The 71,640-nt window shown below is 42.7% G+C and overlaps 1 protein-coding gene and 1 long non-coding RNA gene across 3 annotated transcripts; one reads left to right on the top strand and one right to left on the bottom strand.

The window, feature by feature from the left end:
* The first annotated feature begins 17,768 nt into the window (after window positions 1–17,768).
* On the top strand, window positions 17,769–59,862 carry SLC38A1 (solute carrier family 38 member 1). Of its 2 annotated transcripts, XR_006014405.1 has the most exons (17): window positions 17,769–17,991; window positions 26,557–26,769; window positions 34,100–34,175; window positions 34,742–34,857; window positions 39,774–39,847; window positions 41,409–41,501; window positions 41,839–41,920; window positions 43,079–43,161; window positions 44,075–44,133; window positions 44,852–44,977; window positions 47,156–47,235; window positions 48,395–48,495; window positions 51,622–51,740; window positions 52,277–52,418; window positions 52,527–52,624; window positions 53,654–53,841; window positions 57,058–59,862. XR_006014405.1 is itself a non-coding variant. In XM_042017910.1 (16 exons), exons 2-16 carry the CDS (start codon window positions 26,651–26,653, stop codon window positions 53,753–53,755), a joined length of 1,470 nt encoding a protein of 489 aa, XP_041873844.1. In that variant the 5' UTR covers window positions 17,769–17,991; window positions 26,557–26,650; the 3' UTR covers window positions 53,756–59,862. The 2 variants fall into 2 exon arrangements, 1 of the variants encoding a protein (XP_041873844.1); XM_042017910.1 differs by having other exon boundaries at window positions 53,654–59,862.
* Window positions 59,863–62,128: 2,266 nt separating this feature from the next.
* Window positions 62,129–70,052, bottom strand: LOC121659636. Its single transcript, XR_006014406.1, has 2 exons — window positions 69,517–70,052; window positions 62,129–67,244 (listed from the first exon to the last, which is right to left on the bottom strand). It is a non-coding gene; the product is annotated as an uncharacterized LOC121659636 (long non-coding RNA).
* Between the last annotated feature and the right edge of the window lie 1,588 nt (window positions 70,053–71,640).

Genomic DNA, 71,640 nt, shown 5'->3' on the forward strand with positions numbered 1-71,640 from the left:
TTCTTTCCAAAGGTCTCTCTCTCACCTTACTGCAAAGATGAAGTTTCCAGGCACAAACAAGGCTTACATTCTTCTAAACAGATTATTAAAACCATGGGTTTCTCAGGAAACATTTTGTAGTAAATGAGTCCTGCTTAATGTAATGATCATAATTTGTCTGCATGGACACACTGGGAACAGACATACAAGGGCCATTCCAATCTATTTGCACTTAAATGGAAAGACAGTAAAAAGTGAAATGGGGAAGTGAATACAAGTTCCTGTTTCAGTAAATCAGACAAGAGCCAATACTGATTTCCACACCTGCATTGTTTTTCTCCAGTCCCAGAAATATCCATGATTCTCAAATTCCTCTCACACATTGTACTATAGAAGACTGTACTCATGCTAACAGTCACTGCAAGCTGGCTTTTAATCTTCATTTCCTCCATGAGGGCATTCATTTCAGGTATGCTGTATTTCACATCCTGGCTCCTTCAGATCTTATACAGTTAATGTGAACACTGAATTGATTTTGAGACCTAAGTGCAGCAGCCTTTTTTTCCCCCAAGACCCAGCCCTAAGTACTGCAGTGAGTTCCTATAAACTACCAAAGAAAATACAGGCCATGTCACCATCTGGGTCACACTGTATTTCAAAACCAAGTTCGTAATTTAATATAAAACAAATGTTTTTGTTTTCTTGCTGCCACAGATTTCTACCCATTGTGGTAGGTCAAATGCAGCATTTCACTACTCCTGCACTTAAGAGAGCCAGTTTCTGTCTTGTGGTTAAATTTCTCAACACATTTAAACAATCCATATCTTGGATCAACACACTGCTTATCTCCAAGTCCCAGTGGAGAAGTCCTATGACGGTTATTATGTCTGAGCATGGCTAACTACTAGAATATCCAGCTGTCCTCCCCTGCAAATTTTAGTTTGGCAGGGAACATCAGTCTTCTTCTGCATTTTCTAGCAGCAGCTTCACCAAAACTAAACCTCTGAAGTATTTCCTTTCTTACTCGAATATGTGTTGGGTAAGTGTTGGAAAGAAACAGACACAATCCAGAATCATTAAAGAACCATGAAACCCTTCTGAAAAAAGCATCAACAACTTCTTAGAGTAACTACTTTTATTGCCTTCTAATTTTTATAAATACTGAGTAAATTAAATACATGGAATCCAAAGTACTTTTACAGTTTATTTTGTTTCTGTCTGTTCTGCTGTTATCTGAATCAAGCTGCCCATGTGATTCAGACTCTTCCCTGCTGAAGTTACTGGAATGGTGCTTTCCCTGTCTGTGCACAATTAGTTATTATACACAGTTCAATAACACAGAGATAAACTACAGAAGTTCCTCTGCAGAATCTTTCCTGCTCTCATTTCTCTCACTCTTCTTCAGACTAGTGTATTGTAGCTTTCCCTTCCCCCTCCACTACAGACGCTTAAGACCACTCACTTTTCTAATTCTCCCAAGGTTTTTCAAACTCTTGGCACTTCTTTTCTTCTCACAAATAAATGTCTTTGCTTTTCATTTGCTTTGTAGCTTCCCATATGATCTTTTCATAGACTGAAAAGATGAACAGATTTCCAAGTGGAAGTACATTGGTCCTTTCCACCTAGTCTAACAAATTGACTGCCATGTTTTATAGAAGTACAAAAGAGGAGGAATATTTTAAAGGCTCGGTGGTAAAGAAGCAGTGAGAAATATTGCAATATCATGGTAGTGACTATGAAAGCCAACTGATGCATTAATGTTACTAAACTATGGATTGCATTTGGCGCTAGAGAGCATAACTGAAAATATAACTGCACAAAGTTTTTTCTGCATCCTCCTGCTGCAGCTTGGCCATGCTTACCTGCTGCTCTGCACACTGATCTGGCTTGCAAATCCTCAGAGTTTGTGCTTTTTTTCATTAGCCGGTGTTTTTAGCCATGAGTCCACTTTTCCCACAGCCTTCCAGGGAGCTGGAAGATGTGGAAAGCTGGCAGATGCAGGGGCAAAGAGGTGGTCAGGCCACTGAGCTGACTGCTGCCCAAAAGAGAAAGGTGTCCAAGACAAAAAGTCAAGTGTGTGCTAACAAACGGGCTGCTTGATCATGATGGCTGAAGGGTGGGAATGAGAACTGCCAGCAGCCAGTTATCCTGCACAGGGAAAGGAGCTGCCACTGCTGGCCAAGCATCCATCACAGTGGGCTCTGCTGGTTCCTCAGGTCTTCTCATCCTCCCCAGCATGTTCACAAGCAGGTCAGTGTCACTGAGAGCTCCCACAAGCAGGAGCGAAAATGTAAACAACTGCATTTTTGGAGTTGGCAATGGGAGTCGCTGAAGCACAAATCACAGGGGAGGAAAGCAAGCCAGAAGAAACACATGAGAGAACATGAGGCCTGGAGAGGAAGAGAAAAGGAGAATGATTTCATAATGGTGAAGAAGAGAGAAAGTAGACTCACTGACAAATGAAAAGGGAGATGAGAAGAATGCCTGTGCAAAACGTCAGAAACCCCAAAGTGATTTCGTGGTTATTTGTTTGTGTCCTTGCCTTCCCTGAACAGAAAGGGAGAAAGGACTTTGTGGAAAAAATCCTGGATAAGGTACATATAACAAAAAGTGTGAAGAACTGAACATCAGCCAGCAGAGCCTGTAAAGCAGCTCAATTAATAAGTATTCATAATCATTTGGAATTATTTTGAAATCATGTGAAAAAAATAGTGGAGAAAACTGTATGTGTTGACAGTCTCCAAGGGCAACCTGAGTCACTACTTAGCTCTTGTTACTTAGTGCCCACAAGGCTATCTTCTATCCCACTGGCACATTAACATAAGCAATAAAATAAATCATTGTAAGCCAGAACCTTTCCTGCTGACTCTGAGCAATTACCAGCATTTATGTGCTCAGTGAAATCAAGGGGGTAGCTTGTTGGAGTAGCATGGAGGTCCACATCACCATTTAAACACGGATTCTTAAGAGTGGGTAACTATTGCAAACAAGCCAAAATAGGGATGACTAAGATTTTTCAGACATTACTTGTTTCTGACTCGTAGACAAAGATACATAAACCTTTTCCTGTCCTGGTTTTCAAGGTGACAATGAGGAAACTAATGGAAAACAAAGAAGTACTGGTTCCTGGCACAGCAAAGTGTCTCAGGGCAGCCAAGAAGTGCTGGGCGGCATCGGCTGGTGTAGCCCCGCAACAGCCCTTACAGGCAAACTGCAGGCAGAGCATTCGTCCCTCTCCTAAGCAGCTACAGAGCAAATACACGGGCACGTGTGTGCCTCTCTCCAGAAAAGGGTTCTCTCGCTTTGTAAAAAGCTTTTATACTGATGAGTTTTGGTGCTACAAATAGAAAACGTAAAACTTACTCATTCCCTAGGGAAATAGTGAGCCTGATCCATAGCTTGGAGGGATCCTAGGATTGTTGCTCTATGCCAAAATATACCAGTGATGATGTAGGCTTTTTTACTCACAATCAACTACAATATTTTGAATCACAAGGATCTTGTAAAAATTGCAAATCATAAACACGGTTCTGACCTTGAGTTAGAAATTTCACTTCCTGAAAATATTTTTTTTAAAAATGGTAGGAATGATGTAATTTTCCAGGAACCAGATAGGAAGGAAAAGAGAGTAAGTATGTTTTCTGGCCAGAAGATTGATGGTGATACTCACATTTGAAGGGAGGAATTTGCCTTGACTCATAGGAAATATCTTTGTTCTTGGGGATTTAAAAACAGCCTTTGTGGAACAAAATAGATGGCCTGAACTATGCCTGTGTTTTGAGGAAGGATAACTTTGCCTATTGAAAAGAATAACAAGGTGAAGAAGTATGTTAATGGAATGTGAGGCTGTTTTCATTTTTCTTTATAGTTGGCTGCACCAAAGGCAGATGATAGTGGTGAATTACTTTAAAGATCATAGCAACACAGAAATTGCAAGAAGTTTAGATTTTGAATAGTTAATTTGGATCATGTTGCTGTTGCCAAGTTGTTCACTTATCTGGAAGACACAAAAATGGATAAATTCTTTGCTTTGAAGAGATTTATAGTCTTAACAATGGCGATCTCATGTGATATTGGTACTAGCTGTCACACATTTACCTTCACTTTTTTTAAACGAACCACAAAGTTAACATGGATTAATTGAGGCACAAACAGAAAGAGAGCTGCAAATCCCCTCCGAAATCCAGTGAAGGTCTTCACTTATCGTCTAACCACATTTTCTACACAGAAGAATGTCTGGGAATTATTAAAATCATCTTCAAACCTGACAGCATCATTATTACAGTCCTAAGGATGCTTTTATTGCAGGAACATAAGCAGCTGTACTCCAAGTGCAATGACACTGCTGGAGAAGAAGACCAGCACTTGGTCCAGCCTTGCCTGAACTTAAAAGTCAAAGTTGGCCTTCCCTGCACAGTGCTTGGGGCTCTGGGGATCCAAAATAAGTGTTTGCTTTAAGTAGCTTGAATGGTGTCACTAATGCTTATTTTAAAGTAGTTTTGGACTCCAGTCTAAAACAAGTTTGTTTGTTTTTTTCCCAAGACCTCCTATACAGAATTAATTTGGAAACAGAAGAAAGAAATTGGAGCTCAAACTTTGCATTGAAACGAGCAAGTAACCAGGACATGTGCTGAGAAAGGTGACAGAGAGAATCCCTGTGGCTTGAGAAGACCCCAGCTCCCAGGCCTGCTGTGGATACCTATTACAAACTGTGCTGCATCTTTACCAAAACTGCTCTCGTGATATTTTCCATATACCTGCGTGTGTTTCACAGCATCAGAGAGGGCACGGCGTCAGCATGGCCAGGAAGGCCAAGCATGGCAAAAACAAACTGTGCCTCTGGGGGTGCATTTTCCAGGCATTTGGCTTTTGAACACACCGGTTTTTCAGCTTTATGAGCTCTTACAAATATTCCCAGACATTCCTTTAGCTGCAGCAGTCAAGGAATTTCTCATAGATGTCCTTTCACAGTAAACGTTTTGAGGAACTTCTCAGCTAATGGACCTGAAGGTGTTCCGGGGAGGACATGGCCACTTTTGGAAGGAGTCTTTCAGCAGGAGAATTAGGAAGACAAAGGCAGGCGACTCGAGGTGGCCGCGGTGTGCATGCGCTGTGGCTGCCGGGTTTAAAGGCGGGTGCCGCCCCGCCGTGCGCTCGCAGAGCGGCTGCCGAGCAGGGGCAGCGCCGGTGCCGCGGCCGCCGGAGCTCCCCGGGCCCTGGCGCGGGCCGGCAAAGCCGCTGCTATCCGCTGGGTGAAGTCATACGACAGCACACAGAGCAACACCGCTGTGTTTCCTGCCCACTGACTACTTAGTGACCAACACTTCGCAGAAAATTAGGAAAATTCCTGCCTGCTGCTGCTAAGTAGAAAAGTTATGAAAAAGCAACTATTTCCTTTAAATTCACTTCTCATTCTCCTCTTGTTACCATTTTTTTTTTTTTTTTCATTCTGCATGTAAGACCTTTTAACATCATTTTCTGTCTGTTAATTTTCCTGTATAGGAAACACCATCCTGACGTATTTTATTAATCCTTAAAGAGGATCAAATTTAAAAAAAAGTGAAAATATTCAAATTTGGAGGCTATTAACATCCTCTTGAGGATGATTTTCTTGTTTTCCATTTCCTGGCAGAATTTGATTTTGCAAATGAAGCTGACATATGCAAACTCTGATCACATCTTGCTATTAGTTTTATATTTAGACTTAGGAGCATGATTCAGATTTAGCTTGGGATTATCAGAATTTCAGCTGCTCACTTCTTTAACACGGAAAACAGTTCTGCAAGGAAAGCACATATGAGGATAACATCATGATAGATCAATAAGAGCATTATATATCATAACATATTTCTATCAAAGATAAATCAATTCCCACTTGTCTGAAAGGTGCATACCTATCTCCTGGAACAGGAAACACAAAAGAGATAAAGCTATATATTCAAAACCAAATACAGGGAAACAGAAATAAACTAAAGACTTTTCAATTTAGATGTCAAAGAAGTAACATTGAAATCTTTCTGTACACTGTAAACAGGATGGTGGGAAAACTGCAGTGTAGCAGAGGAACACATATTCTCATAAAAGTCCATTTTAAAATCATAGGAATCACAATTTAATTTTGTTACTTCCCTCCATGAACTTTTTCCCAAGAACATATAGTCTCCTTCATATGATGTAAAATGAAAGATGAGAATATGCTGTCACATATCAAAATAAATTGTATTCAACATATATTTGTATCAAAAGATGCAGCATCATTGTAGCCAAAAGGCATAAGAAATAAACAAGACAAGTTTTGTAAGTAGGGATTATATCTTTTATTAGATGAACTGGGGTAAAAAAAAATTAGAAATAAAAAAAGCTTGCAGGAACACAAGCTTTTGTACAGATCTGAAATGGAAGCAGCAAACCAAAGTTTGCTATGAAACTAAGCTTCACTGCACATCACTGAGTGCTCCTTTCCCATTCTCACATCGGGCAGGTGATACATTACCCCTCCCCACACTTCAAGGGATACATTTATCATATCTCTCTATTTTGCTGAGCAAGTACCAGCTACCTTTTCTGCTGGGTGGCCGAACTTACACATGCCCAATTTGGCTTAGAGCAGCTTCCCTCCACTTTTGCCAAGCTTTGCAGTTTGCTTCTACATCTTACCCAGAGACAGACATGTGTGCTCAAAAGTTTGCCTTACTCAGTGTGCAGACCTCTTCTTGCCGGGGTGTGTTAGTGCACCCCATCTCCAAGAATTGTGTCCTGGTTTGTTGCCATCTCTCATGATGTGCTAACACAGAATAATCCAAATGAGTAAAAAACCAAGGGCAAGTTTTACTGAAGCTACATGACAACGATATAAACACTTCAAGCACTAGCGTCACTGGCATGGGAGAAAATAAACACTTCCACAGCAAGAAATAAATCCTTAGAGAAAATTATAGACCCAAGAATGAAATATGAGTGAATTCTATATGACAAAGTATTTTTAGACTGGATAAATGCAGGGGGGTGACAGTCACTTTTGTTAGGAGACGAATATTTTCCAAGAGCTGTTCAACACTAGATTGAAAAGTTATTTTTAAAAGTTTTATTTCATTCTCCAAATGTGCAGTGTGGACTCCAAAATGCTAAGAGAGCACGCAGATAAGTATCCATACTCAAACAGCCCCAGATGGACCACCTAGATTTTGAACATTATCTCAAAAATGAGGGAGGGTACAGTGTGTGCTTACTGTCCCTGCGTCCATAGGGCAAACTGGGATGAGGTCTGGATCAGCATATGGGGCAATGCAGGTGAGTTGGCAGTGGGGTCTTTTAATTAGCAAAGAGCTATGCACTGAAGGTATTGAAAAGGGAAAGTTTTGTCTGTCCCTAATTAATTACATTGGTGCTCCACCTTTCTCACTATGTAATGTGACATAATGGTATTGATAATGCAAGTTAGCCTAAATAAAGGGAAACAAGGCAAGGAAAAGGCAGGGGAAAACCATACACTTCAATCCAAAAATTTTCCAAGCATGAGATTAAAACGATGAGAAAAAATCCCTCCATTTTTAGAAGTCCCAACGCAGCACTGTCGTGTGCAAAAGGCCTGAAGAAGGCGGCCTTTGGTTGTGTAACCCTCGTTTTCACATTACACAGGTCATCAACTCTGTTGTCGCAACATTTTCAGGCAATTGATTACCTGGTTAGGAAGCACAACTTAATGAGTCATGAGCAGCAGTGTTTGTTGAGAGTGGCACGTGTTTGTTTAATCCACATGAGAAAGTAAATATTTGTTTAATCCACATGAGAAATTAAATGAAAAGCATCAGTAGCCTTTTCAAACTAGCTGAACGTCAGAGAAAAGCAAATAATTTTACATTTTTAATACTATATGTTGGCACCAAACCCTTCTCCTACCGGAAAACCAAAAGGCAAACAAGGAGTCAGTGAGTGTTTGTGCCCATAGAGGCCGCATGTGTCACCAGCAACAGCTAGCTGTGAAATTGAAAGCAAATATTTGCTCTGCTTAAAAAATGCTCAGACTGTAATAACTGCATAGTGCTGTAAGCTTCGAGAGCTTCTTGATCATTCACGGATGCTGCCTCTCTGCTTGCAGAATATTTACTGAGCACACGGTGAGGTTCTCAGCAATTGACAATCAGTCACTCCCCTGGTTAAACCCAAAACATTTTCAAACAGAATTATGCATGTGAATCAAGCTCTGCTATACCATATTTTTAGTTTCCTGGTTCCCTGTAGTATGGGCTCCTGGTTCTGTTTGTGGCAGTGGGAATGCCACGAAGTCCCATCCCTCCTTCATTTAAGGTCCTGATTTGGGTTTCTTAAAACCATAATCAAAATCCTGACATTTCCTATGCCAGGCATGCTCCAAGCATTAGGTGGCTTGGGGGGCATTGTGGGACTGGATTTGTCCTGTCTCAACCAAGAAGAATGGAGAGGAGTTTGTGGCTGAGCTCAGCTACTTTTTTCTGTCACAAATCTGCCACTTGGCATCCAGATTTTCCCAACTCTCAATTTTGCACTAAACACAGACTTCAGTGCAAAAAACAAAAAGTGCAAAACCCAAGGAAAATTGCAGAACAGTGCCATTTACCTGGGAGGCAGGAATAAATACAGTTTTATAACCCAGAGAGCTGTGTAGCTCCTGTAGGGCTGTGATCACTGCTGCAGGGAGCTGGAATGAGCTACTGTGCTCCCTCCAGGTCAGCATGTAGAGCATCCTTTCTGCATCTTACCCAAGGTCAGCATCACCAGCCCCTTCCCCCGTGTTATGAGGCAGCCCTCGCCAGGTCTGACAGTGCTGTACCCCTGCCCTGATCCCAAGCACCCCAGTGCTGCTCCTGCCATGGCGTGCCCCCACTGAGGCTGCCTGGGTCCCCGGGAGGGTCCCGCTCTGGGGAAAGGAAACAGCAGGGCAGTGGGGGCTCTTGAGCACCCAGTCTGAGAAGGGGGCATCAAGAGGTGGGATTAAAAATCTCTTGTCCAGTCTCTTCCAGTAGGAAGTCAGGTCCCAGACAAGTTGCTGTAGACAGCTCTCATGAGTTAAAAATGCTAGCTCAGGCTTTAGAGAAGCAAAGCTGCCTGTGCAACACCTGCCCATTTCTGCCTTTGCAATGGCCCTTCTGTGAACAGATCTGAGCTCAAGGCTCAGGATAATGTTGTTCCTAACCTGGATGTGTGCCCCAGCCTGCCTGGAAGGAAATGAGATGGCTATGCCACAGCCTAGTAAGGAGGCATGCTACTCCATGGACTGCTCCTTGCCCCTGGGCCCCTGTAACTTCTGAGCAATTATTTACATCATTACATCTTGGACTACCCATTATGGACTGAATTGCAGAAAGTGCTTCAGCACAGCATTTCTTTTATGCATCTCTCTGCCTTCATTGTCTTCAGGAAGCTTCTGGCCAGCCCTAGCACCGACTGAGATTGTCTAAGAGGTGACTACTCACAGCCCCCCCTGCACATGCATAGAGGGGTGATGGACTCTGCCAAACCAGCACCCCAACTCTTTTTGAAAACAGAAGTTTTAGACTACAATCTTTTAGAAAAGCATCCACAACCTGAACCAGGCAGCATTTGTGATGAATATGAACATTTCAGAACACATTTTCAAAATGCAGTTATGCCTTCCTTTTACATCTGCATTAGGCCACAATGGTAGTACTAAAAACACATTGGGCTTTGTGCACTAGTCCATAACAATATTTCCAATGTGACTTCAGTACCTGAGTGCACAACATTTGCAGGATCAGGCTATGGGTTGCTGCCAAGGCAAGGAAGACAGCGTTTCGAAATGGCCATTTTGGACTATGTATACACTTAGCAAACTAAGTGTATACATAGTCCAACTCCTGCATGAAATACAAGTTCTAAACCCATTCTCAGGAATTTTTTTTAAAATGTTTTTATTATACGAGCCACAGCGGCATCAGCTAATATATAATATACACTACATATCTGTAAATTTTAACCATAAAATAATAATGCAAATTTATATATCCTACATATTGTAATATATCTTTTGCCTTCTGGTTTCTCAGAGCTTTATATACCAAACTGGGAAAGCATGTGTTGCACTCTGATCTTGTAAGAAATTTTTCTACTATCAGTTTCCTCAGGATGCATTTTTTTAAACCAACCTTTAGACTTTTACACGAGTCTTTGAAATTTTATTGCACTTTACCTCTGACGCAGCCCTGTTAAAATATTACTGTTACCTGTTTTCTTCATCTTCTGACTAAGCAACATGAAACAGATGGTGAAACAGGAGGGACCTGTAGATAGATGAGTGAAAGCAGCGGGAATCGAAAGTAATGAATCCCTTTTCCGGTGTGAAGAGCCTCTGCCAATGTTTGAGTTGTGTATGTTCCACTGATAATGATTATCCTGTCTGCTGTAAGAAGGTACACATTTAGTTGTATGCATTGCTAAGTGAACAGCATCTTCTGCTAGCACACATTTGCCAGAAGAGGCTGCAGGATAAGGCAGGTAGACCTGATTCAGGTGTTCAATTTCTGGTCACACCAAGTGTCCCAGATACAACACTAAGGGATGTAAGCCCAGACAGGAGAGGGATTTAAGCACACAGTGTTGAAATACTTTTTTTGTAGGCAAATATACAGCTGCTGGAAGACAATAAAACAGATGCTGGTAAGGAGCAGGTTTAGTTTTCCATCTCCAAAGATGTCAGGAGCTGGTACGAAGGCAGTCCTACCCCTATAGAGGTAAATACCAATAAGTATGGCAGACATGTGAAGTCTCCTCTCTTGTAACGCTGTGCTTCTAGCATTACTATGACTATATAGAATTGTACAAACAGTGGGGAACTGTTCTGGGAAATAAAAGTTGCAGGTGCTGTATCCAGCTGGAGACTGTGAGCAGTCTTATTTTGTACCCAAAACCTAGAGCACCAGGACCTGCATGGGAGATCCTTTCATCCAAAAGAAATGCAACAAAAGGTCTTTTGCTTGTAGCATCCTCTCGAGGACATTAAAGGAAAGGGTATCTACTCTTGAACTAGCTAGTCTTGCTGTAACATTTGATGGGAATTCTAAAGAAATAATGTATTCTCCTTTTTTCTCCCAAGTTTTCAATTTGCAATGGGACTAATAATACTTGCCCCTTGTAGCAAAATACTAGGAGATGCTGAGAAGAATGCTGTGGAAGTTCTAAGTACTTAATGTAATCAATAATTCTACACTATGATAGACTCCTCACTTCAATCTAGTGCACTTAAAAAAAAAATTATGTACTCTAAAGATAATTTCCCAAACACTATCCTTGAAATCAGAGGATTCAGAGATAGAGTACTTAACTAGATTGCAGGAATGCATGCCATTTCTAGTCCTGTAATTAGGCAACAGAGCAGATCTAATCACTTCATTACTGTAATGACAGCTGCTACACGAAGCCCAAAACCAGAGAGAGAAATGGGTTACCACACAGGTACCTCAGAATGTGTTTAAGCATGATTGCTAATAGAGCTGCATACTTTGACATTTTTGTCTGCTATTTGCCTTTTCTCCTCATCCACAGCTTGAGCTCAATAGCCTGTCTGTGAGGCACAACTGGTATTGACCAGCTCCCTGCTGCATGGGAAGCTCAGGGGAAGCAGCTGCACCAGCAGGGCTTGAGACTTCCCTGTCTTGAGCAGATCAGGAAGTGTTGCTATATTTATAACACGAAATTCCAGTGTGTTTAATTTTATTAGTTTAATGCTTTTTCTTTGGAACTTTACTCCTCCATAAACACATAATTAAGGACATGAACATTTAATAACCACTGAACATGTATGCACAGAGCATTGCCTTGGCCTATAGCACTGTCAGAGTCTAGGACTTGTACGGAATATGCAATACCCAAAGCCTTGTAAATGATGGAATAAATTCTGCTTTCACTGATTTAATTAATTTTTGATGAATATTGAATTTGTTTGTATTTTACAGAATTGCAAAATCTAATGTAAATACCAGGAGAAGTGTGGGATGGGTCCTGGGTACCACATGAGGCATCTGCCTGGTCTTACAGATGTGTTAAAAACATCAGATTTTAAATAAACTGACTATTTCTGTCAGATTTCAGCCACACTCCCTGAAATGCCCTCAGGCATGTCAATAGCTTTATTTTGGTTTATTCTTTTAAAAAATATTGGCCATCGAGATGTTCTTAATGGACTTCATTTTAACCTAGTCCTCTACTCCCTGAGTCTGAATTTCTTGTGTGTAAATCTAAGCTTTATTTGTTGTTTGTTTACTGTGGTGATTTAAAGAATTCATCATTTTTCCACCATCCTGAAAATCTTATGTCATCTTATTAGATGGGAATTGTCCAAAAAAAGTTCATTCCTTTTTTCCAAACTCTCTCATTTCATGATGTTTCATGATACCATGACGTCAGCAGAACACATAATTGCAGGATTACACCAAGATCAGTATGTACAACCTGGCTACTTACAGCTCAGCATCTAATTTCACACATAGTCAGGGAAATGAGCACTCTGATTTCTAAAGATACTGAGTTCCCTCAACTCCCATGGATTTAAGCAGCAGTGAGATATGTTCAGCAACTTCAAAAGCTTTTAATTAATGTTATGGACTTTGATATATAATAGTTGGCACCTAAATTCTGAATTCAGTTTTCATTTTTTCTCTTTCATCCATCTATCTATCTATGTATCTATTTATCTGTGTATCTATCTATTTTTTAATCTATCTTCTTTAACAGAGGAGAATTCAATTACTGGGTTCTGCACTAGTGGGCCAGTCCTAGATTAAATAAATTATCTTTAGTATAATTTAATAAAATACATAACTAAGTATTTTTAGTATAATTTAATTCACAACAGTTATCAATTATCTCATGTTTATAGATGCATCCCATTCTCAATAGCTATGCCTTATATGCTGGGACTAGGAGTTGCAATTTGCCAGGACAATTTCTGACAACATGACATCACAGGTATTATCCCTCAAAATGCCAAGCAGGCCCTTGAAGTTACTCTATACAAATGGGGTGGCAAAACCCATCCTTTTCTGGGAGAAAAAAGAGAGGATCTCATATTTATGCTATAACACAACTTGGCATCCTGGTCACCACAAAGTCTGAATTTACTCATTTCAAAAAGATCAAAGTTTTATGGTCTACTCAGACAATACAAACTGGTCTGTAGTGCTATAAATTGACGTCAAGAAGCAATGCCTTAAAGGCAAGTAAATAAAGGAGCATTTTGTTACACTTACTTTTAAAGTGTGTTTAAATGAAACTTTTACTATCGCTGCAGGAATCTATCATATTTGTAAATCTCCGTTGTTTTAGCCACTGCTGTTTCCTTAGCCTCACGCAAGAAGTTTGAAAACTTTGTATCCCAGTAAAACACTTGTTCTGACCAAAGAAAAGAGTTAGAGCAGATGATCAGGAGTTAAGGAGAAAAAGCACAACTACCTGGTTCGTTGCGTGAATTCCTGCATCTGAAGAGGAAGAGCAGAGGACAACTCCTATTAAACCAGGATTACTCACCATCAGTCACACACCATGCTTTGGCCAGGAAACTAACAAGTGATAACATCTCATGGTCTCAGCTTTACTGACATGCATGCAAGATTTCGCAGCCCTGGAAAACTGATTGTCTCAACATGCAGAGTTGGAGGCGGCTGAACACATGTTTAAACACAGTTGATGCTATCAGTGTTCACGAAATCTGTGACAAGTGTGGGCAGTTCTTTTCAGAGTATCATGCAAGACCAGTCATGTACAGATCGTGCATTACGCATCGTAGCTGCTGATGTTCTCCCTTGCTCAGCTGCTAGGCAAAATATCCTCCTCTGCTTATGTCACAGACTCAGCGTTGGGACCCTGCTAGCACCAGAAGGCTTTTAACATGGTGATAGATATCCAAGAAACCTTTATTTTTGTTTGCTAGCAAATCCTGACATGGCAGACTAGAGAATCCATAGATACCTGTTGAAACATTTACTTTATTTCCAAGAAGAAATTTGTACTGTGCAGTCAATGGCTTGCTGTTCCACCCTGAAAGACTTCACCCACACTAGCAAGCCCCATAGTATGTTTGGGCTTGAACCACACTGAGCCCAAGTAGGTACCAGTATTTTGTTTGTCCTTGCAGCACTTCTCCAAGACTTTTTGAGCCCACAGTCTCTGTGAAGCCTTTGTGGGAAAGGAATCTCCCTGTCTAATTACTTCCTTTAAGAGGACCAGTACTGCCCCCTCCTTTGAGCAGCTCCATGGCTAAGACACTGCATTATCAAACCTAAGCCTGTTGGCTCTCTGCAGCAGATGGGCACAAATTCCTCTTTCAAAAAAAACCCAGTGAACAAACAAAAAAAAAAGGTCCCACAATTCTATGTACATTTTAGTTCAACTTGATTTAGATGTAATACTCAGGTGCAAAAATAGCCATTGCCTACACCCTTTGCTTTCTTATCACTCTTGACTATTCTTGAAGGGCAGTCAGAGACTTCAAATATGTTCAAGGTCACTTTCTAGCAGCAAGGACCTCTGAAAAATACAGGATTTTTCTTCTTCAGCTGGCTTTACACTTCTGATCTGTTCTCTTTTATTCTCCTCTCTTTCACACAAGCACTAACACCTAAGTTCAAGCATGCCAATGACGGATGTACTAAAATAGAGGTGAAGAGAACTCTGTAAGCACCTCCAGCTCCACCTGTCAGGCTCATCACATCAGCCGTGAATTCCTCTGCCCCAGGCACAGCCACCTCCAACTCCAGCAACTCCGTTCCCCTGGGCTGTAGCCATATATTTGCCCAAGGGTAAAATAGTCGAACGGATAATCATACAAAATTAATGACACTCTGTCATCAGCTTTGTTTCAGGTGCAAGAATTGTGTCTGGAATGCCTGGTAGGCTTTGCTGTAATTTGAAAGCAAAAGACAACAAAGAAGACAAACAAGCCCCACTTTCACTGAAATGCATGCCAAATCAAACAGCATTCTGAAACTGCATGGTGAAAATTGCTTAATGTTCACACGTGCAATAATTTAGTCCACCAAAGAAGTCTTTTGATTTAAGTTCACTTTTATTATGTAGATATATTTTTTGTTGCATACCAGCAGTTTACATTAGACAGTATAAGTTAGTCAATAAGCATGTTTTCGAAGGGCAGTACAAAAGGGAATTTTCCAGACTCTGGAAGAACATTGCACTTCAGAGGGTAGTTCTGAAAATGAACATGGCTGTTGATTCATTTTAGGCAGGCAAAATATAATCTAAAGGATATTTGGAAGTTGCAGGTCTGAACAAAAGCAGAATGAGAATGGTGTTACCACAAAGAGAGGAAGGTTCAGGGTTATTTCAGAAGAAAGAAAAGAGGATCCATTTTGACTAGATAAAAGTGCATTGAAAGGCATCCAAGAAGAGAACTACCAGTTTGAGATGGGCAACAGAAGAAAAATGTAACAGTAAATTCCTGAATCTTTCTGGTATATCTCTAATCCAGAAATAGGAATGAGATAATGAGTGAAAAGAATAAAGAGAAAGACACAGGAGGGTGAATAGGGTCAATAAGTAGTGACTGTTATGAAAACCTGTTGAAAAAAGCTTACAAGAAACCATAAAACTAGAAGATGCTTGCCACAAGCATCAAGGTTTCACAGCATATCAAGGCAAATAGAACCAACAGTGATAAAAAATCAGAGGGGTATTGAGAGGAAGAGTTGAGAAATTTGAAATACTAAAGGTACAAAGTAAAATAGTTTCCATTTCTGAGAAGTGCTGCCATTTTTGTGGAGCTGTGTTAAGATATATTAAAAATATATTTTTAAAAGTTCTATGAAAAATAATTACCTCGATTCTAAGAATGCACATGACAGGGTAAGAATCAAATAGCCTGCCTTTACAACCATAACAGGAAAGATGGTAGCAAACACATCAAATCAATGATCATTCACCTGATAGCCTGATATATGTTTTGTTTAAAGAAACAAAGTAGTTTCCTCTTATCCCCTACAGCAATGCCACCTGACCCCATCCACTATATAATACACACTTTTATTCAACAATCTGGGGGAGAGATTGATTTTCAGTTTACCATATATAAGTCTAACAGAGTCAGAGTGGATTGCAAATACCTTCTTTTCTGCTTTCAGGCATAGTAACTTGCACTGAGGGCTGGATGGGGAGTGAAGTCCCTGACTTGCACCCCAGTCCCACATCTTTTGTCAATCTGAAATTTCTCTGGAACTGCGTATGATTCTGATGTGAGCCCCAAGAGGTTTATTCACATGAGTAAGCTTAAAAGATCAGTCCTTGGCTTAATGCCCTTGTTCAGCTAGCTCTTCCTCAGGCTTCACTTTCAATACTGGGATGATAGGGCTCTTGTCCTAGCAGGTTGCAATTGGTGCTAATTAAATTGCTGTTTGCACAGCGCTTCACATTCAGAGAACTCTGGGGTCCTCAGCACAGGAGACACATGGGGCTGTTGGAGCTGGAGGGCCATGATGATGATCACAGGTATGGAGCACCTCTCCTATGAGAAAAGGCTGAAAGAGTTGGTGTTGTTCAGCTTGGAGAAAAGAAGGCTCCAAGGAGACCTTATTGTGGCCTTTCAGTACTTAAAGGGTGCTTATAAGAAAGAAAACGACAAAACTTTTAGCAGGGCCTGTTGCAATAGGACAAGGGGTGATGGTTCTAAACTAAAGGAGGGTCAATTTAGATTAGATATAAGGAAAAAGAGGGTGGTGAAACACTGGAAGAGGTTGCCCAGAGGGGTGGTGGATGCTCCATCCCTGAAAACATTCAAGGTCAGGCTGGATGGTGCTCTGAGCAACTTGATGTAGCTGGGGATGTCCCTGTTCATTGTTGGGGGTTGGACTAGATGACCTTTAAAGGTCCTTCCAATCCAAACTGTTATATGATTCTGTGAACTGCCGTACTGAAAAAAAAAAAGTGGTGAAAGCACCAAAACAGGAATCCAATTTGTATATGCAAAGTCAGTAATTTGAAAACCACAGTTCTTCATTTGTGTCATCTGACTTTTTGGCCTGACATTTAGGAGACTCAGTAGTGGAAATTCCAGAGCAAGTACCTCAAGAAGTTTCTGAGAGAGTTGCCATGAAAGCTTCCCAGAAGCCATTACCCTCCATGGGTGGCCAGGCAAACTGCCCCCAAACCCACACGCTCCATCATCCTTTCATTTGTTGCCTTGTGATACCCCATGCAAGTCATGTGTTCAGTAGAGGAGGGAGCCAAGGACAGCTGCAACACCATTTTGCTTCAGGTTAGTTCTTAAAAAGTTTTTTCCAAGACAAAAAGCTCATACAATGCTTTCTAGAGATTAGTATGGAAATAACAAGCTACAGCATCGAATTCCCTGTTCATTTTGCTTTGCCCCAGCAGGAAACGCTCTGACCTCTTGCACAAATGGCAGCATTTTGAGCATATACATTTTGCATGACAAAACAGGGAATCGGGTAACACAACAATGTCCCCAAACCATTTCAAGCCACAGAAATCCGGCCTTTCTGCCAGGATGGGTTCTCCTATGGCCAGCCGTGGCGTGAAAAGAGAGAGAAAAATGATTGTTGCTGTAAAAAGAGTAAAAACTTAAGGTTTTTTAAAAAGAAAGGTGCTGAACGTCCATGAGACCGGGGAGCAGGGCGTGCCGGGGGCCCCGCGGGTGCCCAGCCCGGACACGTGTGCCGCTCCGCGCAGTCTCCGCGTCCCAGCACCTGGCGGCGCGGCCGCGGCCCCGGCCCCGGCCCCGGCCCCCGCCCCCGCCCCCGCCCCGGCGCGCTCCCGCCAGCCCGCCCACCTCCAAATGCACACACCCGCGGCGGGAGGAGGAAGGGCATCTTCCCCGCCTTCGCCAATTTAATTTCGCGCCCCATCCTCGCCCCTTTTTCTTCTCCTTCTTTTTTTTTTTTTTTTAATTTAATTTTATTATTATCCCAGTCATTATTTGTCGGGGTGCTCCAGCCGGCTCCCGGCGGAAAGGGTGGATCGCTTCTCAGAGGATCCCCGCGGCTCCTGGGGAAGGTAGGCAGCAGCTAATGCAGTCGGAGGGATGGGGCCGCGGCTCCCCGCGCACCCTTTGTCTCCGCGCCGCGGCCGCGCAGCGCGGGCCGGAGCCCGGAGCCCGCCGCCGCCCGCGCTTTGTCCCCGCCGTCTGCGCAACCCTCCCCCCATCCCCGCAAAACGTGTCTGCTCGCCCCTGGTGCTGCCCAGTGCGAACCCTAAAAATGCAGGCAGCGAGCCGGGAGGGGCTGGGGGAGCCCTGCGGGGCGGAGGGAACGAGGGAACAGGGCGGCCATGCGGCATCTCCCGCGGCCGGAGCGCGATGCTGCCCTAGCCGAGTGCTGAGGCGAGCATGGGAGAAAACCCACAAACAAACAAAAACCGCAGAAATAAAACAAAAACCTGGCAGTCGGCTCCGGCTTCCGCTGGCAGCGAAAAAAAAAAAAAATAGCATTAACAAATGAGTTTGTCCCTGATGGCGGCCGGGCCGCGCGTGCCGCAGCCCCCACCGTGCCCTGGGAACGTTCCTGGCTTTCCCTTAAACCCAGCACTGCCACGGGGTCAGTGCAAGTTTTACAGAAAATGCAGGCTGGGCCCACGGCGCGCACGCGTGTGCATGGTGCCCGTAAATACATAGTACCAGCTGAGGTGGTCGCTTTTAATGAGCACAGGCGAGAACAAAAAGAGGCCGGAGTGAATGCCTGCGTGTGCAGTGGCTCACGTGTGTGTACACGTCCAGCTCGCTCTGGTGGCAGGGGGCTTATTCCATTATTTTGCAGAGTTCGTAGTGCAACCTGTAGCTAGGATGTGTCTGTCTCCTTGTGAAAGAGGAGACGATGAGGTGTGTTTTGTTTATGTGACATTGGAAGGACTGAAATAAACCCTGGATCTGGCAGCTCGTTTTATGGAAGGAGAAGCTATAGTCTCCTTGTGCCACCCGCTGAACTCACCTCATGTCCTTAGGCTGTTCAGCGTCCCAGACCGCTGTGGGGCATTTCTACCAACCTCTAGTCCAAATTGTAAATAGGAACCTGTGCTTTAAGGTGCTTCATTCACCTTCTGGTTTGTTTGGCTTTCATATGTGCTTGAAAGGCAAACTAACATAGAACAGACATTGTTCTAGTGTAAGAAAAAGATACATGTTAGTTGATAAAATATATTGCAGGAATAAAAAACAAAACAAAGAAAAAATTCCCTGCCTTCTGAGTCTAACCTTCAGAAATCAAAAGTAAAAACAGCGACAGGAGGAGAAAGAAATCATCTAAATTTTACTTCATTTGCTACCAAAACACCAACTGTGTTTAAAAAGCCTCTGGAAGGAAATTCCATCTGTTGCTGAAGGATATAGGTATCAGTAAGTGCCCTTTCCAGGCTAGGAGCCCCTGCCGAAATGGCGCTGAAATCCGCTTTGCAAAACCTGCGTGAAATCGCCGAACTGCCATATTGCTGGTAAGCAGAGGCCTTCTGCTGAGGCTCGGTGGAAATTCACTGACTAAAGTGGGATCTGCTTCACTGTCATACAGAATGACTCCTATTTGACTTTGCCTTTTTGGAAGGTCGGGTTTTTTTCTTTTTAAGAGGCACCATAGAGAGAGCACTTCACTGAAGCACACTGCAGCATCCTCTGTCTTGTCACTTGAGACTATTTATGCTGTAGTTGGACCAACTGGGCTCTCCAGCCCGGCTGAGGATGGGAGACAGTTGCTGGCAGTGAGCGCCAAGCTGCACACACCCGTATGCAGCAGATTATCCCCGGAGTTGTTTGAGGCTTTCTGCAGACTGCTGTAAAACATGGAGGATCGATTGTCCTTCGTGCCCAAATCCTGCTTTTTACAAGGGTTTTAAAGAATGGAAGGGGGAGGCAGTGCTCTCTCGGCCTTCCTGCCTGCAGGCTGCTCATCCTGGGTCTCTGTCCTACATTTTGTCTGTGTTAGCTGTTTTGGGAGGTTGTTCTTTAGCAGGGTAAGAGTGGTGGCCGAGCAGAAATGGGACTCTCCTCCTTCCTGTGCTCTCCTCTCTCTTTTTAGCATCTTGCTCGTTTCTGTTGGAATCTGCATAGGGAGCAGCATGACAATAACCATCGCTTAAAAGTTTGTATTTTGAAGACAGGTGTATGTTGTGGAAATATTTAAGTATTTTAAGCCTGAATTCAGTTTTCCTTCTGATGCATACTTACTGCTGTGACCTTAATCCAATCGAAGAAGTTTGAGCAGCTCTCTTGGGAAAAAGGGCAGCTTTTTCATGTTTTACAGTTAACTCTCATAGTATTTGTCCAAGCTTATCAGGTAAATATTGCTCTGAGTCTCTTACAGTCAAGAAAATTGAGGCAGAGAAATTGCTTGTAAACTGGGGCAGAATAAAAGTGAGTTACACATGAATTTATACAAAGGATTCTTCCTTCTGTAGTACAAAATTTATTTAAATGGGAATTTCAGAGCTGCTGTTTAACCCTTAGAAATACATCTGGGTAGTGTGTTTTGTTGCAGTGACCCATAAAGCCCCACTCATACAGCATTTCCACTTTCTGTGGAAGACAAGAGCGCGTTTATTTGTGGTGGTGCGTTGTGGGATCTCTTCTGCTGAGAGGATTTCACAAAGAAATATAATTAGGAAAAAATGTGACTATATTCCTTGCCAAATGCCTTTCCTAAATTGACTGGGAAGGGCTCAAAACAAAAATGTACTTAAAACCATTTTCTTTTATGGCTCATCTTTAAATGTTTTGCCTAAAGTAATGAATCACTGGGTGAATCAGACTGGGATTTTATGGTTTCTTATTTGCCTGCCTTTGATCAGCTGAGTAGCCTGTCGAGACTTAATTTGGGACTGTCTTCCCTTTCTTTATGGCAGCATGGAAGGGCAGTGTGGAGAGCAATGGGGCAGAGTAGGAGCATTTTCCTATTGCAGCACAAGGTCATGCACTACCACGAGGAAGGTTGACAATCCACGTTTGTTCTCATCACTTCTGTTTTACAGCATCCTTTTCTGAGCTTCCTTACCAAGACTTCTATCACTTTTTTTCCCACCCCCCATCTTATCTTTTAACTGTTTGCATCCTGCATGCCGTGGGGCTGTGAGAGAGAGGAGCCTGGGGATGAGAGGTGGTGGCTTGCGGACACCAAGCAAACGGCTGCAGCAGCTCGAAGGCCTTCTGGCCACCACGCTGCCCTCATCCTGGTGCTGTTGCTGATGGGCAGGACAGGCGTGTGCCAGCACTCTTTTGGTTCTCTGTGGCGCCCTGGGCCCAGCCGGGACACCACTGGGGTCATGGTGAACCCGCTTCCTTCCACTGCTCCTGTGGCTGCAGCCTGCTGCAGAGGGGCAGAGCTGAGGAGCTGGAGGCAATGACATTTCAAGCACTGCAGATGTTTGCTCAGTGAGTGTGAGTCAGTTTTTAATTTCCAAGCTCTTGTTATCTCAGTGGCTCTTCTCTAATCTCTCCATTTTGTCCTTCCTGTAGATGAGGAGTAAATCTGGAGCTTTATGTTCCTCATGTCAGGTGTCACTAACGTGGAACAAAAAGGAGATAGTTGTTTCCCTGCCTCCCAATGTGATACTGTTACGTATAAAGCCTATTCTTGCTTTTTGTCATTTAAGTGAATAGTCTGTACAGAGAGTTTCAGGCTCTGTGTTTCATTATTTATATCCATGATGTCTTACTGGTTATATCACTCTCCTTTGAAAGAATTTTCAAAAGTATGAGCAAAGAAAGACGTATCACATCTCAGGCTTTGCAGGAATAAAAACAGCTTGTGTGAAATTCAAGTGCAGGGTTCTGATGACTTGTAACCAACCAAGAGGAGTTCTTGCAAAACTCTCTTTGAGAAGAAAGTTGAGTCACATTTTGTCTTCTGAGCAAATTAACTTGAATTCCATAGTTAAAAGTGCTTAGTGTGTCTTGGATATTTACCAACCCCAGGACAGTTGGACTGCGGGAAGCACGCAGTGAGTGAAGTGCCCAGTGAGTGTGAAAGGGCACATTGCAGAAACCATACCCAGAGATGGACTAGATGTTGTCCAGCTTGACCACTTACCCAAATGCCTCTCACATACTGGGTCAGCTTTTGGGCAGCCATGTGCCTTAAGATGACACTTCTTGAACTGTGTCATTTACAGGATATGTAAAAATGGCATGTGAAATAAGCGGTTGTGATTACTACCAGGAGTAATCTAAAAAGGACATGATGTTCTTTTTAGAAACACAACTTCCGGTGACATGTTTTCTGAGATTACACCTCTTCCATTTACGGCCTAGAAAGGATTCATGCATAAACCAGAAGAAATAAAGATAGATTGTCCGTAGTATCATATTTTTTTTCAAATACGAAGTTTTTGATCCCATTACTTCTCTTGTGGAATTTTAACAGTCTAGAAAACTGGAGTTGCAGGGATTTTTTCTTACGTTTCACAAGTCAACAGAGAAAATTACCACAGTTCTTGGAATGTGTTTTAATGGCTTGTGAAGGTCTCAGTGCCCTTGAAAATAATAAACTCATTTTATCTTCTTGTGTCATCTCATAGTCCTCCTGAAGTTGTGACCAGTTGTAATCTTTCCCATATTCTGCAAGGAGCACACAACAAATAAATTATCTGTAATGGCTTTTACAAGACATATCATGGGATGTTTAAAGAGAAAGCTAAGCTCCTAGGCCAGAGCAGTGCTTTTTCTACCAAACAGAATGTCTAAACAGAGGGGCTGGCTCAGCTACCAAACACAGACCCTTGAGGTTCCTTTTGAAGCGTCATTAGCTCTTTGCTGGTTTTCTCTTGGGGTGATGCCTTCTTCAAGAAGGAGCGCTTGCACATCTGAATAGAAAAATTTGAAGTAAGAGCAAAATTCTAATTTCTCCTTTATGATTTACTAGGTGTATGTCTGGAAAGAGAGGTGTGACGGCAGGTCTCTGGAAGTTTTCCTTTTGAGAGGTTTAAGGCTGGACAGAGTAGTAGGCACAGTGACTGAGGTGTTTGGGATTTCTGCAGTCACTATTCACATGATTATTTACTGTCTTTCAATGTGAATTAGGAATAAAGCTCAGTCTAGGAACTCTTGCCAACATAGCATTTTTATTTGCATTTCTTTTAAGACATTTCTTGAATGAAAAGGCCATAAAAGTACAAATACTACCCTGCTGCTTCCCATATAGCTCAGCATCACCATATGGTGAATTTTTATTAGTTGAAGCAATTTTGGGGTTTTTTCCCACAGCACTTAGTGGCATGTACACCTGAGGTGGCAACTTGCTTAGCTCAGCTATCCCAGTGTTGAATCTCCTTTTGGGAGCAAAGCTATTGCAATTGCAGGGAACAGCTCTGTGTTACTGCACACCCCTCCCATGGGTAGGGGTGGGGTTGTCCTCAGCAGCACCAGGCTCCGCTGTAGAGGCCAAGTGACAGGCCTGGAGTGGACGCCTGACTTGTGGGGAATGAAGCTGATTGACATGAACCCTAACCTTTGGGATTTTAGATTTTATTTAGACTCTGATTTGTCACATGGGTGAATTCCAAGTTTAGAGTAGGTGATTTGGGGATGAAATTCGTGTGACCACCAATACTCCACTGACTGTGGAGGGTGCCCCGAGTAATTAGCAGTAACAAAGGGTTTTCTCTGTATATCTCTAAGATATCAATGAAGTTATCATTACAAAAATTTTGTGATTTGCATAGTGTTTTATTCCAGGTATCACACTTCTATCACCCTTTGTCTCTGAATCTTCAAGCACCTCATAAACTGAGTTAGTGTTGCTCTTATCAGCTTAATTTGATGGGTGGAGGTGCTAAGGACATGTTGGTTTTACTTTGCCAAAGATCTGTGATGAGTTCATGCCATGACAATGAAAACTTCAGTTCCCAGCCCCACCACTCTCTCCTCACCCGCCTCATGTTTTGACACTGACATCAGGTTTTCTCATACTTGGAAGTGCTATGCATTATTTCATTCAAGAATTTTTTTTGTTTGTTTCAGGGTTTTGTTTTGGTGATTTTTTTAGTAAAGCACTTACCTAGCAAGAAGCTGAGGTATATTCAGAAATGTGCCCAGTGTCATGCTGCTTCATGAGCAACTCGTCTGACTGGAACATGGACTCTGCTGAAATGATTGCCGGTTTTTCAGCTTGCTCTAAGATTTTGCTCTGTCTTATAGAATCACAGAAGGATTTGGGTTGGAAAAGACCTTCAAGATTTTCTTGTTCCAACCCCTCTGCCATGGGCAAGGACACCTTCCACTACACCAGGTTGTGCAAAGCCCTATCCAGCCTGGCCTTGAACAGTTCCAGAGATGGGGCATCCACAGCTTCTCTGGGCAACCTGTTCCGGTGCCTCACAACCCTCACAGCAAAGAATTTCTTCCTATTATCTAACCTAAACCTGTCCTCTTTCAGTTTAAAGCCATTCCCCCATTTCCTATCACTACATGCCCTTGTGAACAGTCTTCATTCAGTTAGTTCTCTGTAGAAGCAGAGTTCTCGTTGAAACAGACAAAGATTGTCACTTCCGCGTGGCAAAGATTGCTTGGGAATAGAGCAGGGAGCTGTGTTCCTGCCAGTCTGGTCCTGCAGTGTTTCAGTGACAGAGGGGCAGAGGGCGAAGCTGGAGCCACGTCAGTGAGCTGTGCAGCCAGCTCTCCAGCGTGCTGCTTACCTCACACCACTGCTAATTTCAGCACCTGCTTTTGAAACACTTAATGGGGAATTTATTAAGTACAGGCAATGTCAAGGCAGTTCTGAAAATCCTCCTGGGCATCGTGATGCAAAACGGTGCCAAAAGGAAAAGCTTCTCTGCTTGAATCTCAGATGAATCTTTACACAGGTTTTAAAATGCCAGGGGACACAGATCCTAGTACAGAGGTTGCCAGGTCTCTTAAGAAATTGTTTATTTTAGGAACTCATGGTCACAAGAAACTTCAGGATTCAGTGGGCTTGGTCCTTGCCACCTCAGCAGTCGCTGTCTCCTGTGGCTTTATCCTTTTATAAAAAGATTGTGCTTCTCTTCCAAAATAGGTAGACTATTTTATCCCTGCTGCCTCCAGGAAGACTGTTCCAGAATGCTAAATTCACCCTCTGCTTGCCAGTCTACATTTATTTATCAGCAGCTTAAATCAATTTTTTTTTTTGATATTTTATTGTGCCAACATTTTAATACCTGAGCAGTTTTCTCCTGGTGTCTGTAGTGGAAATCTCTTCTGCAGAGGAGTCAAAAAGTACCCAGTCCACACACCCCTTGCACCAGGCCCTGCCAGTCACCATAATCACATCCTGCCCTGCTGTTAGCCTCGAGGCTAGCCTTTAAACTTGGCACGTGAAGTCTGGACAGGGTGGGCTCTTGGGGAATTGTTAAGAGCATGTGTAAGCTTTAAAATGGCATTTCTGAGAAAGTATTTACAGGGAAAAAATTGGTCGTTTGCAAAGCCTTCTTCTACGTGGTGGGGATGTGGTATGAAACAGAAGTACTGGCTTCTGTAAACTTAATTTGAAACAGGCAGATGTCATAACTGAACAAGTGAACTACATCCTCCTGTCTTGCCCTGCAAGAGCTGGGGATGCTCGTGCCTCTTTGGTTGCATGCAAGCAGTTTGATGGCTTTGAGGTAGCCCTGAGAATTTAAAAATACCCCCAAATTAATCTGGCATATGAGGGTTCACCACGTACCCCAGGCTGAATAGTTGTTTGGCAATACTACAGGAAATTCATTCACAAAATGGGAATTGAGAGTTATGGTGCAGGAGCTTGTTTGTGAGTAACATGCTGGTGCCTCACTACCACGCTGGAGTTGTAGCTCAGCCGAGAGTGATTGGACTCCGGAAAATACTGGTCTTTCAGTTGATTTGCATTGCTGATGAGGAAGTATGTCACTGTAGCAGACTTCTCTGATCTGCCTTTGGTGTTATTCTCAGTGCTTTTATGGAACACATCTATCAGAAGAGAGATCACCTCATTTCTAGATAGTAACTGCTTGACACAAGGTATACATTGCTCTTTCTTTCTGTGATATGTGAGCTTAGGGATTTAGGTTTTTTCTGTTTCTCTCTTTGTTCATAACAAGTTTAACCATACAAAAATTTAAACAAAGCATCCTCTTCACCTCTGCTTTCCCAAAAATCCTTAACACGTTAGAATACATGTATTAGTAGAACAGAGTACTGGAATAACTCTATCCCTCTTTCCATCACACTTAGTATCAGCATGGACGTGTATTTTATATTCTTAAGTAAGAACTGGGAACAGACAGAAGACAAACACCAAATATTGAATCGGGACTTGGACAAGCAAGTAATTTTTATTCCTTAATTTGTAGGAGGTTAATATTTTTCCTGAAACAAGCAGGCTTGGTTTGCTCACAAGTTTTTAAAAAAAATACTGTGTTCAGCAATTGATTGCAGGACAGGGTAAATTTGTGAGGTTGATCTCATTAAGACATATAAGGTTACTACTGTCCTGAAATTCATTTAGGTCGTAACCTGAGGTCCATCTAACAATACAAAATTGGTTGGTATGGATGGTCCCTCCTGTGCAGGTTTCGCTGGTTTCTTCTGGAGATGTTGCCTGCTGTTGGTGGTATACATCTTGGATTTTTTTCTTTTGTTTTATATAGGTTGCTGACACTGTGGCTGCAGTTTACTCACAAGATACCAACCAAACACTAGTATTTGAAGAACCACTTGGATAGGTGCAGTTCCTCACCCAGTATGCCTTTCAAAGCTGGATTAGAACTGACTGAATTGCAGAATATGACTGTCCCTGAAGATGATAACATCAGCAATGATTCAAATGATTTCACAGAGGTGGAAAATGGCCAGATAAATAGGTGAGTATTTTTCCACTGACGCACTGTTTAAAAACAGCATTCTAATTTTCAGTATATGTCTTGAATTATTCGTTACCAAGTCATGCTCCATTTGAAGATGTAATTTGAATTTCATACGTAACATCTGTTGGGCATAGGCTGCAATAGCAGATAAAGCAAACAGAGTAGCAATTTATTCATCGTTTCAAATCCTTCAAATTAGTCTAATAAAATTCACAAACATACAATGCAGCAAAAAGACAACGTTTTGAAATGTCTGCTTGCACACAGCAAAGAAGTAATAACAATACGACGGCATAATTTTTGGCAAGTCTCTTAGTTGACCTTTGATCTCTGATATGACGATTTTAACCTGCCTGGCCACCTCCGTGTATCCAAGCTTCTGGGGAGTTACAGCTGGTGTGGTTGGCAGCAAATGTAGGTCCAGTCTGTATTTGCAATTTGGCAAGCTAACCTGGGCAGAGGTTTGTTCCCTTGAGGCAGAGGTGGCAAGAAGATGATAAAACAGAGTCTTACACCTAACTCAGATCAAGTTTAAAAAATGCATCAACATTTGTCAAAATTATTAGTTACAATTATTACCGGTACATTGATTAGGCTGTTGGCTTTTTCTGTAGGCTTACAGTCATTTCTGAAGAGCTGCCTTTTCCACTAGAGAGCAGTTCTTCAGACCTTCCTGCCAGCCTCCAACAGGTGCTGAGCCATCCAGTTTACAGCAAAGACTTGTTGACAGACCCTGTTTGTATTTTGTGAGCTGTAAAATAGGAAGCTCTGTTTTGATCAAACTTCCTGTTCAAATATTGCAAACCAAGGTGGAGCACAGGGCCAGTCAGTACCTGCATGGGGCACCAGCCCTGCTGGGAAGCCTGTGCTGGCACATCATTCTGCTCCCTACTGTGGGGCTGCCACCACCTATTTTAGGATCTTTAAAATCTTCTTCTCTTGCCCTTTCTTCCTGTTGGCAGCATCTTTGCTGGCTACACAAGAAACTCACTTTCTAGAGTTAAAACAAAATTCAGAGCTGTTTTTTCCCAAGGGAGGTTAGAGGCAGTTGTGGCACTCGCAGCTGCGTGGGTGGACAAGGATCTTGGTGACAGGTGTGGGAATAAGCACCCAGCATTGTCCTCACTGTTCACACAGCAAAACCAGCGAGCTGTACCGTGGGACGGGGCAGGGGGCCCAGGCTGGTGGCAGGGGTGAGCCCCCCGGCAGGAGAGTGCCAGCCCGGCCCCGCCGCCCGCCCCGGGGAAGTCCTGGGGCCGCCACCAGCAGGGCGGGTGGTGCTGTGACCGCAGCACAGCTGCGCTGATGAAGATTAGAGCTGGTCAGGGATTTCTGATGCAACTGCTTTGATGGAAAGTGCTGAAACGAAACACAAACCACTTCTGTTAAAAAAAAAAAAAAAAAAAAGGCAGGAGCAAGACAAAAAACCCCTCCAACTTTGTCAAAACAAAACAGTTCCAGTATGAACCTGCTTGCTTTCCTGCTGGTTCATGTTGTAAGGACAGGAGCTTGGGGGCTGACAGTGGTAAATTCACGCCCTGGAGCCTGTCGAGGATTTATATCCTTGAGACAAGGAGTGGCTATACTGGGCTGGCTGTGCCTCCCCAGCACTTTGGCTGATGCCATCAGTAACTGTTACGGGGGAAAAACCCTGCTGGCGCTTCGTTCTCAGTGAATGTTTATAGAGGGTGGGGAAGGATCGTGCTGTGTGTGTCTGGTCCTTTGTGGTCACAATGTGCTTTGTGGAGTTAGGGCATAGTAAGCGTGGCAAGATACAGGTCGGATCCAGACTGCCCGCAAAAGGAAGAACAAAAGTGGAGTGAGGAAAGAGGGTCAGAAAGTCAGAGGCAGAATTTCTGATTGCTGTTCTGGCTCTTAGGGCAGATCAACATATTCCACAATTTTCTGTTCCTTTCTGGAGAACTCACTTCCTCTGCAGAAGAAAGATCTCTCGTCTGGCGATAGGATATAGCCTATTACGGTTCTCGTAGCCCTCTGCCCAGGCACTCATGGGACAGCTACTTGCATCCCATGCATGTCTATTGTGCCCTGTATATCCCAGTTTGTTCATGTTCCCCTCAGTGTCCAAACCAAGAGTTTCGAGGCAGCTCTCAGTGACCACAGCTTCCGCTGCAGCAGCACGTTGGCACCAGTGCAGCCCTGCCAGCATCCCCTGGGGCTGAGGCTGTCACTGAGCCACCCACAGCTGGTGCCCTGTGCAAGCACCTCCACACCATCACATGTGGCGAGCAGGCGGGCATATCCTGCTCTGCACCCGTGCTGAATGTGTCCTGAAAGGATGTGGTTAGTCCCTTTCTATAGCTATTATGGCAAACACGTTTTTTTGCAGGGAGTAAGAGATTAACAGGCATAACATGTTTTGTCCTGCCTGGCATGTGATGTGAGGCCTTGTAAAACACCCAAGTCCATCAAAATCAGCGGGACTTTTTCTGTTGATTTCACTTGAGCTTTAGATTAGATCTGTAATTTTCAACTAACTTATTTTTTTGTTGTTTCAACCTGTTTGATTTTGCACTCTGTATTTAATTTTAAACATTTTTTTCTCTCAGCACACAGTTTTTCAAGCTCAGTGTAGAGCAAGTTTTTAAGGGTCTTTTGGAGATGGTACACCAGACAGAAGCTGATTCCAAATCTGGTTGTAAACTCCAAATATTTCTTGATCTTGGAAAAGAATCCTATATGTTACTTTGGCTTTCCAGCCTTTTCTGGGCCTAAATATACAGTTATACGTAGGGAGGGGATGTTGATTTGAAGAGGCTGCACTAAGAGGGGTTTTTCTTTGTATGCAGATGTTGAATGGGAATGTCTTCTGGAAATGTCAGTTCAGAGATTTGCATCAAACCCAGACGTGGATTTTGTGACTTTAACTATGTCTCCTGGCTATAAAACTTTGCCATCTTTGCACGTAGTTGTAAATCAGTATTTAGATAACTTATTCATTTACAGATATCTGTGACAATGCTCTCAGGAAGCTGATGTCTGAATGCCTGTCTTGGTTTACAGCTACTAGTAAGTTATCAGCACCCCTTGTTCTGTTAACAAGGTTGTTAGTAGGTATACCAAGATCTGGTCCAAGTTTCATAGTGTAAGTCAGATCAAGCTTTCTTCTGCATATCTTGTTCGTGCCTGCCCTGGAAATCTTTGCCACTGCTCAAGTTAGCATGCAGTTTAAGAGGCTGCCTAAGGATAAAGTTCTGTCATCTTGGCAAAATTAGCTTTCCCTAACAAATGTTTAAGGCATTGGAAAATACCGTTTTAATTTAATTATGTTTAAACATATCTGAGATGGCTAAATGGCTTTTGGCTAACTCTTACGGGGGCTTAGCCAAAGTGGTTAGCTTAGGGATATCACCTTAATCAAACATTTCTTATTGAAGTCTTTAAATAAATGAAATTTGGAAACCATAGTTTAACATCATCCTTTTTAAACCACTTTATCAATAAGGCTATGTTTCTACTTTGCACTAAATCAAGCCAGGAAAATAACTAGATTAAGATATCCTTTCCAGGCCAACTGTGAGGCTTCACACATCACAAGGGTGAGCTCATTATATCTTGGCCAGGATATTTCATTAATGTGTTTGAAAAGTTTTGTATAGTCTGTTCATACTCAGCTGTGATACAGGAAACAAAGCAGGAAAGCAGAAATGTGTAAGGACAGGTTATGTCTTTCAATGATGGGTAAAGCAATTGAAATGAAGACAACAAACAGTGCAAATGGATTTCATGCTTGTCAGGGAGTCTCAAGGCTTTGATGGCACAGACAGTCCTACAGTGCATTGCCACAGCACCTCTCACAGTGGCCTCTGACCCTTGGGAGGGCTGGGAGAGGCCGGCGTGAACAGGCGTTTCACTTAATTTGTGTCATATTCATAAAGGTCAAAAATACAACATTCTGTGACAATGAATGGCTTGTTTTCTAAGCTCATCTATTAAGCAGAGCAGATGCACGGCATGGTTTAACTAGAAATTCCAGTATTCCAACATATGTTTCCTTTCATATGCTCTAGGGGAAAAAACCACCCTGAAAGGAAAAAAATGTTTCTAAAAAGCAGTATCTTGATAGAATTTTTTCTGTTGAATTCACTGGATTACCTTCCACCCTACTGGGTTTTTAAAATTTTATTTCATTTAAGATCAGTAATATTTTTCATTTATGGAAAACTTGTCTGTTGTATGGTATGGCCATACCAAGCATTGTCCCAAGGCAGACCTCTCCTCTGGACTTGCAGATTAAGTTGCCTGCAACAGCAGATGCAGCACAGGCAGACCCCACATCCCGCTGTGCTGCATCGCTGCTGAGCTGTCTGGGCAAGCTGTCCTGGTGCTGGGAGGCAGGCGCTGGGAAGCTGCCCATAAAAAAGCTGAGCTCAGTGCTGTGTACCTCATAGTTTGGGAGCCCAGCACCTGCATTCCCACGTCTGATTCTGCCCTCCTGTACACATCACACAGCGTAAATGGAGAAAAGTGCAGTGTGACGTGGGAAACGCAGGGTGGATGAGGAGCCCAGCTTGTAATAGGAGATGATAGGCCGGGCAACAAGCCCACTCCATTTTTACTGTAGAACTAACTCAGAAGAAAGTACTTTGGATCAGTTTATCAAATCAGACTAGTTCTTTTAAAGTCCCATCCAGAAGGAAATGACATGTTTGCTGGCCATGGAAGAAGATACCAGCTTTGCAGAAGCTGTTTATTCTGTCAGAAGTATTCTAATGGAAAGTCCCACAGTCGCTTTTATATTGAAGCAATGTTACTGAAGTGTTATCTTTATCCTGTATTAGTTTTTTAACAATTATTTTCATGGAACTTTAATACCAGAAGGCAACAATAATAGTATCTACAAATTTGTTATTTTTGTAATTATTAAGGGGGAACTGGCTGCTGGGGGATCGGCAGAACTGGGGGGACCAGACTAGTGGCTTCTATCATAACTCTTGACAAAATCTAAAATGACACATGATCTCCATAAATGACAGAAGAAGGCAAAGTCCACAGATGTTCCCAGCAGCAGTTACAAATCCAAAAGAGACAAAACTCTTCTCTGTGCTCCTGCCTGTACAAATTGCCTGCAGGGTGTTTCGAGAGAGAGCTGGAATGTCTTTTTCAAACCATTCACACTCTGCTGCCTGCGTTCAAGAGAAGGACTTTAAACAGACATGAAAGAGAAAAAGCACATGCTCTGAATCAGGTTGAGATTTTATTCCATGAGGAGGAAATACCTACAAGGTGAGCTTTGGAAAGCTAATTTTGGATCAGTCTGTCTTAGAAGTGGTTGTGTTTCACTTCTTAAAACGGTGGGGGAGGTTCAGCCATCTATTCCAACTGTGTTAGGGCTGGTAAATCTGACATCATGTCTATATTTGCAGCAAATTAGTTGCTGAAGTTAGTATTTAAAAAATACAGGATAAGCCTATAGTTCTTTTTTATTGATATAAAAGAAATCAAAGCAGACCAATGGGTAGGAGTCAAAATTAAAGAAAACCCAGCTGAAATACTACTTACATTTTGCCATCTATGCCCAAATTTAAGGCATAAAGACAAAAATGTTAAAGACACAAGGCCCAGTGTGTCATCTGTGGAAGCCAAGTCAGCAGCATTATAGCTGCATGATTTTGGCATAGCCTTAGAAGCTGTGCTAGCATATATATCACTAGTAATTAGGCTACAGCTGGGGCAGTAGGGAAGTTTGCTCAAGCTCTGTCTTTACAAGTTCATGGATTTATTACCAGCCTAAATACTGCTAGATGTACAGAGATGATGCGCAGTGTCGAGTCACAATTTGAACTATGCATCCCTGACCAGTAGATGTTTCCCACTGTGGGAAAGGAACAGCAGTGCTGCTGTTTGTGTTCGGTGTTGTTTGTCTGTTTCAATTTAAGAAGAGCCAGCTTAATGTACCTACAGCTAAAATGGGCTCTGACACTTGGTGACAGTCCCTGGTTAGGTATGTGATGTGTACGATAACTGAGGCATTAGCCGGTGCAGACTAAGAACCATCTGTTGGATTAGCAAAGATGCCAGCGACTTAATTGTGCATAAACCTTCAAAAGATGAAAAGCTGAAAGAATGCTTTATACAAACTAAAATGTTTGCTGAAGAGAAGATCTGCAAGAAAATAACAGCTCATCCAAATCAGAAGTGTTGTAAATCTCAAGGATGCCAACACAGCCACAGGGGGACAGTAAGTTCCTAAATGTGGATACATCAAGGACACAGAACAAATAAAGGGTAAAGAGAAATGATGATGGCAGTAATTCATAGTTACAATTAAAGCTTTATTTTTTAGCAGGGTGTTACGATTAGTGTAGCACAGAATTTATGACTAGAATGGCACAGGATTTCAACAAGCAGAATCAATGCAGTGCAATCTGTAAGTAGCATAATACAGAATTTGTAGTACAATTTGACTTAAAATTTCTAATCACCTGGACCCTCAGCAGATGGGGTTGGATCTTAGTATATGCTTTGTTGTATCAGTATGCAACCATAATCTTGACTCAAAAATCATGGAATATAAGTCACTCCCATAATCCTTGGAGCATGCAATTCCTTGGAGGAACAGGGGGGTTGTGTCTGGCCAGCAGCAGCTGCAGTCCCAAATTTCCCACTTAGAACTTGGAACTGCTTGATTTTACAGTCAGTACCCAGGATGCTGTTACGCTTCCCTCTTCTGCAGAGGGGTCATCACCACTGCCTGGTGAACTGTGTGCCTGGGACCTTCCAGCCTGGCAAGGAAGGAAGGAAGGAATTGAGCTGGTGCCCAGAAGTCTTTGAGGTCGATAGGGAGTGGAAGAAGAAATCTGTTTGGTTTGTGTACTTGCTTCACAGGATCTTCAGGGCCTGGTAATGAGGGAAAGGAATAAACACAACCCACTCGGCTGCAGAGAATGGTTCCTTGCCTTGTAGAGTGGTGTTAGTTACTCTCACCCCACGTGCAGTGGCTGGGAGCAGAGGGTACTGGTCACGTGTGCCTCTGCAGGACCCTGGAGAAGTATCTCCTCTTAGCTTCTGTGCAAACAAATTGCTTTGCCATCTACAAAATCGGTTCTGCTGCTTTCCTAAATAGCCTAAAAGACCATTTTGTATATACACATTTATTCTGATCTTGTGCTGATGTTACCTTTATTGATGCCCAATGTACACTGCATCAGTGAGGCATAATCTGGCTCATTGAACAGTTACGAATTTGACCTCTTTTCACAAGATTTTGTACATTGTATATTTTGTGATCACATGCTGCTTATGGAATTAATGTGTTCACATTTTCTAAGCATTTGCTGCAAATAAATCCTCTGACTTCTTTCAGCAAGTTTATTTCGGATCGAGAAAGCAGAAGAAGTCTCACTAACAGCCACCTGGAGAAGAAGAAATGTGATGAATATGTAAGTCTCTCTCACTGTTCTGTTCCCTGTCAAAATGAACTTCATGTTGTGTATATTAAAGGCCTTTAGACATTGTCTTCAGAAGTGCTGGGCACACACAACTATAACTGAATTCAATTTCCAGTAGGAACTGCCTGAGATCAGCACTTAAATAAAACCCCAAAACAAAAACCCAAGTATGTTGGTTGGGTTGAGGCAAGGGAATCCCTCTAGCCTCTGTTGGGCAGGAAGCTGTGGTGGATCCTTATGGCTTTACCATATAAATTACACATCCAGGATGTTTCTCAGGTGGAGTGAAGGAAGGGGTTTAAAACTGAAAGTGCAGTATGAGCTGTGTGTTGCCTGTACTGTTTAGGTCAGTTTACAAAATCTATCAGGCAGCGAGCGGTGTAGCTGTGACAGAGTTCAGCCACGCTTTCTCCTCTTTCAAACCAATTTTTATTCAGTCATTTCCATAGCAGTAGTTATTTACTCTGATACATCACAAAACACAGGGTTTGAAGCAGAGGTGCATTTCTCTGCTCTGTTCCAAGCTGTTGCTGACACACCTGTCTTTACTTCTCCAGATCCCGGGAACTACTTCACTGGGAATGTCCGTCTTCAACCTTAGCAATGCAATTATGGGCAGTGGGATTTTGGGTCTTGCTTTTGCCTTGGCCAACACGGGAATTCTCCTTTTTCTGTAAGTATTCATGTGGTGAGTAGCTGATCTCCATGGAATTTCACTGTATTTAAAGAATGCGTGTACTGCCAGCAAGTGGAGGGATTTATAGTCTATATGTAATGAAGTACAGCATTCAAGCCCAAAAATATTAGCTACAAGTTTCAGACTTTTTTTTTCAGTCAGATGTTTCTGAGGAAAAAGCCACTACTTACAGTCCTAGAGAAAATTTAAGTCCGTGTTATTTACTACAGACTTAGACAGGGATTTTTCCTGTGCTCTGGAAGCTACATAGACATAAAAAATATTCAGTAGTAATAGTTGCAGTGGGTTAGTAGCTAGTTGTTACTTGTGTCACAGGATCTCCAGAGCTCTCTTCAAAGCGTGGTGCAGTAAACACTTTTTTTAAACCAAGAATATTTATATTCCTTTATATGTTACATATAATATTTTCATCTCACTCCCACGGTTTCTTCAGTTTCTTATGTGAGAGTCCTTGAAAACCAACATAAATACAGCCAAGATTTTAGAATAGAAAGGAGCCGAGGTAGACTACTTAACTCCAGAAAAAAAAAAAAGAGGCTTTTTATAAAGGAGAATTAATTAGTTTAAAAATGAAACAGTACCACTGAATGACTAAGACACAGTGTTATTCTGGATCTCAGTATGAGACGTTTCATTGTGAAAAGTGATTGTTAAGAAATCAGTTGGGAATTGTGTGCAGATTTCAATGATAAATGTTCATTGAGGGAAGAAATACAGTAATTTACAATATTTGAGAACTATTCAACATAGTTATTGAGTTTACAGATTGCTCTAAAGAGATGTCATTTCTTGAATGTCAAATCTAAAAATAGAGAACTTTTGTTATTTCTTAGGATTTTGGGAAATACATAGTATGAGCCCTGTATAAAGCGGAGTAGATGGCCAAAGTGGTACATATAGCCATCTGCTCTGGGGTTTTGTGCCAGGGTAGCTAGATCCATGCTGCTAGTTTACAGTTTGCTGTGGCTAGGTAAAATCTAGGAATAATCCAAGGAGTTAATCCATTTACTTTAAGAACGTAGAACGTCTCGTTACTGTGTTGTCACTAAACTAGGCTGTAAAATATCTGGACTGTAATTTACATCTTTCGTTAGCAGAGTGACAGAGTTTATTTTATTTTTCCTGCTTTTTTTACCCAGTACTCTAACCTGTATGTAATATCCCACCCATGCTCCATCTCTGAGAGTACAAACTGGTGGTTGCAGTAACTGCTGTAAGGAGAGAAAAAAAAGTTCCGTCTTTTCAGCCTTGTCACCTCTTCTGTGATAATAGGGTCTCAGCCAAGGAAGAGCCTCAATTTCTCCTTACTGCTTTAGTTTTCTATAATCCCATCCTCTCCTCATTCTTTCAGCAGTTTTTCATGAGATTTAATTGAAATGTGTTTGTTCTAAAGGATATAAAAATGCAGTTTCTTTTAAGTGAAGTAGGTCAGACAGGTGATGTGAACACCAGAGAAACTTCTAGCAATGTGTGTTGGTGACTGAGCTCGACCTGAGTAGCGAGTGTGTAGATCTGTACCAACACATTGCACAAAAAACTGCCAAACATTAATGTGGGGATTTTATACAGTAAATGACAGCATTGTGCTCTATAGAATTAACTGTGTGCATTTAAAAGTGGATAATAGTTTTTGTTAGTTTTATGATGCCTTTAGATCTGTTGGCCTTGAGATAGAGCAGCCAGCTGAGATCAAAGGAAGTTAGCAGGACCTAACTGAGCAGAGCTAGTAGAGCCTCTCTCTTTGAAGCCTGGAGGTGCAGGATCCTAACGTGGTGTCTGTACTCATGCTTGAAAGTTGGACTGCTTTAGATGTTCTGCTCTCATGCCATAATCTCAGCATTAAACCTAGTCCATTAGTGTTAGATTTTTTTTCTTACACTCTAATTCAGTACATTTTTCCCGTAAATGTATAGTTCTGCTGTCACTGTCACAGGTAGATCATTTCTGCTTTGCATGTGATTAGAGTCCTAACAATACTTTCACTCCTTTTTGCGTATGAGAAAGGAGGTAAATTCACTACTTTTGAGTAGCACAGTTCTGGAAAGGTTCTAAGTTTCTTTTTCCAGTATTGGCATGCACCATCCCTGAAAATTCTGCAGATGTAGAAAAGTTAAGGGAGCATTTTCCGCACTAACAAAGCAGACCCAGCCTGATTTCCACTCTCACAACTTTTGGGCTCCTTCAGCGTGAAGTGTGCACTGCCATGAACATCTGGATCAATTCAGATCCGATATCCTAGGCATAAGATGTGCAAAATAAACATGGCACTGACACATCTTATTTGCTTAACAGTGCCATAACAAAGCATTATACTTTCTAGGCAAAATTACTGAGGTAGGAGCTCAGAGGAACATAATCCCAGTGTTACTGGTAACTACAGCCTAGACCAAAAGAGAGCATCATTTCCGGTATGCAAAAGGAGAGACAGCTTCGCTGCAGAAAGATAACACAAAAAGTTTGGGAGGTTAGAGATGAGCTGGACCACCTGGGGATGGCAAGAGCAGTTGTTGCTGCTTGTGGTTTCATCCTGGAGAGCCAGGACCAAAGTGATGGATCATGTTGCAGAGAAATATGGGCTGGCCAAGTACAGGGTGCTTTCAGCCTGCATTTAGCCCAGCACTGCATGTGATTTGAAAACCTTGCTGAGGCAGAGGGGCTTGTTAGATCAGGAATAGTATGAGGCTACAGCTGGAGTTAAACACTGCAGCTACTTCTGCTGGGTGTGTCTGGAAGGGGTCAGGAAGCCGCAGTGTAACTCCTGCAGTGTTTTAGGGCAGGCTGGCAGACCAGCCCCAGGGGAGGCTGTACGAGAGCAAAACCCCATGCTCTTCCATCCTCTGCACCTTTTGAGGATTCAGAACTGCTCAGTGAAATAATTCTTGTGACTGCACAAGCCTCACAGGTCTTCTGGCCCCAAAGCCTGGGACTTCACAGAAGGAAGGGACAGCACAGGTTTCAGTTTACCTGGTAAATGTGGCATCTGGGAGAAGACAGCATTGGCATCGCAGAAGCACTTTGTCCTTCCCAACACAGTGTCAGTCCCCTGGCCTAAACTGTTTATTCTTTTGGGGCAAGGTGACTTTTGCGTCTGCAGTTTGCTTCCATAGCTACCAGCACTTCTTTGAAAGCAGACAAAATAAAAAGTAGGGGAGTGCTTTTGGAGAGCTGCAATGCAAGCTCCTCTGCTTCTGTTTTGAATTTGTGCAGAGCGAGTGGCATGGACATTTTCATTCCTTTCCAAGGGGTGGTTCTGGCGCGAATATTCCTGTCCATACCACAGTCCTAGCACAAACAAGTTTTTCATACAGTACTAATGAAAATGCCAAGTGTCTGTAGGAGCCCTATGGGGAGCTAAGGACAACAGATCAGATAAATACCTGGCTGCTTGGGAGTGTTATTTTTACCACTGCAAAGGCTCCATGAGCTCAGTGCCTGAAAAACAGGAGCTTTTAATATTAAGACAGACTGGATGCTGGCATGCAGAGCTGTAGCCATTTGGGCTGGGAGTGAGTCAGCCCCAGCAGCCGAGCACTGGGGCTGAGCACCGTGTCTGTAGGCAGACGGGTGGAACAGCTCGGCAGGGAACATGGGCAGGAGCAGGGCTTAGCAAATCCATAAAAAATGGAGCGGAGTGACCTCAGCCAGTACAGTCTTCCTTCTCTTCTCCACCTTCTCGAGGAGAAACACCCTTAGGACTGTACAAAGAGTGTGTTGTTACTGTCAACCATCATTCTTTGCTGGCAAAAGGACAGTTCCTCTTATCACCTCGTTATGTTTCTCCCTGCTCCTCTGGCCTCAAGAAACTAGTCGGTCATTATTTGGCACTAAAGTATTTCCAGTCTAAACTAATAAAAACGTGGGGGGAGGAGGCTTCTCATTCTATTCTTTCTATGTATTCCTATGAAAAAGATGTGTTGCTGCCTATCTACAGCAGCAGTTTGTTTTCCCTTAAATTTTAGCCTTGTTTTTCTCAGTGTCCGGAGGGTAGTTGTCATAATAAAGGGAGGAATTGCCAACAGATTGTCTGAATGCTCTTCACACACATCATGAAAACATCATCAGGTCTTTGTGTGTCATGGTGTTGGAGAGGAAGGCACACATGGTGCTTGGATTAAAGACATTGAGCAATGAGAAAATGTGCTTTTATGCACTTGGCCCTCAGCACTAATTGTAATTTGTGCCAGCAAGTTCCCTACACAAACAGTTTGGTCATCACTTCCTGCAATTCTTCTGTGTGAAGTTAAATTATGGATCATGTCAGACCAGGACTGACATCAGCAAGGGAACATGAATCCGTACCTTGACAAAGTACAAGCCTTTGGTTGGAGCCTTTATTCCCAAGGGGAGCCAGTCAAGCCTTAACTCCCCAGATCTTCCCCCTCCTTGGGCACTGTGAGGCGCATAAAAAGCCATTTGGGCACCCCTTTGGTAGCATATGAAACATGTCCTGGGAAAAAATGCTTCCATTTGGCATGGAAGTCCTTAAATACAGCACTCTCCTTTAAATTTTCACTCTGCTTCCAGAAAAAAAAGTTTTAGAATGGATGTTGAGTGACATATCTGGCTCGTCCATGCTCTGATAAATCTTCATTCCTATCTGATAAAACATCTTTATTCTTGCTTTTTTCAATGTAGGGAGGTGTAACTCACTAAGAGGCTGTGCTCTGCAGCTCTGCTAAGTTTTATTTGGTTGTATCCCTCTGCATGGAGGGTTTTCTACCTCCATGGTGGAACTGCAAGCAGGATGTGAATCACAGGTATTTTAGGGCTTTTTGCATTATCAGAAGAATAAAAAATTATCTCAGAGTCAATGGGAATATGACCTGATGTGAAATAATTGCAATGTCAGACCTCATCTCATATGGTAAGCTTTATTTTCCATTCTTTTTTAGGCTGCTTTTGGTTTCGGTCACGCTGCTGTCTATTTATTCAATACATCTCCTGTTGGTGTGTTCAAAGGAAACAGGTAATTGAAGATGTTATGCCATTCAGTAGAATGTAAAGACCAAGAGGTGACAAGTGTTCAAATGAGGCCAAGTGCTTTGTGTAAGATGGAGTTTCTGTCACTTTGCTGACATAATAGGAAGGCCTGACACACTTTGGGTCAGAAGTCCAGAATTAACAACAATTTATGGAGAACAGCATCACTGTAAAGAGGAAAACTTAGAACAAAGAATGAATTCTGGTGCCCAGAAATGTTATCTTCAGCAAGCTAGAAGGAACAGCTCATGTAGTTTCTTTGCATTACAAAGCAAATTGTAAATGAAATATAATGAGTCTTTGCCTATGGTGAAGCTTACCTGGAAATGCAGTTTGTCCTTAGTGGTTAGTGTGACACTCCTGATAATCTTTGTGGTGGAGTTTTCTTAGAATAAAATAAAAGGGAACAGTTCCTTCACAGAGAGAAGTGTAACTGTAACACAGATACATTATCTAAACACAGTATTATGTCAAATGACACTGTGCCCTGAAGTCCAAGAGTCTCTTTCCTTGTTAACAATGTCTGAAGCCATATTTTTAAAATAATCAGTGCACAAGAATACTGGAATATTTAAATATGCAATTTGGACACACATGATTACTGTTATAGCATGTATAATGTCAGCAACTGCCTATTTAAACTAGATAGAGGTGCCTCAATGTGGACACATTTGTGCCCCATTACTTCCCAAAATCTTAAGTTCTGTTTTCTATGTTGCTGGTACATTTAAGTTCAAACTTATTTTTCACACAAACTTCAAAGCAGAAATGTCAGCTGTAAGGTAATACAGAGAAAACCAGATAATGGGATACATTTTAAAAATCATCTGTCTGTTGTAACATCTGCAATATTTCTCTTTCTGTTTCTTTTTATCTCACCATCTTCACAATGCCCAGTCTGTCTCAGCCTACATTACAGCCAAGTTAAAAAAAGCATTTAACAGAAACACAAACTAATTAATAGAGGAGTTTCACAAGCTTGACAGATATTTGAAAAGAAATTTCAGTTATATTTTACACCTTTCCCTGCTTTTACCAAAATCGTACAACACTGAGAATTCACAAGTTCATTAGAAGCCATAAACGATCCTCTAAACCTTCAGTCAGGGCAAGCAGAGCTGCAGAATGGCAGTAGTGTGTGTCCAGGCTGCCACTGCTGACTTGTGGATCCTGCTGTGCCAGCTTTTTTCTGCAGAGGAGCCTTTCTACATTACTCTCATGGCAGGTGCAAAACTTAATGTGCTGGGATGATGATAGCAGAACTTAACACGTCACTCGGGGTATAGACAGACTCGTTAAAGGAGTGTGATACTCTCATTAACAGCTTCCATTTCAGAAGTGACTGGTAGCCAACAGTAGCATTTACAGAGGTCAAGAAAACATTCCTACGTAATTTTTAGCCCTAGAAATTACAAGAGAGCTCCCTATTTACTTGCAAAGGGCAGTTTTGGCTGCATAGACAGGTGCTTGACTGAAAAGGAATTGTAAATGCTTCGATTCAACAGCTTTCAGTAGTGTGTTACCTTTCTCCTCTTCTTCTCATGCAGGCTGCATGGTGTATGAAAAGCTTGGTGAGCAGGTCTTTGGTACCCCAGGGAGAATGATTGTCTTTGGATCTACATCTCTTCAGAATGTTGGAGGTAAAGGAAATGAGGAATACTGAAAAACAAAGCCCAGGAATATCTCAATAATTTTACAGCTACAAACAAGTCAGGTTCCTTCTCTCCATGACATCCAGGGATCTTCATGTTCCTCAATATAATTGTGGCTATCACTTTGCATGCAGCCCTTTAAAAATACTGCGTTACCGAGTGATCAGTAATTTACAGTTGGTCACAGTTTGGGGTCTTCTGTCATCAGACACTGATGTGGAAAAAGGTTCAGGATGCTTCTTGGAAAAAGGTTCAGGATGCTTCTCGGTACTTGTTCCACAAACTATTTTACCCATTTTCTAAAATTACCTTCTTCTTCCTCCAGCAATGTTGAGCTATCTCTTCATAGTCAAAAATGAGCTGCCTTCTGCCATAAAGTTTCTAATGGGAAAAGAAGAAACTTTTTCGTAAGTTGAATTAGTTCTGGTACTTAGACTGTAGAAGTTAACATTGTATAGTAAAGTTTAAGCATATGTTTACAAAAGCTCTTAAGTATTGGATACCCTTTAGGTTTGTCAAAGTAGATTTTCACAGGAATATCTCAGGGGGTTAATAAAAGACAAGACACATTTGGGAATGAGAAGATGGATAGGAAATAAGAGCTTTAGTTGCCCTCTTTGCACACCAGATTTTCATGAAGAGTTTTGCTATAAACGAAAACTGTTATCATAGAATCCAATATTTTGCAGTGTTAGGCAACACTTGAAATTTTTGGAACAATGCAAGTTAAAGATACTGTGTGTTTTCCTGCATTCTCAGCCTCTTACATGATTTTCCCCCTGAAACAATGTCCACAGAGTGAAATTCTTAGATACCAGCATGTGACAACTTCAGAATATAATACTTAGATTTCTGCTCCTTATCACTCTTTGGCATTTACCAGCTACTTTAGTAGAGGGGTGGCATTTTTTTATACGAGTAAATACCCCTTGCACTGGATTATATGGTGTGCTGCTGTGCAAGGAGAAGGTGGTAGAGATCCCATTCTTCAGGCTTTCCTATTAAACTGGACCAGGCAATGGAAATGGGTCATACAGAACATCACTAACACTGTCCCTTCTCCTCTTTCTTTCTTTCCAGTAGGATGCAAAGCACTTTGGTAGAGGAGATACAGACTTGGGCAAGCTAGGGCATGCCAGCCTGCTGGAGCCTCGTTTGCTGCTCCAGTCACGTGCCTGGGTGGTTTGGCAAATTACTGTGGTGCCCCCCCTGGCCCCACTGTGCTCTGTGACCCTTTGCATGATCTTTTGTCATCCTGGCATGGAGGCTTATATCAGGTTACTGAGGTGGTTGTTCTGCCTCTCAGACCCACGCACTGATCTCCATGGTAGGGTAATACTTTGTCTGGTGACTATGGAAATCTGCCCTACCTGAGTCAGAGCACTGCCATGGATACATAATGAGTCTGCAAAGCCAAGATGTGGTCCTTTCTCTCCTTTTGTAGGAGCTTTTAGGGTACAGAGACCAAAGATGTTCTGTAAGTATAGCAATCAAAGAGGATGACTGAGGAAAACCAGAGAACGTTTAAGGTTGTGCTCATGGTGTGTTTTTAATGTTTTGTACAGGGAATGGTACGTGGATGGGCGGATTCTTGTTGTCACAGTGACGTTTTGTATAATCCTCCCTTTATGTCTCCTTAAGAACTTAGGTAAGATGAAAATGCCATCAGGGGAATCAAAAAAAGGAACCCAGACATCGTGCCACTGATGGCCAAACTGACAATTCAACTATAATAAAAATATGCTCTCATTGCAATCTAAGCAGCCTCCCTGATTCAGAAATAATCTGTGTTCTGAGCATTTTGAAAAAAGTAGGCCTAAATTATCACAGTATTGATAATTGAATATCACAGATTGAGCTCAGTGTAAACCAGCTTTATCCATACAATTGTGGAAATGGATTTTAAAAATTATGGTCGAGGGTCTTCATTTTGTAAGGTAATCTGGTTTATGTGTAAAAACAAGTTCACAAATGTTGAGATTACAAAAAACTTTACTATCAGCATCAAAATTTTTACTGGTGAGGTTAATTGGAAGTACTGAACTTTGAACTAAGATATATGTACAGGGAATTGCATTTTCTGATGTGTTTGAATCCATTGAGATGCCAGTAGGTATACTGTATTTTTTTAAAACCATGTAACAACATTTGGCACTGAAGTCCGTTTGAAATCTTCCTTTTGAGACAAAAACCCAAACTCAGCTGACATGACTCATATCAGGGAACCTGGATCACATTCTGACTGCAACTGCACACTTTCAGGTTTTTTTCAATTATCACAGCCTCTTTTAGAAGTAAAGTTAGTTAAACTGATGTAAAGGTGGCCCAGAGGAAGTCACAACAGGTCAGAGCAAGGCTCAGGCCTATCTGAAAGCTAGGAGACTTGAAAGACTGTGGGAGGCTCCCGCACGAGCAGGACATAGTTTTGTCCTGCCCAGAAGTTCACAATACATACTAAATGTTTAATACATTTGAACTTTTCATGAAGAAGCAAAAAAGTAAAAACCAAGATAAGACTAATAAGATTATTCTGTGTGAGACTTCCTTTTCATTTCTTTCAGGATACCTTGGCTATACCAGTGGATTTTCATTAAGCTGCATGGTATTTTTCCTGGTAGTGGTAAGTTCAGCTTGCTTTCTTTGTTGGATGAGTCACTTAGAATCACAGAATTGTTAAGGCTGGAAAAGACCTTTAAGACGATCAAGTCCAACTGTCAACCCAGCACGCTGTTCATCATTAAACTATGTCCTCAAGTGAAGTATCCACTTGTGCATTTTTTAAACACTTTTAGGGACAGTGACTCCACAAATTCCCTGGGCAGTCTTGCCAATGCTTTACAACTATTTCCATGAAAAAAGATTTCCTGATGTCCAATCTGAACCCCCCCTGGTGCAATTTAAGGTCATTTCGCCTCATCCTGTCACTTGTTACCTGGAGGAAGAGGGTGAACCCCACCTGGCTACAGCCTCCTATCAGGTAGTTATAGAGAGCAATAAGGTCCCTGCTGAGCCTCTTTTTCTCCAGGCTAAACATCCCCAGCTTCCTCAGCAGCTCTTCTTATGACTCACTCTATGTCCTTTAGCAGCTCTGTTGCCCTTCTCTGGATATGCTCCAGCACCTCAATGTCCTTCATGTAGTGAGGGGCCCAGAACTGGACACAGCACTTGAGGTGTGGCCTCACCAGTGCTGAGTCCAGGGAAATGATCGCTTCCCTAGTCTTGCTGGCCACACTATTGCTGATAAGAGGCCAGGATGCCCACAATTTCACTGATACTTTAATTTTAATTTGCTTTTTATTATTGTTTTAGCAATTAGCTATCTTCTGCTCTTATTCTAGGTTATTTACAAGAAGTTTCAAATTCCCTGTGATGGACAAGGGCTAAATGCAACATCACCTATCGTATCAAATAGCTCAGCACATGAACATATGTGTAAGCCAAAGTATGTTATCTTTAATTCCAAGGTATGTTTCTTTTTATAATACTTACTTTTAATTAACATAATATATGCACCTACACCCCATGTTCTTGTTCTGATCAGCATCACAAAGGGCCTGATTCTCCATGGTTCCACTTGTGATCCAGTGGTGAATACACAGTGGGTCTCCTTGCCCAGTCCCACAGAGATGCCGTGGTGAATGTGCCTCCTTGCAGTCTTGTCCTGCCCCAGTAGTAGATGTGTTAAGGCTGTGAGCCTGAGCTACCACTGGACGATAAATGCTTTTTTTAGGAGATTTTTCCTTTCCACTGCTGCTTACTGTCCATGCTGCAACTGTGCCTTTAGGCTGTTGTTCAGTAGAGACTGAGTAAGCCACACACACCTGCATCCAAAGCCCAGAAGTAATCTCTGTCCTTCTGCACACAAACCACTTCTTTGTAACAGGGTACATGTTTCTGTAGCCATGTGGTGAACTGGATTGTGAAAAGGATATGGCTGAAAGATAATCCAGCAGATATTTGGTTGCCTTTCAGCTGGATGCTTCCCTCCATCACCACACAGCTGCAGAAAAAGTTGGTCTGAGAGAATGTGAGAAAGCAGCTGTCTGTAACTGTGGGAGCAGGAGGATGGCTCCTGTCAGCTGTGCTGGGATGCAGTGTTCCCAGTAAAACAGCACCTTGTCCAGCAGGGCATGGTCCTCAGGGCCTTAGTTGCATTCATAGGGAATGCACATTTATAGCAGAGGTGTGCAAAAAGTAATTTCATTTTAAATTTAACGCACCAGCTTCAGTTGAAGAAGCCAGTTGAAGCACTTTTCTTTAGTTGGGGGTAGCCATCACCCCAGATCCAGCATGATGGACCAAGAATTAGTTAACTTGGTGTGCAACAGCAGCTTAGGTGTAGGTATATTTCAGAAAGCATTGAAGGGTAGTCTTCTTCTGCAGTGAGTGTCATCATTTGCCTCAGAGCCAATGGAGGTACTTCGGAAGGATCAGTCCATCTGAATTAGGCATGCTGGAGCTGAACTCCAGAGGTTTGCCCTCAGGCCTAACAATTTGCCAGTCATTTTAGCAACTTCAGTGTGTGAGAGGAGAGACAGGACAATTTCACAGAATAGAAGGACATCTGAGGTTGGCAGAGACCTGGAGGTCACCAGGTCCAACGCCTGTGCTGAAGCAGGGCCACCCAGCACTGTGTCCAAGCAACTTCTGAACATCCCTACAGATTGATACACCACAACAGGACTGTGCTGTGAGTGAGGAAGAGGTGGCAAAGGCCTGGGCAAGGAAGGACCTCCGGGGAGCAACCAGCACATTTACTGAATCCATTAGGCCTGGGGTGCACCACAGGTGTCTTTGTGTGGGAAGGGGATGCCTGTGGCCAGCACAAGCAGATCTCAGAGTGGGGGACAGAGCTGCATGTAGGAATGGACTCATGTTGTCCTTAGAGGAGGAGAGTTCCCTCAGGAGAGTGGAAGTGCCTGAGCACTGATAAAATTTGTGAAGTTTCACTGAGGGCTGAAACCCACTTGAGTACTTAGTGGAGAAGGGTCTGAGGTCCCGCTTGGAGGCCTCCTGTGCTTCTGGGTGACATAATGGTCTTTCTTTTTCCCCAAGAAAAAGCATGCTCCTTCCACAGCACTCCTAGTCCTTTTGTTGGCCTGGGAAATGGAGGGATTCATTCTGGTACCTTGAAATATCCATTTATTTGTAAGTTCTGCATTCCTGTTCTCTTTTCTTACAGTCTGGATACGGGCTTCCTCTTCAGGACTTCAGCCTTAGCACCATGGGTGCGCACCCCTCTCCATGCCAAGGCAGGGTAGCGTAGCGGTGACCCACCACATGTCCCTTTTACGCGTGACACTGTGCTAGTAACGGTGGCAGTAGCTGGGCAGGCAAACCCATCCCAGGGGGCAAAGCCAGCAGCAGCGTGACATCCAGCTCTGTGCTCTGCGAGCACAGTCAGGGCTGCACTCACGCCACCAACGCAAAGGCTTTGTCCTCTTGTTGAAAGCGCACTGTTTTCCACATTTCATTAAATACGTGCTAATTGACAGGTCTTCTGCCTTCTCAGAAAGGCTCTCAATGTTCGGTTGAAGAGTCCAGCGAGCTGGGAGCTGAGGTAGTTGAACATGGAACATTTCTTCACACCACTGGGGGAAATGTCACTTCTTAACTTATTTTCTGAAATTCTCTCTGAACAGACCGTGTACGCTTTGCCCACCATTGCTTTTGCATTTGTGTGCCACCCATCAGTCCTCCCGATTTACAGCGAACTTAAAGAGTAAGCCGTTTTTTTTTGGAGTTGATTGTTTTGAACCATTTTACATGGAAAATGTTAGCACAGAGGTGCTCTGAATCATTCGTGCCACTCAGGTGTGCTTTAGTAACACCCAGCATGCCAACAAGCGTGGCTGTCAGCTAGGAAATCTGGCCTCCTAGGCATACTGTGCCCCTGGGGCAGGGGTGAGGGAGGTGGAGAATAATGCAATACTTGGGAGTTTTCCCTGGAAGTACACAGCCGCCTGGGGGGAGCCAAGTTCTGCCGACTGACATTTGGCATAGGAGAGGCGTGTGTTCCACTAACAGCGTTTGTTCCACAGCATTAGTGCAACTAAAAATCTGTTGCAGTACCAGGAAAATAAAAGTTCTTTCAGCCTCACTGATATTAAAAGACCTTTGTTGGTACTGCTGTCTCAGTGACACCTCCAGCTGGGATGGGCTGTGGGGAGCTGGAGACCAGCCCTGCTGTGACATTGCTGGCAGCCCTGGGCAGCTGCAATGGTCCTGGGCTATGAGGGAGCCCCAGGGAAGAGGTCAAGGCCAGTCAGACCCATGACTACCCTCAGACACTTGCTGGGTGCTTTAAATTTCAAGTGACTGGAGCAGGTTCCCAGGTACCTATTAGGGCATCCTTGTGTGGATTTAAAAGTCTGAGTTGAGGTACTGGAGTGGGAATTCTTCAGAATAAATATCTAAAGATTAAATGTTTACATTTAACCTAATTTACAGGTCTGCATAAATCCAGTATTTTCTACCCATGGGGACACAAATATTTCCCTGCAGTCATTCTGAACATTTTGGGGTTTTTTTTTTCTCTCTGTATAATTTTATGCTTCCTTCATTTTGACCTTTTAATTTAATTACCAAAGTGTTTCAGGGTCATCCTCTCTCCACATGGCTTCACTGTTGAAGCAGGTACAGACGTGGAGCAGAGCCACAGGTCGCACCCACTATTTTTTGACTTAAGCCTCAAGTAGGGTCCTTTTCCCCAGTCCTTGTCTTCCTTGTGCAGCTGTCAGTGAGTTTCTTTTAAATTAAAATGAATTCATGAGTCTCCCCAGAATTACTATGCTTATGCAAACACCTAATACATTTTGAAAGAGCTATGGAAAAATCCAGACCAACCATTCTTATGTGTTCTTTTCTTGTTCTTTCTCCAGCCGTTCACAGAAAAAAATGCAGTTGGTTTCAAATATCTCATTTTTTGCCATGTTTCTGATGTACTTTATGACTGCCATATTTGGCTATTTGACTTTCTACGGTAAGTATGCAGTTCTTTACTTATCAGAGTAGAAAGGGGATACATGTAAAATCAATAGTGTATCCCAGCTGGAAAGGAAAATCCCATCCACTTATATTAAAATACTTTTCCAAATAATTTTCCTTAAAGTTCTCATATTGAAGTTATAAATCCTTTCCTCCTTTTCCCCTGTGGATGAAAAGCACAAATGAAAGTATTATTTGCGAAAGGCATTTTCAAAGTATGAGGGAGAGATTGTTCTACAGAATTGGGGATTAGCTGGGCCCCACTAAGATTTTGTTCCAAGGTCCTCACCTGAATGATGTGTGCATTGGTAATGGCTGAAGCATGCAAAAATTGAGACAGATTTGAGAGCAGGTCCTAGGAAATGAGCAACAAATCGGCCATCACAGCTTTTTCACTTTCTTAGTAACACTTTCATCAGAGAGGCAACAGACCAAATGTTTTCCCTGTGCCCCTAGAGCTGACCTCTTCAGGTCTTGGTTAAACAAACTGGCAGTGAAGGTGGGGAAGCTTTGAGTGTTGTCCCAGCTCAGCCACCAAAGGATGATGATCTCAGTGTTTGAGACTCCCACCCTGTCTTTTTCCATGCATATCAGTTCAGTTAACAAACAAATTATGTCGTATCGCTAAAGGATACAATATGTATGCCCTAAAGGCACAATTGTTAAGTAAAGTAGGATAAAATATGAATGTTGCCCAGGAAGTTACTCCCATGTTCCAGTATCATGAGAATGTTGGAAAGTAGTGTCTTTTTCCGTGGGCCATTAAGGGGTCACAAGACAGGTGACAAAGCTGATGTTTGCCTTTTACCTCAGAGTCACCCATCAGTCTTCTCCACCCTATTCCAAGTGACATTTTTGTTACAACCTCCTCATTCATTATACTGTCCCTTGTTAGCCACCAATTACAAGAGAAAAAAAATAAGTAAATATGAAATGTGGCTTTTTTTTTTCAAAAGTGTACCTATCTCATGTTTGCTTTTTCAGACTCTCATTCTGATTATGAGGCCTTGAGTATACATGTGTTGAAGTAACTTGAGGTCATCTGTTCTAATTTTCCCAATAAACCCACAAATAGGCTGCAAGTGACAACAGCATCAGCCGTTCTCATCCAGCTGCTCCCATCTAACACATTTTCGTAGAGATGCATCAAATTAGCAGCCCCAGGGAGCAAGTGGGTGTAAATCAGCATGGACCCCTTCGCTTTGGCAGGGAGGAGATTCTGATGTGATTGCCCCAGGGATCTGAGGAGGCAGATCTGTGGCGCTCCTCTCTGGGAATCTCCCACATCCCTCAAGGACGAGGGTCTGGAGTCCATGGAGGAGGTAGGGGCTGCGTCCTTCTGGCCCTCCTGAGGGGGAATGGTGGAGGAATCCCTGGGGTGTCTTGTGTGCCTCTCCCCACATTAGGCATCCCTGCTCTCCAGCACTGAGAGCCCAGAGGTGGAAGCTGTGGAGCTCTGCTGGGCCTTCTGCAGTGTCAGTGCAGTGACAGGCTGCAAAAAAGACACTGAGGGAATATAGAGTTCCTCCATAAAATTCCTTCCTTCTTCCCCTTGAGACTGAAAAGACCTTACCTTTCATATGTTCACTTACAGTGTTCTAACCCTCTTCTCTACCCTTACCTGGGTAAGAACAGTATTTTTATTGTGACCATTTCTTCTTTACACCAATAGTACTTGTCTGTTTGCTGTGTTCTCAAAAGTGTTGCAGTGATGACTATATTTACATTGCAGAATTACAGAAAAGAGGTGTTTTTCTTCCCCTAAAAGGTCACAGTGTGGTTGGGCTCTGTGGTGTATCTAGCTGAAAGGAAAACAGACCTTCAACTGTAAGCCTTGCCCTTCACTTCCTACCTGGCTGCAGCCCGTGAGCGGTACAGAAGTTGCAGTCTGTGCTTGCAGGAGCAGAGTAAGCTCTGTGTTGCAGAAGCTGTGCATGTGCCCGGCTTGAAAACCCCACTCCTGATCTGCAGGGAGGTGGGAGAGCGTTTTCTTTCTCCTGGTGGGGATTCAGGCACTGCGTAGGTGGTGTTGACCTGTGGTCTCTACCCAGAAGGGCGTCCTGGGGGGAGCATACACATTTTGCCACAGGACAGATCCCTCTGCCTCCAGGAATACATGAGGTTTTACCAACTGCCAAAGATGGTAAATTAGACATGGCCCCTGGGTTCCCTTTAAGAGCTGTTATGTTTTACCACCAGCTTTCTAAGATTAGCAGGCAGAAACGAAACATGGGCCTAAAAAGGGGCAGCAAGTGTGTTTTGTGGCATGCTTAACAGCCACCCCCTTAGGTTATTGCTTGTGGATATTTAAAAATTACAAAGCAAACACATAGGTCCCTCAGCAACTTGGTTTTCCTGCTGGTTAGTACATGCAGACCTGCTCTGCACTATTTATCACAGCTTCAAGGAAACAGTTTGGCAGGAGGTTGTATTAAAATATTGCCAGCCCCTCCCCGTTAAGCACCCCTGTGATTTGTCTTGGCTGCTGGGGCTGCTGGCCAGTGTGGAGCTGAGCTGCAGGCTCTGCTGGCAGCCCTCAGAGGAGCTGCTGAGGGATTTGAGTGCAAATTTCAGAGCATCCTGCTGAGAGCTGACCTGAGATAGGCTTTGTTCTCAGTTGAGAACAGGGGCACTGCTTTTCGCTGGAAGTTTATTTGCTGTTTAGACTAATTTAGCTCAAGACCTTGCAGTTTATATTAAGTTCAGCCATTGCAGTGCATGTGTTTATTTTTATATCATTTAAAACTTTTAAAAAGTCCACAGAACCAATTAAAAATAGCTGATTTCACTTTACCTATTTTTGTTTATATGTGTATATGTAAGCAAGCTTTCATGTATGTCTCACTGTTGTCTCTTCTACAGTGAAAATTACTTTAGACTTAGGCATGTGCTGTCATGAATTAAGATGCATTCCTAAATCAGGCCTCCAAAGGATTAATCCGGAATAATGGGATCATTGGGATTTTGTTCAAAGCTCTGTTTTAACTGAAGAATGTTTCATTCCATACTCTTCTGTTTACAGATAAATCACTTGTTGTTCAAGAAGGCTGTTGTTAAGCAATGATTTTTGTGGACTAATTGCCTTTTTGCCAGAACACTTACCTTACTGTCTTTCCCATAGAGAATGTGCAGTCAGATCTGCTTCACAAATACCAGAGCAAAGATGACATCCTCATCCTGACCGTGCGCTTGGCTGTGATCGTGGCGGTGATACTCACCGTGCCGGTGCTGTTTTTCACTGTAAGTGAAGAGGTCTGCGTGGTTTGGAAGTTGGTAACAGCTGTACACAGCACATTTCTTCAAACTACAGTCCAGTGGTGGCTGAGACTACAGTGTTGCAGCTACAAAAAGAGCTTGAGCTTGGATTAGTCTTTTCTGGTGCCAGACTCCCACTAACTTCTGGAGAAGTTCTCTATGCAGTAAATAAATAAATCAGTTTTGGTCGTACACCTGTTTTATATTGAATCTGCAAGGTTCCTCTCTTACTTCACATCACTTTACTGGAGCAGGCTCAGAGGTGAAGTTCCTTTTTAAGTGGAGAAGGATTCAAAAAGGCATGTTAAAAAAAGAGGAATATCCTACTGCACATGTACCTACAGTTCTGAAATAACAATTTTAAGGAGTATTTCAAAGGACATTACATCAGGCAACCCAGAGTTTCTGACAGATCTATGCAGCACTTGTTACATGAAGAACCAGTTAAAATAAACATGGGAAGCTTTGAATTGGCTTATAGACTATTCTTGACAGAGAACTTTCTCTCTCTCTCCCTACAGGTGCGTTCATCATTATTTGAGATGGCCAGAAAAACAAAATTTGACTTATGCCGTCATGTTTTGGTTACTTTTGTTCTTTTGGTTATCATCAACCTGTTAGTCATCTTTATCCCATCCATGAAAGATATTTTTGGAGTTGTAGGTACAGTATCCTGGTTTTGTACTACTAATAAAAAAGAGTTACTAATCAGCAATGCAATAATTAGCTGTTGCTGACAGTTAACAAAACTCATTCATTTGAATTTTGCAGGGGTCACTTCTGCCAATATGCTGATTTTCATTCTTCCTTCGTCATTGTACTTAAAAATTACACAGCAGGATGGATCAAAGTTGACTCAGAGGATTTGGGTATGCATTCCATTCCCATCAATGCAACACTTTCCTCTTGTCATTCTCTATAATGTACCAGGTGCAAAGCAGACCTAATCAGAACATATGTGTGAGCTCCTTTACATTACGTTCCCCATGTGCTTCAGTCAGCTGGCAGCTGTGCTCACCCTGCTGCTTTGCTTACTTTGGGGATCCCCTGGTGGAGGGGCCATGCCATGCATGGCATCTTGTGTTTTGGGGAGGCTCTTCTCTGTGGCATGAGGTACTTACTTCCCTGGCTGACAAGCAGCAGTAGCTGTCAGCGGGGTGCAGGAACCCCTCCAGCCCACCTCAGCAAGCCTTTCAGCCCAGCAAGCGCTCTCTGTGTGTTGATCCAGAAAGCATGCAAAGTGCTTCATTTGCAGTATTCCTCATGGTTTCAATGGACCTGAGTCAGACTTAGGGTGGTTCCACATGAAGCAGCCAGCTGAAATGTTATGTTAGCTGTTTGGCATGCATGAGCAGATAGGAATGGGCCTTGGAAAGATTTTCCCAGAGAGAGCTGCAGCTGAAAAGATATAACACTCCTGTGTATTCCCAGTCTAACGGGGCATGCACTGCAAGCATTCTAAGGTCAGACCTTTCTTCTCTGAGCAGACAGGTAGAAAACATGTTTCACTTTGGCTGCATCCACAGATCCCATGACAAAAAGGCTGGACTTTGATGAACACATATCCAGTGGGAAGAATATACTGATTTCTGTGAGGCTTTGGAAGGAGCGGAGCTGATCAGTCCTAAAAACAGACTCACTTAATCCTCTTTAGGGATGATCAGTATTTAAGAAGTGAATTGAAAGGAGAAAAAAAAATTAGTTTGGTGTTCAGCGAGTAATTATTAATGACGCTAATCTGTTTAATTATCTGTGGGTCTTGTCTTTACCAGAAGTGCTAGCTCATTTTAGCTGATAACTTTGATACATCACCTTGTGAATCTCCTTAAGAGAAGTTAACATACTTGAATTAACTGTCTTTTCATTTGTTAAATTTCTCTCCTTTTTTTTTGTTTCAGGCTTCTCTTTTCTTGGCACTGGGGGTATTGTTTTCCCTAGTGAGCATTCCCTTGGTCATCTATGACTGGGTACAGTCGGGAGGCAGTGCTGAAGGCCACTGAAGTTCACCTTCTTCTCAAAAGAAGATACCCCTGTTCGCTACACACCAAAATTGCAACCATCCGTTCTGTTGTCTGTTCCACCTTTTGTGAGTTTACTCAAATCAAATCCAAATAATGATTATCCAGTACTGAAAATACTATTATGGGTGTATTTTCTTGCAGAAAACAGACCCATTCTTCCAACAGGCATATCACTCTTTGATCAGCAAAAAGTCTGTGTGTTGTCCATGAGACTATATAGAGCATCGCTCATAGAAATTCATCACAAGTTTCTCCTCTTCCGCCCATGAATTGCATTGTTCCATTATTACCCTTAGCCCTTTAGCCACAAGCTCTGCTCCTTTAGGGCAGCAGTGCCTGTTGCTGTCAATTCCAACTAGAGTGTTGTCCATTCATATCCTTCCCCCCTCTTTTAGCCAAAACTCTGCTCTCTTAATTGTATGCATCTGGTTTGTTGGTTTGTTTGTTCTGTTGCTGTTTCAGGCACCATTTGCCTCACTGGGTTAAGGGTAGCATTCTGGATACAGGCATGAAAAGCACCACAAGAGCAAAACTGAACGCTGTGTAAGCGTAGGTCCTAAATCCGGTGCTTCTCTTCGATGTTTTGGGGGGGGGCGGAGCCAGCCCCAGGCCTTGGCCCATCCATGGCTTTGGGAAACAGACTGTGTTGTGTGTGTGTGTGTGTCTTTGTGATGTGGTGCAGGGAGCAGGAGAAGAACAGCCACCACTGCCAGCCACCATTCCCCTGGCACACTTGAGTTGGAGGCTGACCAGAACTTGACCCCAAACCATGAGTACTTGAGCCTGAAGGGAAGCAGACATTTGGAGATTTCCATAAGAAGTCTGCATTTTCTTCAGCATTACACTGTTCAGTAATGCCCCATTGCTCTCAGAAAAAAAATACCAAGCTCTAGTTTTGTTAAAACCTACGCATTTAATCATACCTCATGCCTTTTCCATACCTTGTAGGGACTGGCTCCTCTCTTGTGTCTTACCCTCCTCCCACTGAAGTCAGTGGGGTCTTTGACAGCAGTGGGAGCAGGATTTGACTCACTCTGCCAAACTACTGGATTTCTAATGGAAATTGAAATCTGTAACATTTCTTTAAATGAACAGAAATACTTTTTATATTTAAAAGATTTACATTTACAATTTACATTGTTCTCCATAACATACTAGCAGAAACACTGTAAATTGCAACAGTCGTCCACAGAATAAGCATTTGCCTAATGCCTTATAGCTGGTGTAGAGAACTACGTGTAGAGACTCAAAAGCCAAGCAGGTGATCACTCACCATCCTGAGCAGACATCTTCTGTTAGTGCACTGTCAGCAGCATAAACGTGTTCACTTTGTGTCATTCACCATGTGAGCTAAAAAGTGTCTCAGAATATGAGCGTGCTTCCCACTGAAAGAACTAATGGCTAAAGGGAGTCCCGCTTCATGCCCAAGGTGATGCCCTTGGTGTGCTCAAGCCATACCTGTCAGTATGCAGTGACCCTCTTGTTCTCAGTAGCTGGTTCGTTGACAACACCCATTGTAACTGTGGAAGCAGACTGTCATCAGCTGTGAGGAACCTGTCATTGCAACTTGCTCTTTTTAAGGTTAGGGATAGGGTATTTGGGATCTTGGGGTTTCTGTGAGCTATTGAATTGCCTCAGTTGCCATTGCCTTGTCCTACATGGCTTGAAGTCACTGAGAGTTGAGATCACAGAACACGTCTCAGGACCCTGAAAGTTGGTTTCTAAAGATAACATCCAGAGAGGTTCGTTTGGGGCCTTCCTAGGAATTTGGGCATTGAGATGCACATTGTTCATGCTCCAGAAACTAAGCCTACTAAGCCCAGATTTCCAGATCTGTACCTTAGCATAGGCGGTGAGGTGCTTGCCTCTGACAATACTTCACTGTGATCCAGAAATAAGGCAGAGTGGATTCCACAAGCTGCCCAAGTCCTTGGAGTAGCCCAGCAGCAAGAACAAACCTGGAAGCCTTCTCCCTCCAGGCAAAGTGACCTGCTAGACTGCAGTGCAGGGTTCTTTTATTCTGCCTTCCTCCAGGCCCCTGAGACCTCCACTCGCAGGCTCCCAACAAGTTCTCTGGTGCATCATCCTTTCTCCCAAGCACCCCCTAGCCCAGCCTTTAACATACGAAGTGCTGAGCTATTTGGGATCCCTGGGCTGAGGTCCCTTGTGCTTTCCTGTGGCTGGTCTCAGACCCTTGCCTGTGATGGTGCAGGTCACCAGTTCTCTCTGCGCTGTCTCTTTATGGGACTGATCCCTGCCTTTATTCTCAGAGAAGTCCATACCATAGCCTGCAAGACCAAGTGTTAGGCAAGCTCTGGGGAGTAGAGCCTGTGATTGGTTCTTACCTCTTTGCACCTCATTCCAGGCATCTTCTCAGCTTAGGATGTAAATTTGTGGTTTTCCTTTTGCAGGCACCCAACCCTCAGTGGTCACTGCAGTAGAAGCCCAGCATCTCACTCCATTCTCTGATTCAGCTTGCTGAGGTTGCATTTCTAGTTTTGAGGTGCCTTATAATCTCTCTGGATCTTATCCTAAAAAACCTAACTCAGACCTGAGAATGCTGTACAGTGTTATCCTTAAGATGCTACCAGGATCTCCTGCTTTCCTCCCCCTTTATCTTTCTTCTACTACTGATTAATGAGCAGTACAGCTCTGTGCATAGGGGGGGTTGTGAGAGACGAGATACTGGGAATGACTTTGAAGTGTCCAGGTATGAAGTAGTAGAGGTCTGCTGCACAGGGTTCCAGCAAGGTCACATCTGTGACATCTCCCTCCTCGTTCCTCTCCCCCTGCCCTGCCCCCAGTAGTCTGTAGTCTGCTGTTTGAAATACCAACCATTGAGTTTTGGCACCCAACTTCCTTCGACTTGAAGGGCTGTTGGGTCACTGATTGTTCATCCTCCTAAATCTCCTCCATCACTATTCCTCTCTCTCCTCTTTGCTATTCTGCCTTCTCCTTTTTCCCAGTTTGTTTTGTATACTGGAGATTTACTGAATAAATAGGGAGAATGAGCTGAGTATGCATAGAGTGAAATTACCCAAGGTACTGGACCACCAAAGCATGTCTTATATACTGAAAAATGGATACCCAAAATATTAAGTCTTTAAACAGACTTTGTTTCTGGGTCTCTTAAAAATAAAAAAAAATAAAAAAAAAGAGGGAATTTTGCTTAGACTGATTTACTGGCATCATATTTATAGATATTTATGGAAGGGAATCATGTGTTTATTGATGTCTGTGGTAATGAACGTGAAATAACGTGCTTTTTGTTTTCTCATCAGGTTTATACATTCTTAACAGAATGCAATAGACCCTGCTGTAACTGTCAACATCAGTGATGGATGACAATATTTGTATGAGGTTATCTGTAAAATGTACTGCTGTTATTCAGTTCATTTGGAATAGTGAACCTGTAGCCACGATTGTATGAGTCCCACATTTTAGTTAGGATTTTAAGAGCACAGTGAAATGCTGTAGGAGTTTCTCTGTTGTAAAATTAATAGGATCCAGAGTACCATATCTACTTAGTAGGTGATAGCATGCTTTCTTTTCATAGAGAGTTTATCACTATTGTGAGCACTGCAAGTGTCATAGACTGGATGCCAAATTGCTCCTAATAACTGCAAAAAAAATCTTTAAAATGCTCATTTGTGTAATAGCAACAATCAAGTGGTGAGGGACAAGGAAGGACTAATTAGAAGCAGGGACTACCAATAAGATTGTAAGAAGTAATCCTACACTTAAAAGACAGCCTTGCTGCCTCTCCTAGTCCACAGCACATTGCAAAGAAAATAGTTACGGGCTTAAAGCAACCGTAATACAGCTGCCCTTCTCTGTCCAATGGCAAACATGCCTAGGTAGTAAAACACAGTAAATTGTTATTTGGGAACAGTATCTCGGGGCAGTGACCAGTGACCTCTCTGGGTGATGCTTGCTACTGGTCAGAGGGCTGATGCCAAATCTGTGCATCAGCACAGACCTTTTGTAGAGCTGACGTGGACCAAGTGGTGCCTGGCACATGTGCAGGCCCAGGGCACAATAATAGCTGGTCTCATCCTGCGAGGTCAGGGATGGGGATGCTCATCCGCTCTGAGGGCTGCTCTTCTGAGCCACATAAGAACCCGAAGCCTGTGCTCCACTTGTAATAGGTCACACGTGCAAGTGTGGGTTGGTTGATATGTGGGTTTTGTCTGTACATCCGCCTTACAATGCATAAGTGCAACACAGCTCTCTGATATTGAGTATTAAAGAGTAACAATTAATGGTATGTCTAGCTTATCTTTAAATGGATACATTTCTTTGCTTGAACCTTACATTAAGGCTAAAGAGCACCTTGGTCAAAACAAAACTTTTCATGTGGTGGTGTCCCACCTCCAGTCCTACTGCCCCACTCCAGTGCCTGTAGGAGAAAGGCACCACAGAATGTACTCAGCTCCATCAGCAGCTCCATGAGATGGCTTTATCCGCTGGCGCCATGGTGCTTTCATAAACAAATCCCCAGAGCCCTTGGCGTCAGAAAATCCTTATTTCCTATAACGTACAGCAAAGAATGTTTTATTTGTATCTAATGTAAGGATTTCTGTAACAAACTGTGAAAAAAAAAGATAATTAATTAATAAAAGGTACAGGGCTGGAAAGTCTAGAATTCACAAATTGTACACATACCTATGTTTCTGAAGACAAATCTATGCAGTTGTGTTGTATTGTAGGAAATTCCATTTTTATGTACATATATATTGTAAATAAATAGGATGCTGTATATTTTTGCAGTTGTTTATCCCCTATGAATAGAAGTGTTGAGATAGGCTCTGCATATTAAGAATAATTTTAATAGAAATACAAATACTTTAGCTTCTTAGAAAAATGTATATCCTTTTCCTTCTCCCAAGAGTTCACAAGTTAAATCCTAAACTTGAAATTATAATTACATCCCTAAAGTAAAAAGAAAAATAAAAAGTCCAGTTAAATTGCTAGGATTACTTCCAGTGGACGACTCCCTGTTTTCTCAACAGCAAGTTTGCCAGTCTTCCTGTTGGGTAAAATATCTCCCTTGTTAAAGGGCCCCTTTGGTACCCAGATACCTCTTACTTCCTCAGCTGAGGTCAGTTGGTAGTAAAGTCCTGAAAAGGCTTTATGGAGGAAACCATGGCAAACTGCAGCCAGCAATTTGACCCAGCATTATGCTGTGTTGTATCCAGGTGTATATTTACCCAGAAGTCAGGGCAGAGCTTCTGCATTTCCATTTTCAGCCATCAGAAATGCCAGTAGTTCAGAAAAAAGAATGACAAGCCAGGGGTGGGCAGCAACCAAAGCAGTTGGTGCCATTTCCAGCCCCCTCCTGTGGCTGCTCTGCCTCAGACCCTGCTGCTCTCATGTGACCTAGACACTGGCACCTGAGGCTGCCAAGAGCTTCCCTGGCCAGGGACTGCTTGCACATCCCACCATGTGAACAGGCAGAGGTCGTGGGATAGCTGCATGTCCAGGGGTGAGGGTGATGGGAGGGGAGGGATGGGTATGTCCTGAGATTGCATCCATCAGAGGCCTTGCATAGACTTTCTCACTGGTAAAGCATGGAAACGTTTTTTCAGGACTGCTGAAAATTTGAGGTTAAGAAATGCATCTAAAAATAATTGTGGTTTTTTTTCATGTTTACTTCATGGGCTTGGATGAAAATGAAATAATATTTGCTTTTATCATGAGCACAAATTTGGGGGAAAAAACCTATATACAGTCAGTTCTATAGAGCTTTTCAAATTAATACCAGTGTACATTTTGTTTTCAGTGTTATAGCCAACAAAATTTAAACTGTAAAGGTATTTTTCCACTAGACTTGAACTTTGCATTGTTTATAGAAACCTGTTTTTAGTGTCCCAATATATGCTAGGGCTCACACAGATCCAGTATAAACAATGTTGTTTGAATCATGTATGCTTGATACAAGCTCATCTCTAATACGATTGTTGAAGTGAGTCATCAGTAATATTTTGCTTCTGTTAACATCACCTGTTAACTTTGTGCTGCTCATATTAAAATAAACAACAGTTTTTCAGTTTCTATGTGTAAATAAAATGTATCAAGTTCTATGATCTCTCTGTTACCTCTTAGTTTTTAAACATTAAAATAGTGATCTAAATCAATGTTGGGGCCATATTCATTCTTCCAAAGGGATGACAATGTGTCCTTTTAATGACTTGAACAGCAAATGCTCCCTGCTCTTCATACAAGTATTTTCACTGAATTTAGGGCATGCAGCTCTTGCAAAGCCAACTACATTAGATTTGGTGCAGGATATAGAGCAAAGCATCAACAGACGGCTATGGAACATTAGGGTGAAGTTTCTGATACAGTTTTAGAGGGACCTGAAGCTGGGGCAGATGGTTACAACGGTCTGAAGTTGCTGAAGATGACAGCATTCCTCAAGGCCAGTACTTATTTCTGCCTACTCCTTGAAAACTGCTTGCCAGTCTGTTTCAAGGTCAAGTCAGGCAGTTTAACTTAAAGGGCTGCTGTTAAGTTGGGTTTGTGTTTAGATGTCACAGTGGTGCCTGAAGTGACTAAACCCCTGCCAGACTTTTCTCGGCTATGGAAGCAGAAGCCATTAGCAGATGTGTGAGGAGGATACCCAAAGACACTAATGTTGTAGGCAGCTGTATCTGCCGAAGTACCTCTGACAAAGTCTTAAGAGGTCTGCAAAATGCTAACTTTTTGCCTTTGACCACTAATTTTACTAGTGTTCAGATTATAGTGACCACCTACAAAAAGGCCTCTTGGCTAGAGTCCAAACAACTGAAGAGCTTACTTGACTGCATGGGATGAGTACAGCTCCCTAGGCTCCTCTGCAGGAGAAGTGACGGGAGGATTTGTAAGCCATTGTCTGGTCCTCAAGCCCGGGGACGTATCTTAAAACTGTAAACCTGGGAGCACAGAGGTACAAGCTTCTGCAGTGACCTGGTGTAATAGTCTCTTCTGTTTGGCGTACATTTGCACACACTTCTTTACCCAGCCAAGCTCAGCCTTCTTAAGACATAGGAACATAATTTATGGAGCAGAGAAAAAAAAGAGAAACTGTAGTTCTTTTTTTTCCTTGCTTCAGAGACTGCTACAAATATCTGTTGCCTTCTGCAGTGCAGTCTGACAGCTTCACCTGAAGTTCACCTAAAACCACACAGCCAAAGTTAAAAACGCCAATCTCCTTTCCAGCCACACACTTCTACTTTTGGCTTGTATCCCCAAAGTCAGCCAGATCTCTTTTGAGTACATCTGACCAGTCCCTGTTTGGGAGTGGAAAAAAAAAAAAAAAAGAATTACTATTTCCTAGGGCAAGCAATGCTTTTACCTGAAGAAAGACATTTTCCCATATGGTTCAAGTGGGGTCTTAGTTTGACTTAAAATTCATGTGAAATTGCATTTAGTCTTCAAGCCGAAGCCCAAATTCAAGCCACTGTTAAGATGTCTCATTCTCCATTACACTAAGACCTGGAAGTAAGAATTCATGCCAACTTTGGGAAGTGAGCGATGGTAGGAACAGACAAAAGTGATGAAGTCAATTTCTAAGACTTTCTAACCACAAACCCATAATAAGCTGAACATGGGCTTTGTTTCCTACAAGGAAGCTTCCTTCCCTGTTCTCAGCCCCATGCAGGAGAGCAGCACCCTTTGTTTTGCAGTCAGTTGTGTTAAGGATCTCTGGCTGAAATACTTCCGAACACAGATCCCACGGTCATTAGAAGTTTTCAAGCAACTCATCATCTGTGTTTTGCAAATATTAAGTGCCAGGCATTTCTCTTTCAGCTTACAGTTAGGGAAACTGGAGACTCTTGAAGCTGTCAGTGTTACTAAATGTCATGGCACTGGCAAGGAACAGTGCTGCTGGCTTAGTGTGCCTCAACCTTGTCATGGCTCACTGCCTGAAAAATGTGAGGTTGTTGGTATTCTTAGAAAATAGTGTTGATCGGCCAAGGCCTACACAATATGGCCAGGAAAGTAAATGGTGAGGGCTGGGGTGGCACAGGCCAGCCCTGTCTGAGACTCAGTCTGCAGATCAAAGCCACCTTGGGAGTTCCCTGAGCTATGGGCCCACAGAAGCTGCTGTCCTGGAAAAATGGAGGAAAGTGTATCATCAACATGAGTTAGAATGTACCCTGGAGACAAGAACTACATCCCCTCCTTAAAAATGCTGTCTGGCTTAAAATGTCAGGTCCTTTTCCCAGAGGTAACCAGATCCCCCTCCTCCTGCCTGCCACATTGTCTTGGTTTAAGACAATTTAAAGAGGTGGACACTCTAAAATGAGTTACCTCCCCTTAGTTCCAACCAATCCCTTTCCACCAATAAAGAACGAATACCAGTAGGTATAAGTGGAAAAAATAAGTTTTACTAATGAGTGAAACAGCAACAGACAAAAAATAGCAGTGAATAATCACTACATACAAAATTGCTAAATCTCACAAACTCCACAGGGACACCCAAACTGGCAGGGTACCACCCCTTCCAAGATAGCAGCCCCCACTGCCAACTGCGTATAGGGAGACAAAGGGAAAAAGGTGTCAGACCCGAAACTTTTAAAGGGATCATCACCTCCCTACTGCCCCACAGTTGCGGTTCTGGCTGTGCTGCTGGGCCTTAAACAGTAACGATGTTTTGGACACGGATGGATATGGAATACAATAGCATTTTGGGTTACCTAGGACATGTACCCTTGGGAGAGTGTTTGCCCATTGGGCAGTAAAACTTAAGTACTGTCCTTTTGCCAGTTATGAAAAGCTGGTGGAGACCTAGTTTTTGGTGGAGATCACCACTTCAGACTAAACTCTTTGAATGTACCAAGTACTGACTATGCCCATGACATGCTCCCAAGTGGTCTTCCTGGACACTTTTTGGGACCCGTGCTCAGGTAGGTTCCCAAAAATTATTCTTTCCAAATGCTACTGTTTTCCCAGCAGTGCTCACTTTAAGCTTTGCAACCAAAGCTGGACCATCCCTGTTACTGCCTGCTATAGACCTGCCCCACAGCCCAGGCAAACCTGCCATCTCCCCTCACCTTGCTTAGGAGGGGTTTGCTCAACCATTCCCCTTGCACAGCACTGGACGGCAACAACCCTTGCAGAGGGGGGTTTGGTGAAAACCAAGTATCAGACATGGGAGCATCTGCAGCTGCTATTTCTCCTCTTCAGGCTTGTGTCATGAGCTCATCCTGGGGAGCAGCCGATGAGGATGAGAGAGGAGGATCTGTTGCCCAGATGTCTCCCCGGCCACTGGGAGCAGCCCATCAGAGCTGGGTGTGCAGTCTGTCACAAAGGTGGGGTGAGCGTGGTGCTCAGCAGCACTGCTGCAAGAGCCAAGTGCATTGAGGATAAAAAAACCTGTTGTTCTACCCCAGGTAATTGTAAGGGAACATAGCAGAGTTAGGCATCAACTGGAGAGGGTGGAGAAATTTTTACAATGTGGGATCAGATTAATGACCTGTACAATGGCTGCAGTAAAAACAGCAGCATACAGATGCTACAACATTTGTAGAACACATTTCTTCAAACCATAACCAAAGCCTGTAATTTACTAGGATGTTATAAAAAAAAGAAAAAGAAAAAGAAAAAAAAAAAAGAAAATTATATGTTCCCTGACAAAGCCAGTTCTTGCAGTCTCTGAAGTCTTCTCGAGCTTAGAGCAGGCAGCAGTTCCCAGTAGTACTTCTTACACAATAGCTATTAATTTTCAGATATCGTTTGTAGATAATCAGAGAAGTACCAGATGCTGGAGAAACAACTTCCCTGACATAACAAGGAATTATATATCTCTTGCAATTACATAATCACAAAATGAAAGGAAAGCAGGCATCAGTCTGCTGTTCCTGCATCCAGTGGCATTTAAACAGTGAGCATAGTTTCTGTTACTGTTGCTGGCAGCCCTCCAGCAGCACTTTGAAAAGGCAGCGTGGCCTCCCTGTAAACTGATAAACAATCTTGTAAAGCAACAGGCACAGGAACATTCAAGCCTTTGTTAAATTTTTACTTGAGTAGAGAACTAATTGGCATCTTTCTGTGCACAACACAGGTCAATTTCTCCATTTCCAGAGGCAGATTATTTTAACCAGAATCCACAGTCCCTGTAGTTAATGGAATAAACCCTAGGAATGCGGGTAGTCGAAGATGCAGAAATGGTTTGTTTTTTCAAAGAGTTCTGGTTGTGAAACAATTAAACTCAGTTGACAAAAAAAAGACAAAACAAATGAGTCCTAGCTGTGTTGATGGCTTCAAAACACATTCATTATCACTACAAAAGCAGACGAGTCATCCTCACACGGCTGCTGATGTCCCAGAGTAACACGTGATTACTGACTGTACCATTCAGACCAGTCTCACCCACAGAGGGGATGATATTCTCACCCCTGCTCAGGGCCAAAGAATAGAGAATGGCCTGATATCTTTTGTACAAGGCTGCCAGTGCCCACCAAGATGCAGAGTGCTCTCTAAGTAGTGGGAAGTGTGCTCAGATAAATGAATGCCATCTAATTATCTTCCTTCATCTAGTGCTCTGGCATGTCCCTGCCTGCTACAGATTACACCAGGGCAAATTCAGCTCTCGGTAGGACTCACGCTCTGGACAACTGGGAGGAGAAAGCTTGTCCCCGTGGATGACCAGAGTATGAGTTTAGATGTACCATGATAAGTACGTGTATCAGAGCAGAAGATGTATCCCATGCAGTCTGCAAACCCCATGCAGGCAGCTAAAGCACTGAGCAAGTGAGGCTCCACTTCAGCACATCAGGCAAGTACATCACCAACCCCTTGACCTCTCTGGGGACAATTCCACTATCCTAAAAGAGAGCACAGTAATAAATCAGTTCATTCAAGCAAGAACATTTCTACATTTACATTATAACCCTCTATCAAGCACAAGAGACCACTAGTCCTGTTTACTGCAGAAATAAGCCATACTTCCTCTCAAGCAACTGAATATGAATACCCCTCTGAGGGCTCAGAACAGTTGTCTAAAATTGGAAAACTTCTTTTTGGGGGTATTTTTTTATTTTACGCACATCTGGACAAACAGCCCAGATACCAATACACAAAATAGGTCAAAACTAATAGCTAGAAAACAAGTCTTGCAAGACACTCTACCTAGCCACTTAACCTTAAGGAAACAACGTGGTTAGCACAGCTGAGACAGGAAAACACCCACAAAGAGCAGGATTCATCAAAGCCAGCTCTGAGAGGTACTTTTCATAAGGGGACAGACAGGAAGAGGGCATTTATCCACAAGAAAAACACGCAGTGTTTTCAACCCCACACCTTTATAGGTGCTGCATCAGTGGACCTCCACCAAAGGCAGCATTGTCCCAACACACAGCTGGTAACAACTCTGCTGCCTTGCTGGGGAAGTACCAACTTTGGGATGTTATATGGCTCAAAACTGTGAAAGAGATTTAATGTATCCTTGCCATGGATCTCCTCAGCAGATTTTCAATCCCAGAGACCTTCCAGTAGGATGTGGATGAGCTGAAGACAGAAAACCCAAGGTCTTGTTACAAAGGACCAGATTAGCTATATACTGTCCGTATACAAATGCTGTACATTTTCTAAGAATTAATTAATGTTTGACAAGAATTTCAAGTGATAAGTTTTATGAGCAAAGAAGTCTAGGGTTGGTACAGAGCTTATTTCATAAACGGTACTAGTAACCACTACTAAGTGGTAGGCACTCCACACTAATTTACTAATTAGATACACAGAGCTATTCCCAGGCACTACTTCCACAGACTTTCCAAGGTTCACAACCTGCTGTGAAATGGTTGAGGTCCACTGTGATCAATGGAATTAGCCTTAGATTTATATAACCTGATAAAATGTCTTAGGCTTCTGAAGAACTGCCTTAATGGATTTCTACTAAGATATTAAGTTATATATGAATAGCTTTGAGGAGTTGAAGTGGATAAGAGAAATGCTAGGTAGACTTCAAGCCTTTGTATCTTTTAGTGCTGATAAAGGATTTATATTTTATTTGTTCCAACCTTGGTAAGAAATGAAAAATTATCTAAACTGACTCTGTAAAAGATGCAGAGAGTTAACAAAAACCCAGGAAAACAGACAGTACTACTAAGGAAAATATCTTTAGGAATGAAAACTACCGCACTAGAGTTGTACGAGCTCCAGGTCTCTTAGGACAACATTACTTCAAATCTCAGCTGAAAATTAAAGGCAAGCACAATAGTGGTTCTAGAGCACAGTGAAACACCATCTAATGCACAAGGCCCAAGCTGTGAGGAGGTAGCCACCATAGATAGTGCTGGCTACTGAGAATTGCACAACTAGGCCTCAAAGTCTTCTCTGTTCTGGTGGCAAACATTATTTTGCATAAACACTCATATTTATAAGACTGTCTTTAGCTATTGCTGCTATTTTTACTCATCTCCACAGTCAGCAGAATAAAACCATCACTGCCTATAGGATTTGTCCTTGCAGGCTACAAATGAAGACTAATCCCTGACACAAATTTGTCATCCAAGTCAGGAGGCAAATCAGCACAGACACCAGCAGTTTAGCACTTCACCCCTTCACCACTTTGCAGCAATACTGCACGCTATAGAAAATACATCTATCTGTTCTCAGCTCCAGTGAAACTGGGTCACCAAAAGTATTTCCTCCTTTTTTGTTGCTTTACATCTGAACACACAGAAGCTGAAGTGTTACTCCAGTGTCCAAGGTTTTGATGACCCACGAAACAAATCCACCTCACCCAGTCAAGTTAATGAAGGGCAAAGACAAGCCTCACTGGGAGTCATTTTTCAAATGGTTAGGGCTGGGATAAGACAGTCACCAAATGTTTTGCTTCAACAGCTGAAAAAAAAAAAAGCCATACCACTGCACTAATATGTACATGTTATTTAGCAGCCCAGCTGACATTGCTTGTGACAGTCTTAACTTCTCTGCAAGATGCTGTATGCCTATTGCTTTTTCTGTTTCAAGTGAGAAGATAGTGCTTTTAGAAGGACCTTCTTTTCTGTCCACTGCTTTACAGCCAAAGAAGTTTGTTAAACGCTATAAAGAGATGCTCCAGCAAGCTGCACCACACCGGGGAAGCCTAGGAGGGGAGTAAGAAGAAAAGGTTGCACATACATAACTTTACCACTGGTTGAAGTAAGGAAAGATTGACAGAGGGTCAGAAAGCTTTGTGTGGAAATACAGGTCTCTAGATGAGCCATGCTTTCATTTTTAGTAATGTGCTGCTCTCTCATCTCAGTATTCTATGCTGCTGGTTCTCATGAGAAAGTGTCCAACTGCCCCCTGCAATACACAGTCAGTCAAGATGGTGAAGTCTCTGTTCAATGTACTCTGAAGAGAGGCATGAAACACACTGCAAAGGAAGAAAGTGTCCACAAGAGACTCAACATCTCCTCAGAGTTGGCCAGGCAAGGAGATGTGTGCCTGAAGGCCTGTTTGACTGTGGTCCTGTGTTTGATGGCCTTGAGGAGGACTGGGGAAGAAAATAAGGCAAATCAGTTTATTTATAATTCCCTTTTTAATGCTTCTGTTCTTTTCTGTCTGACTCAGTCTCTGCCCTGTGGCTGAAATTCCCATGTCAAAACACGAGCCATTTGAATTAATTTTAATAATATTGATCATTATATTATTCGTATTATTGTTACATTATTATAACCATAATACTTCAGAAAATGCACATTGCTTATATTCTTTATATGTTCATTTCCTTTGCCTTTTTATAGAAAATTATATTTTTCTTGAGTTTTTATAAAGATCCCAAGTATTTTCAGGTGTCTCCCCTCTCCTCCTTGCCCAGGCAGTGTAGCCAGAGCTGGATTTTCATGGGGCAGTTCAGACCTGAGACTTCCTCTCCTCATGCACAGAGGTCATCCTCACTCTGCCTGCCTGCTCTCAGAAGCTGGGCAGGAAGGGCACAGACAGCTTCTTGGCCCCTGGACAAGCTCACAAACCATGGAAGAGCAAAAGTAACTCACTGCATGTGCCAGACAGGCTCACTGAACTGTTCCCAAACTCATGGGGTTGGTGCTAGGACTGCTATCCTGCCTGTCATTCTTTTCTTGCCATAACAAACCCATAGTTTTTCAGTCACTGCCCTTGTGCTTTCGAGGGACTGCCAGCAGCCTAGCTCCTGTAGCGCTGAACGGAGCAAAGCAAAGGACAGCGTGCTCACACCCACAACCAACTACACTGCCCTTTTGCTAGTACTGAGCCACCCTCTCCCTGCGGAGCCAGCGACCCATTTGAGGGTTCACATTGCTGCACCATAACCCAAGTGACATCAACGATGCTTCCATTTGGCACCTGTACTTACGGTATCCCAACATTATGAGAGCAATAACATAAACTAGATCTCTGCAGCTTTCACAGCTCCTTTGTAATAACTGAGAACTAACACAAACATTACTCTGACATCATCCAAGCAAAGCCATAGTAAGTTTTGGACCTGCATGGAAAATATTTTAATGAATGAGGTCTACATCAGGTTTTTTTTCTGATTTACAGAAATAACCTTGTTCAAAACATTTTAATTTTAGCACAGTTGATTAGTGATACTCAGTGTGTTTCACAGACCTAGCAAAAGTCAAAGCAACTTAAATCAAATTGAGGGGTGTTCACTGGGTAGGCATATGCAAGAGAAACCACAGAAGGTTGTTAGTCCCAGGCATGAAGAAGGTAGCCAATATGGCTTTCCTGGTATATTGCTGGAGCAAATGACAACACAAAATTGATACTAGGCAGAAGATCCACAAATACCAAGAAGGAGTTGACTCTCTACAGTTGTCTTAGCTGTGCCTCCTGCAGTTTGTTATAACATCACTCGAACATGGAAGCAGATGGTTTGCTACATATCAATTTACTATGCCTCTCTTTCACTGATTTTTTTTCAGCTCTGTCTGTGCATTTTTATTCAAAAGGAGACCATATGGTCCCTCTGAGGTAGTTTATAAATAATTGTATATTTACAGTAGCAATTGAAACCAGAGTCACATGCTTGCCTTCAGGAAAGCAGCTGAAAGTAGCTGGGTACTATAGGGTTTGGAATTATTTTCTCAGTACAGCATAGAAATATGCAATGAATAATTAAACAAAAATTGATTTCACATGGCCTTCCTGACTGCATTTGTTCTGCTACTGCTGCAAAACACAAGGTTCCTAATCAGAACTGGTCGAAGAGAGATGGGGTCATGCGTGCTCTGACAGCATTGCTTCCATCTATCCTTTTCAGGCTGGAGCAATGATCCCATGTCCCTGCTTTGTCAAGGGCTGGATTCAGCTCTCAGTGAAGGAGGGCCTAGGAAAAATGGTGCCGTCTCTGTAGTAGACTCTACTTTACTTCATCTTTGAGGTCTGCAGGGGCTGGTTTGAACACCTAGTTCAGCCCTTCCCCAGGAGAGCAGTTTTCCAGGAGCAGTTTGTTGGAGGACAGCCAATATTTAGCTAGCCTCATTTTTTCAGACAATCTGAGGATTAAAGGCTCCTGTGAATGACTGCCACCCTAGCGCTTCTTCTGCTCACCCTTCCCCTTCCTCCCTGTGGGCCTGTTTGGCCATACTCTATTTCAATCCCAGCAAATTACTGTAAGAAAAAAGCCCAACTGTCTGAAGAAACAAGACCAAAGTTACTCATGTAACTTTGTGACCGAAGTGACTGAATTAGAGGCCAGCCTTTCCACCCCCCCCCCCCACCGCCCCAAATATTTTCAGCACTGCCCTTGTTTTTGCACAAAAGAATGAAAGACAAACCTGCACCTCCCCAGTACCAAGGGAGGGTGTACAAGGTCAGATGTCCCAGATATTCCATCTTCCCACTGGGAATAAATTGCCAGAAGAGTTCATCTCCTGCTTAGATCAATAAATAAGAGCATATTTTTAAGTGCCTCACATTGATGTTATTGGCCAAGATATGCCAGTGAGAGTGCTATTTTGGAAGGTTCAGTATCTCTTTATAAATCCTGCCTACTTACTTGAGGGCTTAACTGAGGACACTGGAATAAGCATGGCCCCTGACTCACTAATCCCACACCTTCAGCCTGAGATCTGGGCTCCTCTGGTCACGGAAAATCCTGTACTCCAATTCCTACCTCATTTACCACCCCACTGGCACAGTGCATTTGTGTGTCTAAGAGTTAATACTGGATAAAAATGGAGACAAAACTGATTCCACCGAGGTGGCAACATTATAATTCTCTTTACTTTCTATCTCTTGCACTGCTGATGGGTAATGAGATTTGCTTTTCATCACGATCCTCTGATGCCTAAGAAGAGCACTGCAAGCTGTGATTTACCAAGCTAGGAGGCAGGATTAGGTGGGTTATGTAAGCAAGACAGCAAAATAAATCATGAATGAAACCTAGATTCATTCCAGTGTTGTGTTGAACTCTGCCATTTCACCTTCAGCTTGAGGAGAAAATTTGCAGAGATCTGTACAATGATCTGAGAATTGGCTTTCAAGCACTGTCCCTTCTACTCCTTTGCATCTTGGCCGTTCATACTGCCAGATGCTGCCAGCATCTTTTGCCTTGTTTATCCAGAACATTCACCAGTACCACATGCAGCAATATGTGCTGATGTGTTTCTCTTATGCAAGTATGAAAGAAAAGTAGTATAACATATACTTGCAGCCCCAGCTGAGTAAGTCTGCTCCTCATTCAGTTATCAGTAAATATGGACAGGAGTAAGGTGATGGTTTGCCCACCAAGCATGTGCTGATGATGAGGACAAGCACTGCCAGCCCTAAGCTTCTCCAAGGGAAACAATGGGGATGGCATGTGGTGCGCAGTGGAGCAGATTGGGTTTGCAGGGTTACAGAACATCTCCTTCAGAGATGTCAGGCCTCTGTAGTGCTTCAGTTCTTTGCCTTAAGAAAGCTAGAAGATGCATTGCCTGGAATTGCTGCTTTTTTGCCACTTTGTGGTTCCCTCACTGAGAGGGTGAGGAGGGCTGCCAACCTGCATCCTCACTGCAGCTGTTGACTGTCCTGTCCATCCCTGCACCTCGGGTAGGTCATCCTGCAAAAGCATCTCTAGGAGCATGAGATTCTGTGTGGAAAGACTATCACTGGATGGAACCTTTCAGCCCTCTTTCCTTATTTTAAGAGAGAAAAAGAAGTCTTGGTTTTCCCTGTTCTTCTTTTTAAGCTTGAAAACCAGACTGTTCAAAGTAACAGAGTTAGGTACAGATTAAGGAGTTTCCATTAGCAGGAACTATTGTCTGGCTCCACAAAGTTATTTAGGCTCCTAATAATAAACACAAGCACCAGGCTTGCCCTGGATTCCCAAACTGAAATGCCTCTGAAGATCTGGATCTTAGTGGCCATATCAGCAAAGCCATGAAACTAATTTTACACAGACAGCTATCAAATCCATAGACTAATCAGCTGAAAAATAGAGATTGCTTTTTGCTAATGGCTTTCATTAATAATTATTTTGCTGTTATTGGTAATAATAGCTTAAACTCTTTTTCTCCTGATGGGATCCCCTTAAAAGTCCCAGTGCAATGCTTGATACAAATACAGTGCATTGGTTCTGTGCTTCTGCAAAAGCTCCAGATGGTAAAATACATACTGACATAAAAATGAGGAATACAATTTTTTCTCTAATCTAGTTAACTGTGATGAAAGGAGTAAGCAAAATACCTAAAACTCCAGAATTTTTGAAAGTGTTATTGTTTCATATAGCCTACACTGGTATCTGTTTAGCAATCCTACTTTTAAAGGTACAGACCCATTCTAAATATACCAGACTAGATAATACACTGATGCAAATAATAATTTCACTGATTTAATCAAAGCAGATTTAACTTTTGTTAAGTGACAACTAGATCCAATAGTATCTGTACTCTATTTATAGCTTTACTCCAGAACTCCAC

The sequence above is a fragment of the Corvus kubaryi genome, unplaced genomic scaffold (genome assembly GCF_017639235.1).
Source record: "Corvus kubaryi isolate FWS band 111438036 unplaced genomic scaffold, C.kubaryi_AGA036_p1.0 137, whole genome shotgun sequence".
Lineage (NCBI taxonomy): Eukaryota > Metazoa > Chordata > Aves > Passeriformes > Corvidae > Corvus > Corvus kubaryi.

What these genes read in the sequence shown, in the direction of transcription:
- SLC38A1 (XM_042017910.1), top strand. Translation starts at nt 26,651, where the DNA reads ATGCCTTTCAAAGCTGGATTAGAACTGACTGAATTGCAGAATATGACT. An exon ending in AGATATTTTTGGAGTTGTAG is followed by an intron (nt 52,419 to 52,526) that starts GTACAGTATCCT and finishes TGAATTTTGCAG; the next exon opens with GGGTCACTTCTGCCAATATG. An exon ending in AGTTGACTCAGAGGATTTGG is followed by an intron (nt 52,625 to 53,653) that starts GTATGCATTCCA and finishes TTTTTGTTTCAG; the next exon opens with GCTTCTCTTTTCTTGGCACT.